General features: G+C 43.2%; 2 protein-coding genes across 4 annotated transcripts in view; both read right to left on the bottom strand.

Moving 5' to 3' along the window:
- plxnc1 (plexin C1) overlaps window positions 1-7,900 on the bottom strand; it is a 129,740-nt gene extending 121,840 nt beyond the window's left edge. The window contains exon 1 of the mRNA XM_072562355.1: window positions 6,546-7,900. Coding sequence (XP_072418456.1) covers window positions 6,546-7,547 — 1,002 coding nt within the window. The 5' untranslated portion in view covers window positions 7,548-7,900. The remainder of the gene's footprint in view (window positions 1-6,545) is intronic.
- A 30,456-nt stretch (window positions 7,901-38,356) lies between these two features.
- Window positions 38,357-64,638, bottom strand: cradd (CASP2 and RIPK1 domain containing adaptor with death domain). Of its 3 annotated transcripts, none has more exons than XR_011955276.1 (3): window positions 63,842-64,638; window positions 47,038-47,505; window positions 38,357-38,802 (listed from the first exon to the last, which is right to left on the bottom strand). XR_011955276.1 is itself a non-coding variant. In XM_072562357.1 (2 exons), exons 1-2 carry the CDS (start codon window positions 64,143-64,145, stop codon window positions 47,195-47,197), a joined length of 615 nt encoding a protein of 204 aa, XP_072418458.1. In that variant the 5' UTR covers window positions 64,146-64,638; the 3' UTR covers window positions 38,357-47,194. The 3 variants fall into 3 exon arrangements, 1 of the variants encoding a protein (XP_072418458.1); XR_011955277.1 differs by having other exon boundaries at window positions 47,092-47,505; XM_072562357.1 differs by having other exon boundaries at window positions 38,357-47,505.
- Between the last annotated feature and the right edge of the window lie 7,451 nt (window positions 64,639-72,089).

Raw genomic sequence — 72,089 nt, 5'->3', positions numbered from 1 at the left:
TCTCACGGAATACAGGGAGATCTAGCCATTTGGATACAGAACTGGCTCAAAGGTAGAAGACAGAGGGTAATGATGGAGGGTTGTTTTTCAGACTGGAGGCCTGTGACCAGTGGAGTGCCACAAGGACCGGTGCTAGGTCCTCTACTTTTTGTCATTTACATAAATGATTTGGATGTGAGCAGTTTGCAGATGACACCAAAATTAGAGGTGTAGTGGAGAGCGAAGAAGGTTACCTCGAATTACAATGGAAAGCTTTTCTCTGTGCCTCAGTACATGTGACAATAAATTCAATTCAATTATTGATCAGATGGGCCAACGGGCTGAGGAGTGGCAGGTGGAATTTAGTTTAGATAAATGTGAAGTACTGCATTTGAGAAAGTAAATCTTAACAGGACTTATACACTTAATGGTAAGGTCCTAGGGAGTGTTGCTGAACAAAGAGACCTTGGAGTGCAGGTTCATAGGTCCTTGAAAGTGGAGTCGCAGGTAGATAGGATAGTGAAGAAGGCGTTTGGTATGCTTTCCTTTATTGGTCAGAGTACTGAGTACAAGAGTTGGGACGTCATGTTGCGGCTGTACAGCACATTGGTTAGGCCACTTTTGGAATATTGTGTCCAATTCTACTGGAAGCATGTTATGAAACTTTAAAGGGTTCAAAAAAGATTTACAAGGATGTTGCCAGCGTTGGAGGATTTGAGCTATAGGGAGAGGTTGAATAGACTAGAGCAGTTTTCCCTGGAGTGTCGGAGGCTGAGGGGTGACCTTATAGAGGTTTATAAAATCATGAGGGACATGGATAGGGAAAATAAACAAGGTCTTTTCCCTGGGATGGGGGAGTCCAGAACTAGCGGGCATAGGTTTAGGGTGAGAAGGGAAAGATATAAAACAGACCTAAGGGACAACTTTTTCACACAGAGGGTGGTACGTGTATGGAATGAGCTGCCAGAAGAAATGGTGGAGACTGGTCCAATTGCAACATTTAAAAGGCATCTAGATGGGTAAATGAATAGGAAGGGTTTGGAGGGATATGGGCCGGGTGGTGGCAGGTGGGACTAGATTGGGTTGGGATATCTGGTCGGCATGGATGGGTAGGACCGAAGGTCTGTTTCCATGCGGTACATCTCTATGACTCTATGTATGGCACTGTGAGTACTGTGCAATATCTATTACTCAGTGGCAATTTTCAAGCTAAATTTTCACTGAACCATATTAACATGTTAAATAATTTGGTCAATTTTGGCCAAAGAGGCAGTTTTTGAATACAAAAAACAGGGGTGATGAGACATTGAGAGAGCCAATTCCAAATGCAAGACAGCTGTAAGCACAGTAATCAATAATATGGCAAAGAGAATCAGGAAAGCAGGAGCCCTTAAAATTGGAGCAGTGTTGATGTCTTGGAGGTTTGGAGCAGATTACAGAGATAGAGTTGGGCATTCTAAACTGAGAACCATGTTCGTCAGCAAGCCTGGAGTGAGGGGTGATTAGATCTTGGTGTGAGTTAGGAAAAAGGCAGTAGTGATGTGACATTTAACGAGGATGGAAGGTGGGGGAGTTTTGGATGGGGAGATGAGCAATGTTCCTTAACTTGGAGTAAGTCATATTGCCACATATAATATCCAAGTGACACCATCCATTGTGCAATGGCAAGAAAGGCAAGGAGTGGAATTTTCTGAAGGCTAACAAAAGTAGGTTACCAATAGAATTAGAAATCAAAGCAAATCCCACTGGAGAAACAGACTGCGAATGTGCCCAATCAGTTCCCTCATTTTCATCTCTTTTGCTTCTCTTTTGTATGTTTATCTGATTCTATAATGTGAAGACATGAGAAATTCTGTAAATAAACAGGGGACCAATGCAATTAAGGTGGTTATAAGGACTTTAAACTAGTTAATGTGGGGATGTAGGCTCAGGGCAAGTTTCAAAATCAAGTAACATGTCAGAGAGTAAAGGAAGTCAGAAATCCAAATTCAGGCATGGCAGGTCTTCACAAAATTACATGGATTGATCAAATCAGAAGACAGAAAAGATTATCAGATGAATAAAGCATCAGTGCTGAGGGACACGTTATAGTGTATGGCCCATCAGGGCTGAGGGACAGGTTATAGTGTATGGCCCATCAGGGCTGAGGGACACGTTATAGTGTATGGCCCATCAGTGCTGAGGGACACGTTATAGTGTATGGCCCATCAGGGCTGAGGGACAGGTTATAGTGTATGGCCCATCAGGGCTGAGGGACAGGTTATAGTGTATGGCCCATCAGGGCTGAGGGACAGGTTATAGTGTATGGCCCATCAGGGCTGAGGGACAGGTTATAGTGTATGGCCCATCAGGGCTGAGGGACACGTTATAGTGTATGGCCCATCAGGGCTGAGGGACACGTTATAGTGTATGGCCCATCAGGGCTGAGGGACACGTTATAGTGTATGGCCCATCAGGGCTGAGGGACACGTTATAGTGTATGGCCCATCAGTGCTGAGGGACACGTTATAGTGTATGGCCCATCAGGGCTGAGGGACAGGTTATAGTGTATGGCCCATCAGGGCTGAGGGACAGGTTATAGTGTATGGCCCATCAGGGCTGAGGGACAGGTTATAGTGTATGGCCCATCAGGGCTGAGGGACAGGTTATAGTGTATGGCCCATCAGGGCTGAGGGACACGTTATAGTGTATGGCCCATCAGGGCTGAGGGACACGTTATAGTGTATGGCCCATCAGGGCTGAGGGACACGTTATAGTGTATGGCCCATCAGGGCTGAGGGACACGTTATAGTGTATGGCCCATCAGGGCTGAGGGACACGTTATAGCGTATGGCCCATCAGTGCTGAGGGACACGTTATAGTGTATGGCCCATCAGGGCTGAGGGACACGTTATAGCGTATGGCCCATCAGGGCTGAGGGACACGTTATAGTGTATGGCCCATCAGGGCTGAGGGACACGTTATAGTGTATGGCCCATCAGGGCTGAGGGACACGTTATAGTGTATGGCCCATCAGGGCTGAGGGACACGTTATAGTGTATGGCCCATCAGTGCTGAGGGACACGTTATAGTGTATGGCCCATCAGGGCTGAGGGACACGTTATAGCGTATGGCCCATCAGGGCTGAGGGACAGGTTATAGTGTATGGCCCATCAGGGCTGAGGGACAGGTTATAGTGTATGGCCCATCAGGGCTGAGGGACACGTTATAGTGTATGGCCCATCAGGGCTGAGGGACAGGTTATAGTGTATGGCCCATCAGGGCTGAGGGACAGGTTATAGTGTATGGCCCATCAGTGCTGAGGGACAGGTTATAGTGTATGGCCCATCAGTGCTGAGGGACAGGTTATAGTGTATGGCCCATCAGGGCTGAGGGACACGTTATAGCGTATGGCCCATCAGGGCTGAGGGACACGTTATAGTGTATGGCCCATCAGGGCTGAGGGACAGGTTATAGAATATAGCCCAAATAAAAGTTCTATAGACAAATACAAGGAGCATTAAATGAGTTGCAGATACAAATTTAAGTTGAAGATTGTGGTATAATAGCTATTGCTGAGTCATGGTCGCAGGATAATTGAGACTGGGAACTAAATATACATGGTTATAAGGATAACAGGACAGAGAAAATAGCAGAGGAGGTGAAGTAGCCTTACTGATTAGAAACAAAATTACTTCAATGAGAGGGAGGATATAAAGAGGGGAAGATATACAGGAGCTGAGGAACAGTAAATGACCTAAAACTGTAATTAGTGTTGTGTACAGATTCTCAGGTAGCAGTTCTGAAGTGCTAGATTGTATAAATTGGGCAAAGTGTAACAAAGTGAGGGATTTTAACTTTGATATGGATGGGGAGAGGCAGACAAGCACCTGTCAGAAAGGTTGTGAATTTCTGGAGTGTTTCTGGGATAGTTTCTAACAACAACATATCTTCGATGCAACAAGGGGACAAGCAATATTGCAGTTAGTAATGAGTAATGAGCCAGATTTAATTGTGCTTGAACATTTATCGAACAGTGATCAGAACATGATTGAATTCAATGTAACTTTTGAAAGTTAAAAACAGCTACTAGAATCAGCTATTAGAGCTTTAGATTTAGGTAAGACTGACTTACTTAGAGATAGATACTGTCCATTGTAAACTGGAGGATATTTAAAGAAACATTTAACATAATACAAATCCAGCTAATACATCTGAGAGAGAAAAGCTCCAAATGAAAATAAAAACCATGGGCAACTAAAGCCTTAAGGGACTGCATAAAATTAAAAGGAAGGGCTTATAGAAGTGCAAAACATAGCACAGATTCTGCTGAATGAGCAAGTTGCCTGACAAACATCATTGAATGTTTTGAAGAGGTGACTAAATTAGCGGTCGGGGGAATGTCTATGGATGCTGTTTTCAAGGACTTCCAGGAGACATTTGATAAAGTCCCACACAAGAGAGTGTTCACTAAGGTAAAGGCCATGAAATTAAGGGAAAATTACTGATATGGCTGAGAAATCGTTTGAGTCATCTGTGACAGAAAGCAGGAATAATGGGTAGATACTCAAATTTGCAAGAAATAACTGGTAATGACCTACAAAGATCAGTGTTAATGCCTCAATTATTCACATTCATTATTAATGACTTGTAATCAAGTGTGAGGTTATCTATTTTGGCCCAAAATAGTTTAGATGAGGGTATTTTCTAGATGCTATGAAGTTAAATACAGTGGTTGTCTAAACAGACTTCAGAGTTCATGCGCATAGATCTTTAAAATATCACAAACAGGTGCAGAAAATAATCAGGAAAGCTTATGAAATGCTGGCCTTTCTATTGAGAGGACTCGAATACAGGAATACAGAAGTTATGCAGCAGTTATAACCCCGGTTAGACCCCACCTGGGGTACTGTGAGCAGATTTGGATACACTGATCCTGGAGGTAGTACAATATAAGCTTACAAGAATGATATCTGGACTTCGGGGGTTGCTAACTACTATGGTCAGCAATAGAGTAAATTGTGAAATTGTTGATACTATAGGAATGATGGCCCAGAGATGGTTACTCTTTAGAAAAGACTCAAACGTTGAGACTGAGCCTTCAATAATTCTGAACCATTAACTGAGGCCTGGCAATATATTACTGTTGTGAAAACAATCCAAGTACTGATATTGATTTGTGAAACTCACTCACTTTAGATATTAAAGCCTAAGACCTAAGGGCTGGATATCATAATTTTCAGCATGGCGTGTCCAATTAACAGCTGCCCAGCAGGAAGGGCACTGGCCAAAGGAGTCAAGTGCCCAGTTGGGCATTGAAGGAGGAATGTCAGACACGATTGGAGGTGGGGGGGGGGGCGGGGAAGGTGAGGCTATGAATAGGCTGTCAGCCACAGCTAGAAATTTAAAGGCCATGTTCCCTCTCATTCTCGCCTTCATTGTTACATTAGCCAATAAAGGTAAAGAAATAGTGTCCACTGACAGTCAGACACTGTCAGATGCTGCTCCTGCAGTCAACCACAGTCCCATTTCCATTCTGCCCTTAGGCCACCTCCTCATGATATGCAAAACTCACCCCTAGCGGCACCTGGGAAACAGAGTGGGGCAACAAAACAATTGCAGTCACCTTCTTTATTCTCGGGGGATGATGTTGGATTGGTATCCCAGCATTGTCAAATCATGCTTTATGAAAGGGCCAGGGATGGGGGTTGAGGGGGAAATATCCTGGCCATTTGCAGCTGTTATATCCAGGATATGTCACCGATGTGATTAAACATCATTCAGTAGGAGTAAGCAGGTGACACTTTGATCAGAATGTTAACATTGTTGTAAATGCGCTGCTTAGAAGTCTTAATATGAAGTAAAGATGCAGCCAATAAGAGCTCCTGTGGTGCGTTTCTATTTATTAATTTGTGGGATGTGGGCATCACTGGCTGGCAAATCGGTGGTGTGTCCCTATCTTTGGGCTGGAAGGTCTTCGTTTGATTCCTAGCTGCACAGAGGTGTGCCATAACATGTCGAACAAGTTATTTGCAATTAATTTAGATGTGTCTAATTAGCTTTCTTTTGGTAACACTAGGGCTAAATCCACCCAACATGTCGCGTATGTGCAGAGCATATTGTAAAGTTGTCAAACAAATGTACCCACTGTCTTTAGCAAATTCGCCCCCTTTACCTACAACACCAGTGTAAAGATCCAGAGAATCCTTACAGCATGAAAGCAGGTCATTCAGCCCATTGAGTCCACAGTGACCCTCCAAAACGCATCCCACTCAGACCCACCCCATCAACCTATCCCTCTCACCTCACATTTCCCATGACTAATCCATCGAATCTGTACATCTTTGGGCTGTGAGAGGAAACCAGAGCAGCCAGAGAAAACCCACACAGACAACGGGAGAATGTGTAAACTCAACATAGACATTTGTCCGAGGGTGGAATTGTACGCAGGTCCCTGTGAGGCAGCAGTGCTAACCACTGAGCCACCAGGCCACTCTTCACTCGATGCCCTTCACTGGTCTGAGTTTTACCTCATTCAATATAGTCAATAAAATATATTTTAAGGAGTAGTCATTTAGAAAACTTACCTTCACTTTGAAGTAGCTTTTTTGATCCTTGGTATTAGTGTTTAAGTGAGTCAGGTTGTAGAAGCAAAGTAGGCTGTACTCAGACTGTCCTTGTTTGGACAGAATTGTGACCATCAAGGTATCAGAGGAAGTGATGCTGAAGATGGCAGAAGACAGGACTCTGAGGGCTTGATTTTTTCCCTGGGGGCACAGCAGGGTGGCTTGAATAAAGGAATCAATAGTGTCTGCACTATTGTCTTTAACATCCATGCGGATGATCCCTGGGCCTGAGACGTTAGTATTAAGCCATATATAAATATATTCCTGCCACTGGAAACCCTGTACGAACTGGAGCTCCACAGTCTGGTCTTCAAGCTCGATAATTGCATCACCATACTGACCATAATTATAGCTCAAAAATGAGGAATTTTGAGGATTCCTTAGGAAAATGGTTTTAATATTATTCTTTAAGTCTTCATGGTAACTGCTGTTGTCTTTGCAGGAGGGTGGAAAAAATTTGCTAGCCGTCCCACTAGGTGTGACAGCTGTCACCAAGTAATCGTTTGGACTGGCTTTTACTAGAAAGGCAATTGCTGAGGCTTCTGGATAGACAGGGGCGACATTATTGAGCTTATCAATTTGGTACTGGCTGACATTGTGCAGCGATCTAACCTCACAAGCCCCCAGCCTCAGTGTCCCACAGGTCAGAACCATCTCCTGCTTCTCATCCACGACCAGGATCTTGTTCACATTATCCTTTTCTTCCCATTTGACACAACAGTGATCTGCTTTCTCACAAGGCCCATCGCAATGAGGTCCCGTCTGCTCGGCAACCTCCTGGACCAGGCTCCGATTCAGCTGATACAAGAAGTTGTCAGTGGCTATGAAGACCTTGCCATTGGTACTCACCACAATGTTATTGATGCGGTTCGGAAATAGAAATTCCTCCTTGGGCTCAGTGGCCAAGGCAACCAAAGATTTAAAGAGCAGCAGATAAAGAGACACAACCTTCAGTGGGTACATAGTCCCTGGCACTTAAGATGCACAGAAACACACACAGCGTCTGTGAACGTCTGTAGAACGCTGGTTGGCATAGAACTGTGTCAAGAGAGACCATCCATCGATTAAGCCCTCTGCTTCTTCAGTGTGGTGAGGACCTGCCTTCAGACCTACTTCAACAGTGCCACTTGCTTCCTTTTCCGTTTCCGTGGCTTCCTGCTCGTTCCTCCAAGCACTTCTACTTTCGTAAATAGTAACTGCATCAAAATTACATAAATCAGCAGCAGGTCAATGGCCATTCAGCCCAGTTGCTCAATGCTATCTACCTCCACCAATTCAAAAGGCATCCACCAACGCTCGTGTCGTTTCTGCCTATGTCCTCCTCCCTACACCGAACCTCCCTTCAACATGTCAGTGCTGTCGGTTCCACATGACAGTGGGTTTTATATTCTCGCTTCTCTCTGTTCATGTAACTTTAAAGCTGCTGATTCGCTTCAAATGATGTGGGTGGAGAGATAAACACTGGCTGCTGAGTCAATCCGATCCCGAGCTCTTTGCAGAAGCTATCAAACCAGTCCCTGCTGATTTCCCAAAGTGTTACAAATTGCTTTTAAAGCGTATATCCAATTCCCCTTTGAAAATTGTTACTGTGTCTGCTTCCAGGGTCTCCTTCAGACAGTACACAAGCTGCAACACACAAAGGAGGCAGCACAGTGGCACAAAGCTTAGCAGTGCTGCCTCACAGCTTGTGTGTGGGGTTTACACATTCTCCCTGTGCCTGTGTGGGTTTTCTCCCACCGTCCAAAGATGTGCAGGTTAGATGGATTTGCCCTGCTCAATTGCCCATGGTGTCAAGAGATGTGCAGGATAGGTGGATTCACCATGGTTAAAAACCTCGTGTAGGGAAAGTGGGTCTGGGTCATTGCAGACTCAGTGAGTGCATTGTAAAGATTCTACAAAAAACCCATTTGTCTGATGCGTTTGCCAATTATTGCATGTGTCGTCTGGTCACCAAGCCCCCTGCCTATGGAAAATGTTTTCCCTTTTGATTCTCTCTAAACTCCTTACTTCCCAAAAATGAGTTTCAGTCTGACAAATCATTGAGAGTCCTTGCTGCACCTGAATGGCACTGGGTTGGCAATAGAGAACCAAGAAATGTTATTTTTTATGTATTTGTTTGTTCTGTGTTTGAAAAACAAGCAAATCTGGATGGTTTCCCTTTGACATGTGTCTGCACATCAGTCAACTTCTTCAAAGGTCAAGAATTAGAGTGGTTCAGTTAAAGTGCTGTGAAGTTGATAAAATATCAGCATTCAGTATCCAGTACTGACACATTGTGGTTTCCAGTGTGTATGACCCCTAGGGTGCAATTTAGCAACTCACCAAGGCTGCCTCTGCAAGAAAATAGCAACAAAATAGCAAAGGCACCTCTCTTAAGTTTTCTTTTGCACACTATTTCAACTGGTAAATGTCTCTTTATTTTCTTTTTGTCAGTCAAAATTCTGGCATCCTCCATCTAACAGGGAGGATGCCACAGGAAGGTTCTGGAGGAGGAAGTGGGGAATGCTGCAGTTCAGTCAGTACCAATGTCCCCAGACAGACAAATGATTCTGGAAAGTAATCTGTCCCAATTGCTCACATGCTGACGCTGATCATTCTCAAGTTGGAAAGCTCTAAAGTCAAGATTCCTGACACAGGATTCACTTCTCTCGCCAATCGAGCTGGGTTTAACATTTCGTGGTTACACATTCGTCATTACATGAATGACAGCAGACAGTTCAATACTAAAACAGGCCATGTTGGGGCGTGGGGGGAATTCAAGATGGTGGTGACCCAGTAGGTCTGCTTTGCTGAACTCTGCACCAGAGCCCAGACAAAGTGGGGCACTCACCCTCCCTTCACTGTCCACTTTGTCGAAAATAACTATTTCCTGACCCTTAGAACTACTTAATTGTGGGAGATTAGAAATGTTGTTTTTGCAGATGGGTGAGGAGGGTGTAGTGGGGGGAAGGGAAGGGGAACATTATACAAACAGTCGCGGAATTCTTGTAGCATGTAGCATACTTAAGGCTAAGACTTAAATGAATATAGAGGGTCTTTTAAAGAAAATAGTTTTAAGTTATGAAATAACTATGAACGGTTGTAGCTGACCACAAAGAGAAGCAGCAGGAGCATTTCACAATAAAGTTTATAGTAAGATAAGAGAAACTGGATAAAAGAACAAGCTGTAACAAACAAGGAACAAAGAATACAGACAAGGACAGCAGGATGGCCAGATAAGAAAATAACTAACACGTGAGGTAACCAGCTTATGATAGGATGGGAAAAGGGAGGCGTGATTCCGCAACTTGTAAACTGAATAAGAATGCTTTAATGTATTGTTTTCGCACGCATTTCTGCTTGATTGCAGAAGCGTCCAGTGCTTGCAAGACTGTAATAAACTGTTCTTGTTTCCAAGGCTTTGTCTCAGGCTGATTGATTTGTGAGTGAGTTCTGTTTCTCACAGCATCAATTCCGAACAGTGTGGTACAGTTTAAAAAATGACTAAGAGGAAAAGAGCACAGGGCTCGATAGGCAGGGACAACCCCTCCACCCCCCTCCCCGCAGCAACAGACACACCCATGGTTGCGGCGTTGGCCTCTGCGACCAACCCAAGGGATTCACCTGCAGAACAGAGCCTGATATCTTGGAGTTTGCAACTCGTCAATGGAAGAGACCCGGGCCAGGCTGGAATTGATCTCGGTCATGCTGCAGAGGCATGACCTGGAGATCCGGCATCACAGGCAGCATGTCAGGGGCCGGAGCAATGGGCCGCGCCTTCCGAGACCGCAGCTGAATCCTCAGTGGGCCGGGTTCAAGCCCTGGATCGTCGAGTGCTGGCCTTGGAGGTACAGGTCAACAATCTTGAAAATCAAGGTCGTCAGAAGAATATCCGGTTGCTGGGACTTCCCAAACGGGAGGAAGAAAGCCAGTTGGTCAGCTTTCTGGAGCAATGGCTCCCACAGTTTCTAAAGCTGGAGGTTGAGGTAGGCTGGGTACAGGTCGAGCGGGCCCACCAGTTCGCAGTGCACAGGCCCGGATCAGACCAACACCCCCTCCAAGTCCTTGTGCAACTCCAGCATTATAGAGACAAGCAAATGATGCTGGAAGCCTCTAGAGCACTGGGGAAGGATCCCCAGGCTATGGTAGATAAAGGATCATGAATCATGCTTTTTCAGGACTTTTCCTCAGTCGTGATTCTCAAGAGGAAGGCCTGTGATGAGGTAAATAGGCAGCTGAGGGACCTGAATATCCAGTACTCCGTTAGGTACCCAGCAATACTGTGTTTCAGCCACAGAGGGTCCGTGTTCAACTTTGATTCACTGGAAAAGGCAAAGGACTTCTTGGATGCTCTAAAATAGACTGATTGGCCTGAATTATATGGACAATTATTCTATTCTGCTTTTTGTTTTCTGTAATTTGCCTGGTTTACCTGGTTGTCGGGGTGGGGGGGTGATCTTGGTTTTCTTTTTAATATATGTCAGGGTCATAATTATATCTTTTCCTGTTTGTTCCCTCTCCCCGCTCTTCCCCTTCCCGTCATCCATTGTTTGGATGGGGGTTGGGTGGTGGGGGGGAGCGGGGAGAGGTTTTTTTTTGTTGTTGTTCTACCAGGAGTGCCTAAGATTACAGTATGGAAGGGATGGGCTGGGTGCCCACTTCTAACTTTCTTGTCATAAGATATTGGTATTTTTTTTCCTTACTTTGTGTTGTCTGGGGCTGGGCATCACTCAAGCGAGTAGGAGTCATGATGGGATTAATGGGTGATATGAGCGCCCCCTGTGGACAAGGGGGAAAGTCTCCTTTCAGTTATGTTTTATGCTGTTATGTTGCAGAAGTAGTTGTTAGAAGTTTTGATTTAGTAGTTTTGCAAGTTGCATTTTTAAACTTATACGAACCATTTATGGTTTTCACTCGGTGCATTATGAGTGGGGTTCTTCCCCCCAGGGGGATCGTGGACTGTTTCGGATGATCATGGCTAGCCATTTGTTTAAATGGTGCACCTGGAATGTTAGGGGGAGTCATTCAACAATTAAGAGAAAAAAGATACTGTCAAGCCTTAGAAAAGAGAGGGTCGATGTAGCTGTGTTACAATAAATACACTTAACCGATAAGGAGCATTTGAAGTTGCAACAGGGAGGATTCGGCCAGGTGTTTTTCTCATCTTTTAACTCGAAAAGCAGAAGAGTGGCTATTCTCATTGGGAAGAACCATTTATGGTTTTCACTCGGTGCATCATGAGTGGGGTTCTTCCCATTTCAAATGCTAGGCCAAATTAAGGATGAGTCCAGACGATTCATAATACATAAAGCTTTAACACATGGACAGGAATATGGGATTCTGAATGTATATTGCCCTCCTGGAACATCCCTTTAAATTCGTAATGGATGTGCTCTCTAGATTGATGGACTTTAGGGTGCCTCATACAATTACAGGGGGATACTTTAATCGTATTATTGACCCCGAGGTGGACAGGAAGTCTAGGGGTCTTGCAGGTATGTCTCCACAATCCTGGCAGTTGGTGGACTTGAACAGGGAGTTAGGGTTGGTGGATGTATGAAGGTGTCTTCACCCCAAAGATAAGGATTTTACCTTTTTTCTAATCCACATAAGTGCTATACCAGAATAGACATGTTTTTTGTCCCATCAGCGTTTTTGAACTCGAAACTGTCCTGCAGAATAGGGAATATAGCCGTTTCTGATCATATGGCAGTGTCTATGTAGGTCAAGGCCAGAGGTGATGGGGCAGGTCCCTGGTACTGGCTCATGGACCTTTTCCCCCTGAAAGATAGCACATTTATAGAGTGTTTTTTGCAGTAGTTTAACATTTTTCGGGCTATCAATTCAGGTATGGCTAGCAACCCATTGGTGTTGTGGGAGACTGCCAAGGCCTATGCACAGGTTTGATTATTTCTTACTCTGCGACCCAGAAATGACAGAGGGGAGAACAGCAACATTTGACATACTTTAGCATACTTTGACAGGCTGTCCATAACTAAATTACTGCGGATTACAGCCACGAGGGCTACTTTGAATCCTGCGCTCACCCAGACAGCAAAGAGGGAAATCGCTTCTGTGAAACAGAGATTATTTGAATACGGTGATAAACCAGATAGATATTACAGTACTTGGCCAGAAAGAAGAATGCCCCCCCCCAATCCATTACATCCATCAGAGAGAATGCTGGTACTCTTACTTGCAATGCCAAAAAGATTAATGCAGCATTTTTATTTTGAGATGTATTAGTCGGAGAGCTGTGAGGATAGAATAATGAAAATGGAGTCTTTTTGTAAGACCTTGGACCTTTCAGGTGCAACCTCAGAGCAGGCATCCTTTTTGAGTGTCCCCCTGACAATTCAGGAAGTACAGGAGGCAGTGAGACTGCTCCAGAGTGGTAAAGCGCCCAGATCAGATGGATTTCAGAGTGAGTTTTATAAAGAGTTTATAGACAAAAAGGATATGGAAGATATAGACTGTAGGGAAATAGATGGTGACATCTTGCAAAATGTCCAGATTATAGAGGAGGAAGTGCTGGATGTCTTGAAATGATTAAAAGTGGATAAATCCCCAGTACCTGATCAGGTGTACCTGAGAACTCTGTGGGAAGCTAGAGAAGTGATTGCTGGGCCTCTTGCTGAAATATTTGTATCATCGATAGTCACAGGTGAGGTGCCGGAAGACTGGAGGTTGGCAAACATGGTGCCACTGTTTAAGAAGGGCAGTAAAGACAAGGCAGGGAACAATAGACTGGTGACCCTAACCTCAGTGGTGGGCAAGTTGTTGGAGGGAATCCTGAGGGACAGGATATACATGTATTTGGAAAGGGAAGGACTGATTCGGGATAGTCAACATAGCTTTGCGCGTGGGAAATCATGTCTCATAAACTTGATTGAGTTTTTTGAAGAAGTAACAAAGAAGATTGATGAGGGCAGAACAGTAGATGTGATCTATATGGACTTCAGTAAGGCGTTCGACCAGGTTCCCCATGGGAGACTGGTAAGCAAGGTTAGATCTCACGGAATACAGGGAGATCTAGCCATTTGGATACAGAACTGGCTCAAAGGTAGAAGACAGAGGGTGGTGGTGGAGTGTTTTTTTTCAGACTGGAGGCCTGTGACCAGTGGAGTACCACAAAGATCGGTGCTGGGCCCTCTACTTTTTTGTCATTTACATAAATGATTTGGATGCGAGCATAAGAGGTACAGTTAGTAAGTTTGCAGATTACACCAAAATCCAAAATTGGAGGTGTAGTGGTCAGCGAAGAGTGTTACCTCAGATTACAACAGGATCTTGACCAGATGGGCCAATGGGCTAAGAAGTGGCAGATGGAGTTTAATTCAGATAAATGCGAGGTGCTGAATTTTGGGAAAGCAAATCTTAGCAGGACTTATACACTTAATGGTAAGGTCCTAGGGAGTGTTACTGAACAAAGAGATCTTGGAGTGCTCCTTGAAAGTGGAGTCGCAGGTAGATAGGATAGTGAAGAAAGCGTTTGGTATGCTTTCCTTTATCGGTCAGAGTATTGAGTACAGGAGTTGGGAGGTCATGTTGCAGCTGTACAGGACATTGGTTAGGCCACTGTTGGAATATTGCGCGCAATTCTGGTCTCCTTCCTATCGGAAAGATGTTGTGAAACTTGATAGGGTTCAGAAAAGATTTACAACGATGTTGCCAGGGTTGGAGGATCTGAGCTACAGGGATAGGCTGAATAGGCCGGGGCTGTTTTCCCTGGAGCGTTGAAGGTTTACTAAATTATGAGGGGCATGGATGGGATAAATAGGTAAAGTCTTTTCCCTGGGGTCGGGGAGTCCAGAACTAGAGGGCGTAGGTTTAGAGTGAGAGGGAAAAGATATAAAAGAGACCTAAGGGGCAACTTTTTCACGCAGAGGGTGGTACATGTATGGAATGAGCTGCCAGAGGAAGTGGTGGAGGCTGGTACAATTGCAACATTTAAGAGGCATTTGGTAGGTATATGAATAGGAAGGGTTTGGAGGGATGTGGGCCAGGTGCTAGCAGGTGGGACTAGATTGGGTTGGGATATCTGATCGGCATGGACGGTTGGACCGAAGGGTCTGTTTCCATGCTGTACATCTCTATGACTCTATGACATGCTGGCCGGGCCACTCTTGGATACATACAATTACTCATTCAGTCAGGGCTGCCTCCCATCCTCTTTGAGAGAAGCAAATATTCCTCTTATCCTTAAGAAAGAAAAAGCCCCAGAGGATTGCACTTTGTACAGGCCCATATCGTTACTGAACGTGGACTTTAAAATCCTGTCGAAAATGCTGGCGTTAAGGCTGGAGAGGGTATTGCCTTTCATTGTAAAGAAGGACCAGACGGATTTTATTAAGGCTTGTAGGTCTACCAATAATATTAGAAGACTATTAAGTATGGTCCAAATATGTCAGCAAAGAGCAATACCGGGTTTGGTAGTCTCCCTGGATGCAGAGAAAACGTTTGATCAGGTGGAGTGGCCGTACCTATTTTATGTGACGGAATGGTTTGGTCTTGGAGAAGCTTTTGCCAAATGGGTGCCAGTGCTGTATAGTGATCCGAAAGCAGTGATGCTCACTAATGGTATAGGGTCAGATAGTTTTAGTGTCAGCAGAGGCTGCTGTCATGGGTGCCCTCTCTCGCCACTATCATTTACATTGGTGATCGAGCCGCTGGCAGAAGCTATTCGGACGGATCCCAATATAACTGCCCTGGAGGTAGAGTCAGGCAGGCATAAAATTATCCTCTATGCGGATAATGTCCTTCTCTTTTTAACCAATCCAATGACATCTATGCCCCACTTAATACAAGTGATTAATCTATTTGGTTTGTTTTCAGGGTATAACATTTATTTGTTAAAATCAGAGGTCATGTCTGTGGGGTGGGGGCGGGATCTCACTAGTATATCCAACTTTGGGGGGATGGAACCCGTTTCCCCTTCCGGTGGTCACAGGGAGGTTTTCTGAATTTAGGCATTTTTATTCCCCCAGTTTTCAAATTCATTATATAAAGCCAATTATGAGCAGCTGCTACAGAAAGTCAGGCAGGACCTTCGGCGTTGGGAAGATCTTCCGATTTCTTGATTGGGCAGGATAACTCTGGTTAAGATGAATGTTCTTCCTTGCTTACTATATCCCAAGAGAATGCTCCCTTTGATATTGCCAAGGCAAACACTGCGCAGGCTTTACAACTGGCTTGGATCTTTTACTTGGCATCATAAGTGGCCTCTTATTAAGCTGGATAAATTGCAGCTTCTGCAATGGAAGGGGGGTGGGGGTGGGGGGGTGGGGGGAATCTAGATTTTCTGGACTTTACAAAGTACCAATTGAGTTCATTGTTATCCTATGTGTCTGAATGGGCTTGTCACAATCCACGATCAATTTGGCTAGATATTAAGACCTCCCAGACAAAATGCTCCCTTATTAATTTGTTATTTATGGGCAAGATGAGAACTGTTATGGATCACTGTAAAAACCTAATTGTCCTAAACATAGTTAAAGCATGGAGAATGATGCGGCAGGGTGAGGGCAATTTACAAAAATCTCCCCTTTTCACTCTCATAGTGGGAATGTCGGGATTCCAGCTGGGTTCGATGGACTCTGGCTTTAACCTCTGGAAGTCCATTCGATGGGAAGGTGATGATGTCCCTCGAACAGCTGAGTCAGAAGTTCAAGCTAACTAGGAAGGATCTCTTTCGTTACTCTGAGGTTAGAGACTCTGTACAAAAACAAGACTACATTGACAGTTAACCTCTACAAATCGGACATGGAGAGGACAGTGCTCCGATCTACAGGCACCCTCTTGGTTAGCACTCTCTATCACTTGTTAGGTAGTAATGTTTTGAAGGACATTGAACAGCTACATAAAACCTGGACTCAAGAATTAGGGGTGGAAATCTCCTCAGAGATGTGGGAGAATATCTGGGAAAATGTTAGGAAGGTCTCTATTTGTAATAGGACCCTGGCTATTCAACTGAAGGTACTTCATAGGGTTCACCTGGCACCAAAACAGCTTGTGAAGTTTAAGACAGAAGTGTCCCCAATGTGCCCCAAGTGCAAAATGAAGGTTGGTACTCTTACTCACTGCTTGTGGTCATGCCACAAGATTGGGATGACTTAGCGAGTGCTTTGGTAAAGACCTTGGGAACTGAGGCGAGGTTGGATCCAGTAACCCCCCTTTTGGGTTTCCCTCCCTGGATGCGCATGGGAAGAACTTGTTTAATATTCTTTCTTTTTTCCCGAGGAATAACAGTCTAATGAGCTGGGTGTCGGAGAATGCCCCAGGACCGTCAAGTTGGCATGGGATAGTCAGGGAACACATCCCCCTGGACTTCCTTACAAGTATGGTACACCAGAAAACAGAATTGTTTTAAGAACATGGTGGCCTTTTTTGAATTATATTGATATTGATATATCCGCGATATTATTCAGGGTCTTAGTTTAGCCACGATGACTGTGTCTGTCAATTTGGGGGCCTCTGGGAGGAAGATCCCAAACAAGTACAGCTCTACTTACTGTTGCTCCCAGTGGTGAGGAGCTGTGATGAGATTGCGCTGGGTGCAGTAATTTAATTGAATATCATTTAAGTTACCTTGTTATAACTTGGTTTAATTTTATTTCATCTGCTTATTTATTTTTCTTCTTTCTCCTTGGTAATTTATTGAATTGTAGTTTTTTTAGGTTTTAATATGTTTCTGTAGTCTGTGGAGTAGAGTAGTAGTTTGTTTTCTATAATTGCTATTGTATTATAAAGTTGCCATATTATTTTGTACTGGTTTTGTAATTTTGTAAAAAAACCTAAAATCTTTTTCTTCAATAAAAATATTTATTGAAACAAAACAGACCATAAGATGTAGGAGATTTAGGAATTAGGCCATTCAGCCCATCAGGTCTACTCTGCCATTCAATCATGGTTGATGTGTTTCTCAACCCCATTCTCCTCCCTTCTGGAAGTGGAGAAGGCTAGTACAATTGCAACACTTAAAAGGCATCTGGATGCGTATATGAACAGGAGGACTTTGGAGGTATATGGGCCAGGAGCTGGCAGGTGGGGCTAGATTGGATTGGGATATCTGGTCGGCATGGACGGGTTGGACCGAAGGGTCTGTTTCCATGCTGTACATCTCTATGGCTCTATAACTAGTTATTGACAAGACAGCTGTTGACTCTTAGACCCTGGTCTTCAACCCCTACTCCCAGAAGGACTCCCTTACAGCTCCTCCGGTCCAGTTTATTTCTCTCCCACATTTATTATTGATTGTTTTACTCATAAACCGATCAATAAGGATGGGGGAGAAGCTTCGTGCAATTGGAGGAGCAACTCTACAACAATTCCATTCTACTCATGAAGGGTGACCTTTCTCTGATTGGTCACCATGGGTGAATCTTCCCAGGCAGTTTGGGGATTTCAGAAGCAGATTTGTCGCATTGCGTCTTATTTTAAGCATCAGGTTAAGTCCAAACATTTGAGCAAATCAGCAGTAAACACTGCAGTTAAATACTTTGGATGGAAGAGTGAATTGTGTTATTTTGTATGACAGATAAAATAGTAGGGTTTAATCAGATTTTGTGGCTGAGTGGTTAGCACTGTTGCCTCACAGTGCCAGGGACCTGGGTTTAATTCCTCCATTGGGTGACTGTGTGGAGTTTGCACATTCTCCCCCTGTCTGTGTGGGTTTCCTCCAGGTGCTCGGTTTCCTCCCACAGTCCAAAGATGTGCAGTTTAGGTGGATAGGCCACACAAAATTGCCCATAGTGTCCATGGATATGCAGGCTGTGTGGATTAGCCACAGAAAATGTGAGGTTACAGGAATAGGGTAGGGTCTGGGTGGGGCTGCTCTTCAGAAGGTCGGTGCAGACTTGATGGGTTGAATGGCTTCTTTCCACACTGTGGGGAGTGTAAGTTAATCAAAAAAAGTGGTCAGAAATAGCCTTATCAGTGATTGAGACTAAAGGAATAGATCCATCACTGAAAAAGGTGAAGTTGTGAGTGCGTGAATCCCAACATCAGGTTTTGTTGTTAATTAGTAAGAATGAACAAGTACTACGACTGAGCGATGTTAAATCATGGCTTTCTGTTTGAATTTCTATTGACCACATGTTTTATAGGCTCAAGCGGTTTAAAAGCAAAGAAAATCCAGTAGAGTGCTAAAAAAGGAACTCTGTATTTGAAGTACTGAAAGATAAACATCTTAACAGTACAACACAGAGGGTAGTGCCTTAAGTTCAACATTTCTTAAAGGAGTAACCTTATAGAAATTTATAAAATCATGAGGGGTACAGTTAAGATGAATGGTAGGTATCTTTTCCTGAGGTTAGGGGATTTGAAAACTAGGGAGCATATTTTTAAGGTGAAAGGAGAAAGATTTAAAATGGAGATGAGGGGCAATGCTTTTACACAGAGAGTGGTTCATGTGTGGAAGTGGTAGACGCGGGCACAGTTACAACATATAAAAGACATTTAGATAAGTACATGAATAAGAAATATTTGGAGGGATATGGGCCAGGCACAAGCAGGGGGTCTCATTTAATTTGGGATTAAGGTCAGCATGGACTGGTTGATCTGAAGATTCTGTTTCCATGCTGTATGTCTCTATGATGTAAGTTTTGAAGGATGTGGAAAAATTGTTTTACTTCAAGTGTCTTTAAAAGGGATCATCAAAATAATGGGCATTGGAGACATTTTTTTTTGAAGAAACCTGGCTTCTCAAATATCACATGACGGGTGATAACTGCTGGTTCTGCTGTGACTTCTTCTCAGGAAATCTGTGGTACAGAGTCACTTGCTGCCACACTAAAAATACATTCTCAGATCACTGAAAATGACCGAGGATCTCTGTCAAAAGTGAGGCAAATACAAAAGTAACCATTTGCTGTCAATATTCAATTTCACCTTGCCATTACTGAAACAGGTAAAACTGCAGATCTTCTGACCAATTTAAAAACATAACATAAATAGTTAAGTTGGAACAACTTAGTTTCCCGTGGGACGTGGATATCATTGGCTGGGCCAGCATTTATTGCCTGCCCCTAATTGCCGTTGAGAAGGTGGAGGTGACCTGTGTTAGATTTAGTCATAGAGTTACACAGCACGGAAGCACGTCTAGAACCACTGCTGTCCACGTGCTGTAGGTAGACCCACAATGCCTTTAGGAAGGGAATTCCAGGCTTTTAACCCAGGGACAGCGAAGGAACGGCAATGTATTTCAAAGTCAGGATGGTGAGCAGCTTGGAGGCAAACTTGTAGATGATGGTATTCCAATGTATCTGCTGTCCTTGTCCTTTGAGATGGGTGTGGACATGGGTTTAGAAAATGCTGTCTAAAGATCTTTGATGAATTTCTTTGGTGTATCTTGGAGATAGTCCACATTGCTGCTACCGAGTGTTGGTTATGGAGGCAGTGGAAGTTTGTGGATGTGGTGCCAGTCCTGGATAGTGTCAAGCTTCTTGTGTATTGTTGGAGCTGCACTCATCCAGGCAAGTGGGGAATATCTCATGACACTCCCGACTTGTGCCTTGTAGATGGTTGCCAGGCTTCGGGGAGTCAGGAGGTTTGGGGCGGGGGGGGGGGGGCGGTTCTCGCCTCCGTATTCCTAGCTTCTGACCTGTTCTTGTAACCATTGTATTAACGGAGTGAGTCCATTTGAGTTTCTGGTCAATGGTAACCCTCCTGAATGTTAATAGTGGGATACTACCTTGAGGAACTCCTGCAGAGATGTCCTGGAACTGAGATGACCAACCTCAAACAACCACAACCATCTCCCTATCTGCCAGGCACAACCCAACCAGTGAGTGTTTGCCCTGATACCCATTGATTTCAGTTTTGCAGCATCCTTGATGCCACACTCAGTCAAATGCAGCCTTGATTATAAGGCCAGTTACTCTCACTCACCTCGGGAATTTAGCTCTTTTGTCCATGTTTGAACCAAGGATATAGTGAGGTCAGGAATGAGTGGCCCAGGCAGAACTTAAACTGGGTATCAGCAATGAGGTTTCCTCAGAGTTTGTGAGGACGGATAGGCACTTGACAGGGCAAAGGTACAGTCAGTGTGATGGATGGTTTGAAGTCTATCTACTTTAATGCAAGAAGTATCAGGAATAAGAGGGACGAACTCAGAGCATGGATCAGTACTTGGAGCTACGATGTTGTGGCCATTATGGATACTTGGATATCACAGGATCAAGAATGGTTGTTGGATGTTCCGGGGTTTAGATGTTTCAAAAGGAATTGGGGGAGAGATAAAAGAGATGGGGGAGTGGCATTGCTAATCACAGCTGCAGAAAGAGAAATGTCGAGGAGGGTTTGTCTACTAAGTCAGTATGGGTGGAAGTCAGAAACAGGAAAGGAGAAGTCACTTTACTAGGAGTTTTCTACAGGCCCCCCAATAACAACAGAGACATGGAGCAGCAGATTGGGAGGCAGATTTTGGAAAGATGCAGAAGTAACAGGGTTGTTGTCATGGGTGACTTTAACTTCTCTAACATTAATTGGAACCTACTTAGTTCAAACAGTTTGGATGGAGCAGTTTTTGTCAGATGTGTCCAGGAAGAGCTGCTGATGCAATATATAGATATTGGATTTGGTGCTGGCAACAAACCATGCCAGGTGTCAGATCTCTTGGTGGGAGTGCATTTCAGTGAGAGTGATCACAACTCCCTGACCTTTACTATATGGAAAAGTATTTAATTGGGGGAGGGGGTATTTCAATGCTATTAGGCAAGAGCTGGGGTGCCTAAATTGGGATCAGATATTCTCAGGGAAGTGCATGACAGAAATGTGGTGGTTGTTTAGGAAGCACTTGCTGATAGCCCTGCACAGGTTTGTCCCACTGAGGCAAGGAAGGGATGGTAGGGTGAAGGAACTTTGGGTGACAAGGGATGTGGAACATTTAGTCAAGAGAAAAAAGGAAACTTACTTAAGGTTAAGAAGTCAAGGATGATACAGGGCTTTAGAGGGTTATAAGGTAGCCGGGAAGGAACTGAAGAATGGGCTTAGGAGAGCTAGAAGGGGGCATGAAAAAGCATTAGCAGGTAGGATTAAGAAAAATCCCAAGATGTTCTACACATACATGAGGAACAAGAGGATGGCCAGAGTGAGGGTAGGGCCAATCAGGAATAGTGGAGGGAACTTGCACCTGGAGTTGGAGGAAATAGGAGAAGTCCTTAATGAATACTTTGCTTCAGTGTTCACTACTGAGAAGGACCTTGATGTTTCTGAGGAGGTGTGAAACAGATTGATGTTAGATCAGGTTGATGTTAAGAAGGAGGATATGCTTAAAATTTTAAAAAACATAAGGATAAATAAATCCCCTGGGCCAGATGGGATATACCCTATGTAGTGCCAGATGATTGGAAGGTGGCAAATGTTATTCCCTTGTTTAAGAAACGGAATAGGATAATCCTGAGAATTACAGACCAGTCAGTCGTGTATCTGTGGTGAGCAAAATACTGGAGAGGTTCTGAGAGACAGGATTCATGATTACTTGGAAAACCATAGTTTGAGTAGAGATAGTCAGCATGGCTTTGTGAGAAGTAGGTCATGCCTCACAAACCTTACTGAATTCTTTGAGGATGTGACAAAAAACGATGAAGTTAGAGCAGTCGATGTAGTGTTTATGGATTTCAGCAAGGCGTTTGAGAAGGTTCCCCATGGCAGGGTCATTCAGAAAGTAAGGAGGCATGGGATACAGGGAAATCTGGCTGGCTGGATACAGAATTGGCTGCCCATAGAAGACACAGGGTGGTGGTACGTGGAAAATATTCAGCCTGGAGCTTGGTGACCAGTGGTATTCCACAGGGATGGGTTTTAAGGCCTCTGCTCTTTGTGATTTTTATAAATGACTTGGATGAGGATGTGGAAGGATGGGTTAGCAAGCTTGCCAATGACACAAAAGTTGGTGGAGTTGTGGAGAGTGTGGAGGGCTGTTGTAGGTTGCAACAGGACATTGACAGGATGCAGAGCTGGACTGAGAAGTGGCAGATGGAGTTCAACCTGGAAAAGTGTGAAGTCATTCACTTTGGAAGGTTGAATTTGAATGCGGATTACAGGGTTAAAGGCAGGATTCTTGGCACTGTGGAGGAACAGAGGAATCTTGGAGTCCATGTCCATAGATCCCTCAAAGTTGCCACCAAGTTTGACAGGGTTGTTGAGAAGGCGTGTAGTGTGTTGGCATTCATTAGCAGGGGGATTGAGTTTAAGAGCCACGAGGTTATGCTGCAGCTGTATAAAGCCCTGGTTAGACCACACTTGGAATATTGTGTTCGGTTCTGGTCACCTCATTATAGGAAGGAAGTGGAAGCTTTAGACAGTGTGCATAGAGTCATAGAGATGTACAGAATGGAAACAGGCCCTTCGGTCCAACCCATCCATGCTGACCAGATATCCCAACCCAATCTAGTCCCACCTGCCAGCACCTGGCCCATATCCCTCCAAACCCTTCCTATTCATAAAACCATCCAAATGCCTTTTAAATGTTGCAAGTGGACCAGCCTCCACCACTTCCTCTGGCAGCTCATTCCATACACATACCACCCTCTGCGTGAAAAAGTTGCCCAGTAGGTCTCTTTTATATCTTTCCGCCCTCACCCTAAACCTATGCCCTCTAGCTCTGGACTCCCCGACCCCAGGGAAAAGACCTTGTCTGTTTATCCTATCCATGCCCCTCATAATATTGTAAACCTCTATAAGGTCACCCCTCAGCCTCCGACGCTCCAGGGTAAACAGCCCAGCCTGTTCAGCCTCTCCCTGAAGCTCAAATCCTCCAACCCTGGCAACATCCTTGTAAATCTTTTCTCAACCCTTTCAAGTTTCACAACAACTTTCCGATAGGAAGGAGACCAGAATTGCAGGCAATATTCCAACAGTGGCCTAACCAATGTCCTGTACAGCCGTAACATGACCTCCCAACTCCTACTCAATACTCTGACCAATAAAGGAAAGCATACCAAACGCCTTCTTCACTATCCTATCTACTTGTGATTCCACTTTCAAGGAGCTATGAACCTGTACTCCAAGGTCTCTTTGTTCAGCAACATTCCCTAGGACCTTACCATTAAGTGTATAAGTCCTGCTAAGATTTGTTTTCCCAAAATTCAGCACCTCGCATTTATCTGAATTAAACTCCATCTACCACTTCTCAGCCCATTGGCCCATCTGGTCAAGATCCTGTTGTAATCTGAGGTAACCCTCTTCGCTGTCCACTACACCTCCAATTTTGGTGTCATCTGCAAACTTACTAACTGTACTTCTTATGCTCACATCCAAATCATTTACGTAAATGACAAAAAGTAGAGGGCCCAGCACCGATCCTTGTGGCACTCCACTGGTCACAGGCCTCCAGTCTGAAAAACAACTCTCTACCACCACCCTCTGTCTTCTACCTTTGAGCCAGTCCTGTATCTAAATGGCTAGTTCTCTCTGTATTCCATGAGATCTAACCTTGCCAGTCTCACATGGGGAACCTTGTCAAACGTCTTACTGAAGTCCATATAGATCACATCTACCGCTCTGCCCTCATCAATCTTCTTTGTTACTTCTTCAAAAAACTCAATTTAGTTTGTGAGACATGATTTCCCACACACAAAGCCACGTTGACTATCCCTAATCAGTCCTTGCCTTTCCAAATACATGTACATCCTGTCCCTCAGGATTCCCTCCAACAACTTGCCCACCACCGACGTCAGGCTCATTGTTCAATAATTCCCTGTCTTGTCTTTATCACCCTTTTTAAACAGTGCCACCATGTTAGCCAACCTCCAGTTGTCCGGCACCTCACCTGATACAAATATCTCAGCAAGAGGCCCAGTAATCACTTCTCTAGCTTCCCACAGAGTTCTAGGTCAAGACATCCAGCACTTTCTCCTCTGTAATATGGACATTTTATAAGATGTCATCATCTATTTCCCTTCAGTCTATATCTTCCATATTCTTTTCCACAGTAAATACTGATGCAAAATATTCATTTAGTATTGCCCTCATTTTCTGCGGCTCCACACAAAGGCCGCCTTGCTGATCGTTGAGGGCCCTATTCTCTCCCTAGTTGCCCTTTCTTCCTTAATGTATTTGTAAAAACTCTTTGGATTCTCCTTGATTCTATTTGCCAAAACTATCTCATGTCCCCTTTTTGTCTTCCTGATTCCCCTCTTAAGTATACTCCTACTGCCTTCATATCTTCTAAGGATTCACTCGATCTATCCTGTCTATACCTTGCATATGCTTCCTTCTTTTTCTTAACCAAACCCTCAATTTCTTTAGTCATCCAGCATTCCCTATACCTACCAGCCTTTCCTTTCACCCTGACAGGAATATACTTTCTCTGGATTCTCGTTATCTCATTTTTGAAGGCTTCCCATTTTCCAGCCGTCCCTTTACCTGCGAACATCTGCCTCCAATCAGCTTTTGAAAGTTCTTGCCCAATACCGTCAAAATTGGCCTTTCTCCAATTTAGAACTTCAACTTTTAAGGTCTGGTCTATCCTTTTCCATCATTATTTTAAATTTAATGGAATTATAGTCATTGGCCCCAAAGTGCTCCCCCACTGACACCTCAGTCACCTGCCCTGCCTTATTTCCCAAGAGTAGGTCAAGTTTTGCATCTTCTCTAGTAGGTAAATCCACATACTGAGTCAGAAAATTATCTTGCACACACTTAACAAATTCCTCTCCATCTAAACCCTTAACACTATGGCAGTCCCAGTCTATGTTTTGAAAGTTAAAATCCTCTACTATAACCACCCTATTATTCTTACAGATGCTCCCTGGACCAGAGGGCATGTCTTATGAAAAAAGGTTGCGAGAGCTGGGCTTTTGTCATTGGAGCAAAGAAGGATGAGAAGTGACTTGATTGAAGTGCAAGATGTTGACAGACATAAATAGTGTGGATAGCCAGAGACTTTTTTCCCATGGCAGAAATGTCCATCACGAGGGGGCATAATTTTAAGGTGATTGAAGGAAGGTTTAGGGGAGATGTCAGAGGTAGGTTCTTTACACAGAGAGTGGTAGCTGTGTGGAATGTACTGCCAGCAGTGGTAGTGGAGTCAGATTCATTGGATAGGCACATGGAAGATCATACAATGAAGAGTATGTCGGCTAGTCTGATGTTAGAGTAAGATAAAAAGTTGGCACAACATCGAGGGCTGTGCTGCACTGTTCTATGATCTATGTTCTAGTAACCATGGAAGCAAATCTCTCTGCTGTAGAAAACAGTGCCACGCAGCTGAAAGCATTTTTACTTTCTAACCTCAGCAGAGAGACGGAAACCACACCCAGTCACTGTACCCTGGTGCTGTAACATTCATGGACAATATATCCTATTGTGCAATGCACACACCCACAACACCAGCAATAGGTTTACACTCCAGAAACGCATTCTAACTGGCTTTCAGCACAAGATTTAAATATTAATTTATTAAATACTATACTTAGCCATGTGTAATCAGCCAGATTTAAGTAACAGCCAAATTGGATATAAATGTGTATGTATCTCTGGTCTCCTTTCAATTGGAAGGATGTCATGAAACTTGAAAGGGTTCAGAAAAGATTTACAATGACATTACCAGGGTTGGAGGATTTGAGCTAAATAGATTGAATAGGCTGGGGCTATTTTTCCTGGAGTATCAGAGGCTAATGGTTAGATTAGATTAGATTATTTACAGTGTGGAAACCTTACAGAGGTTAAAAAATTATGAGGGTCATAGATAGGATAAACAGACAAAGTCTTTTCCCTGGGGGGGGGGGGGGCAGTCCAGAACTAAAGGGCATAGGTGTAGGGTGAGAGGGGAAAGATATAAAAGAGAACAGAGGGGCAACTTTTTCCCGCAGAGGATGGTACGTGTATGGAATGCATGTTGCCAGAGGAAGTGGTGGAGGCTGGTACAAGTGCAACATTTAAAAGGCATTTGGATGGGTGTATGAATAGGAAGGGTTTGGAGGGATATGGGCCGGGTGCTGGCAGATGGGAGTAATTGGTATATGTGGTTGGCATGGACGAGTTGGACTGAAGAGTCTGTTTCTGTGCTGTACATCTCAATGACTTTATGACTCTATGATAATGATCATTGAATGATCAAGATCAACTCAGTGTTTGTACAGAAGAAATGCAAAAGGACTAATGAAATACAAGAATTAGGCAAAATGAATTATGAAATGGAGACTGTCCACAGTGAATTGAACAACTAGATTTTTTACATTAATTCATGGGTCCAGGGCATTGATTGGTTAGAGACAAAAAAACTGCAGATGCTGGAATCCAAAATAGACAGGCAGGGGGCTGGAAGAACACAGCAAGCCAGGCAGCATCAGGAGGTGGAGAAGTTGCTTCAGGTGTAACCTTTCTTCAGGATTGGAGGTGTGTAGGGGGAGCTGCACATAAAGGGGGTAGAAGGACAGGGTGGTGAAGTGGGGATAGAGGGTACAACCTGGTTGGTTAATGGGAGGAATTAATCCGGTTGGTGGCAAGAAGCGATGGAAGGGATGGGGAGGGGAAGTTATTTGGAATTTGAGAACTCAATGTTGAGTCCTCCGGGCTATAGGCTGCCCAGGCAGAAGGTGAGGTGTTGTTCCTCCAATTTGCAGTTTGGTTTGTAGTGGCAATGGACTGGGCCAAGAATGGCCATGTTGGAAAGGGAGTGGGATGAGGAATTAAAATGGGTAGTGATGGGAGGTCCGGTCAGCCCCTGCGGGCCTGGCTGCGATGCTCGACGACCTGTTCCCTAAGTTTATGTTCGGTCTCCCTAATGTAGAGAAGACCACATCGGGAGCACCTGATGCAGTAAACATGGTTAGAAGAGAGGCAGGTGAACCTCTGTCTCACCTAGAAGGGCTGTTTGGGGCCTTGGATGGAGGTGAGAGTAATGGTGTGCTGGCAGGTTTTGCATTTTTCCAGTTGCAGGGGGAAGGTACCTGGGGAATTGTGGGGTTGGTAGGGAGAGTGGTGCAAATGAGGGCATCGCTGCTAGGCCAACATTTTTGTTGCCTATCTCTAATTGTCCTTGGATAGCTGATGGTGAGCCAAATTCATTAGGCACTGCAGTCCTTGTGGTTTGGAAAGTGACAATTCACTGGCTATGAATCTAGGTCTAGGAGATATATTCTAAATATTTTCAACGCTGGTTCTCAAGGAACTAAATTTGGAAATAGATCATGCTCAGAGTGGAAACAAGGGGGAAATGGTGATGTATTCCACCTTTCCTGAGAAGAATTGAAAAGCAGAATATTATTTACGGTAATTGGAGATGGGAGGACGCAGGGAGCGACATCCGCTTGAAAATTAATCAGAAAAAATTAGCATCCGGGTATAGCAAGTTATTAGGAAGTAAATATTGCAAAGGGAATGCACTGTAAAACTAGAGCAGTTTTGGCACCTATGTACAGGGAATTGTTGAGAACGCACTAAAATACAGTACCTCATACCATTTTGAACACCTCATTTAAGGAGGGTTGTGTTTACTTTCCTCAAATGTAGGGCCATTTTATGAGGGAAGTTTAAGTAGATTGGGCTGATGCTTATTGAAGTTTATAAAAATGGAAGGTGACCTTATTGAATCATGCATGATTCTGAGGGGTCTTGACATGGAATCTAAAATTAGGGGATCTAGTTTAAAAATGGGAGATCTTCCATTTAAGACAGAGATGAGGAGGAATTTCTTCCCTCAGAGGTTCATTAATCTTTGCAATTCTCTACTTCAGGAAGCTATGGAGAGTGGGTTAATGTTTCAAGACCATTGAGACCTGGGTATACTTGTGGCAGATTTTTGATTGGCATGGGAGTCAAGGGTTAACAAGACAGACAAGAAAACAGACTTTCCAACAATTGTTACTTCAATTCCAAAATTGATGGAATTTTGTTATCCAAGGGCATTGTAGGACAAAGTTAGCCACATGGAGTTAATGCACAATTCAGTCATTATGTTAATGAGTGAGTCAATGGGCTGATTGGCCACCTCATGTTCTTCTAATTTTTAACACGGATGAGAATTTGTTGACCTTGGCCGATGTCACTAAGAGCTGTCACTAGAGGTCAGTATTGTATCTAAAAATGACAGAAAAAGAACAGCATTCTGTTTCATCACCTCAGAAAGACCAACTGAAGTATGTTTGAAGCATATAAGTCTCATCCTGAAAATTACAATTCCAAAAACAAAAGACTAATAAATAATAGAGAAAATACAAAATAATAACGATGGCCTACACATGTACTGGTCCAGATCTTCTCACCCCTATCAGCGTTTTGGAGAGACCTTTCTCTCCTCGACTATCTGGTCAGGTCCATGCCCCCCACCATCCCACACCCCACTCCCGGTACCTTCCCCTGCCATCTTAGGAATTGCAAAACGTGCGCCCACACCTCCATCCAAGGCCCCAAAGGATCCTTCACATCTGACAGAAATTCACCCAGTCTCATGCAATCTCAGCAAGGCGGTACAGTTGGGACAGAGTTGCCCTGAGAGTCCTCAACATTTACTCCAGACCCCATGAAGTCTCAAGACTTCAGGTTAAACATGGACAAGGAAACCTCCTGCTGACTAGATTAGATTCCCTACAGTGTGGAAACAGGTCCTTCGGCCCAACAAGTCCACACCAACCCTCCGAAGAGTAACCCATCCAGATCCATTTCCCTCAGACTAATGCACCTAACACCATGGGCAATTTAGCATGGCCAATTCACCTGGCCTACACATTTTTGGATTGTGGGAGGAAACCCATGCAGACACGGAGAGAATGTGCAAACTCCACACAGACAGTCAGCTAAGGTGGGAATCGAACCTGGGACCTTGGTGCTGTGAGGCAGCAGTGCTAACCACTGATCCACTGTGCCACCATTACCGTGTACTGTCCTCCCCTGGCTGATGAATCAGTACTCCTTCAAGTTGAACATTTGAAAGAAGCTTTAAGGTGCAAAATGTATTCTGGGTGGGGGATTTCAATAATTTCAATTCATTGTGACAATATCACCGTGCTAAATGGGACAGACTTTGTACAGACCTAACAGCTCAAGACTGAATATCTAAGAGTCACTGTGGGCCATTAACAGCAGCAGAATTGTACTCCAATAAAATCTGCAATGTCATGACCCAGCATAACCCCCATTCAACCATTACCATCAAGCCAAGGGATCAACCGTGGAGAGGGCAGGTCGGCATACCAGGAGCAGCACAAGGACACCTAATTCAATTCACTCCATGTGATATCAAGAAACAGTTGGAGAGACTGGACACTGCAAAGCTTATGGGCTCTGACAACATTCCGGCAATAGAACTGAAAACTCATGCTCCAGAACCTGTTGCTCCCCTAGCCAAGCTGTTTCAGTACAATTATAACACTGGCATTTACCTAACAATACGAAAAATTGCCCAGGTATGTCCTATACTTAAAAAGCAGGACACATTCAACCCAGCCAATTACTGCCCCATCAGCCTACCCTCGATCATCAGTAAAGTGATGGATGGTGTCATCAACAATGCTATCAAGCAGCACCTGCTAAGTAACGCCAGTTTGGGTTCTGCCAGGGCCACTCAGCTCCTGACCTCATTACAGCCTTTGTTCAAAAATGCACAAAAGAGTTGAATTCCAGAGGTGAGGTCAGAGGGACAGCCCTTGACAACAAGGCTACACTTGACCAAATGTGGCATCAAGAAGCCCTAGTTCATTAAGAGGCGTCATTAAGATGGCGGCAGTGGAGTAGGCTCTAAAGGACAAGGGCAGCAGATTCTTGGCAACACCACCTCCTGCAAGTTACCTTCCAACCCACTTACTATCCTGACTTGGAAATATATCATTGTTCCTTCACTGTTGCTGGGCCAAAATCCTGGAATTCCCTCCCTAATGGCATTGTGGGTCAATCCACAGCACAGGAACTGTAGCAGTTCAAGAAGGAAGCTCAACACAACCTCCTCAAGGGCATCCAGGGACAGGCAATAAATACTGACCAGCCAACAACACAAAGTCCCACAAATGGCCAGGTAAGCCACCCAGTTCCAGGGCAATTGGAGAATTTCCAGATTAATCAAAATGAAAGGTAATTGACAAAGTAGCAATGGCAACATGAAGAAAATCTATTTTTCTGGTTCGGATTGGAGTGTACTGCCTGACAGTGTGGTATAGACAGATTCAAACCTGGTTTTCCATTGGGAATTGGATAATTATCTAAAGAGGAGAAGGTTGTCAGGCTTTGGGGAAAAGGTGGACATGTGGGACCAAGTTTGTTGCTTTTGCATGAAGATGACATAGACTCAACAGGCTTCTTCTGTGAAGTATTGATGCTACGATTCAGTGGTTACATTTATCACCTATATCTTCTCTGCCTTTTATAGCAATACCATTAATGCTACTGCATGAGTGTAAATCATAATTCCATATATGACAAATGGGAATGGTGGAACTTGTATCTTTTAAACATTTAGAAGCACTACGTTTAAGTCTCAAAGGAACTTTTGGACTGTTGCCTTTGTCAATTACTCACTAATATAACTAGTACTTCATGCTGAACCCACTTTTACCTTCATGAGTGTTCATTCATCTTCAGTCTGAAAGGTTCCATAAAGTGTTCCTGACATTTTACTCCTCAGGTTCTTCTGAATTTTCACTGAAGACCTGTCCTCACTCATAAATTTTGATTATTATGTAAGGGCTTTAGGACCCTGGAGTAACATTGTGATGATGCCACCAAGCTGCAACCAGAGAAGGTGAGCAGTGTTAACAAAGAAGAAAGAAACAGAGAGTGCTAGACAGAAACCTGAGTCTAGCCACGTGAGTGAGTGACAGATGCATGTCAGAGAAGCATGTGAAATAGATTGACTAGCATCAGGTGGCAGTTTATGGAACAGTCTTTCAAAAATGTAACACTAAGGTTAGAGCCTGGTATATCTTTAATACAATGTGTTGTATTTAATGTTAATGTGTTATAAAGATGCTAGAGTCTGTAGACAATTCTTGACCTGCTTTCTTCTCCAGGACTCTCCCTTGAACATAGGACCATACAAGAAAAGATGCATGCACGTGTGAGTGCACACACACACACACAAACACCTTTAATAGATAATTGCTACTGTCACCATTGGTAATTCCTTGTTGATAAGTGTTAGCTAAACACATAGCTTTATAATCCTGTTATATCACAAACCATCTCTTAAATCAAATAGGTGTGGAGACTCAGCCTGTCAGGCAACATATGTAGATGTAAACAACATTCATTTGTCAGGTCGATGACCTTACAATAGAACTGCTTTAGGCACCAAGTTAACCCTGCGAGAATATGATGTATAGACTTTACCCTGAGAGTTACGATGCTGCATTTCTTGGATTAGTGTCTGAGCTTAGTAATTAGTGGTTGAAACTCTGGAAAAGGAATTTTAAAACACAACATTCTGAAAGGAGGCCATTGACCTCAAATGTTAACTCTGTTACTTTCTGGTGATAATGCTGGGTACTTCCAGGGTTTACTGTTTTCATTGTGGATTTCCAGTATCTACACTATCTTCTTATTATGATAAAAACAATGACTGCAGATGCTGGAAACCAGATTCTGAATTAGTGGTGCTAGAAAAGCACAGCAGTTCAGGCAGCATCCAAGGAGCAGTATCTTCTTATTATGCCCCTTAAATGACCTTTACAGCAGTGTTACTTTAACAATAAATAATTGATATACCAACCTGGAGCTAATTTCTGTTTGTTGGTAATATTGTATATATTATTGTGTTGGGACTCAAGTGCTTTATCCAACTGTGGTCTAGAGTGACTCATGATCCATTCTGTGGCTTATTCATAAAATCACTATCCAGCTCCAAACCTGTTACCCTCAAACAGAGGTCACAGGGACTGGTGGTTAGGGAGCTTGAACCCAACTAAATTATGATGTAAAATTACAAGATATAAGAATAATACAGTGCATATCTTATACACCCAATGAATAAACTTTGACTGTTAAACTTTTAAGTATGAGTGAAGATCCTAATCTAAGATTTTAGCTCTGTTCTTTCCAGGTTTCTTTTAACTTCATGCACTTTAGAAAAACGGAAATGATCAAATTTGCGTCAATTTGGACCTTGGGAAGTTAATTTCAAATCAGTAAACCTTTAATTAATGAATGAACTATGAATGAATAAACTTACTATGATCTGAGAGTACAAAAGGTACATACAAGTGATAGTGAAATGTTATCTATTGACAAAAAGCCATTTATTCTGAATTAAACTGTCACTCTTTTGGCTGTAAAAGTGATAATATATTCAGGAGGGGTTAAGGAACAAGGCTAACCTTCTGTGAATATGGAAGCAAGAACACAATGAAGATGATTACGGTTGTTGTAGGTCAATCATCTCATTCCCAGGACATCTCTGCAGGAATTCCTCAGGATAGTGATCTAAGCCAAACCTTCTTCAGCTGCCTCATCAATGACCTTTCCTCTATTGTAAGGTCACAGTCGGTATGTTTGCCAATGAAGGATAATGTTCAGCACTACTTGCTGCTCTTCAAATTCTGAAACTGTCCATGTCCACATGCAACAAAATTTGGCCAATATCTGGGCTTGATAAGAGGCAAGTAAAAATTTCCATCAACAATCAGCATCCTAAGGGGTTACCATTGACTAGAAATTCAACTGGAACAGCCATATAAATACTGTGGTTTCAAGAGCAGGTCAGAGGCTGAGGATTCTGCAGAATATAATTCACCTCCTATTTCTCCAAAGTCTGTCCATAATCTTCAAGACAGAAATCAGGAGTGTGATGTAATATGCTGAGAAGGGTACAGCTCCAACAACACTGGATAATGTTGACACCATCCAGAACATAGAGTCACAGAGATATACAGCAAGGAAACAGACCCATCTGTCCAACTTATCCATGCCGACTAGATATCCAATATAAACTAGTCCTATTTGCCAGCATTTGGCCCATATCCCTCTAAAGTCTTCCTATTCATATACCCATCCAAATGTTCTAAATTGTACTAGCCTCTACCACTTACTCTGGCAGCTCATTCCATACATGCCCCTTAGCTCCCTTTTTATTTCCCTTCTCACCCTAAACCTATGCCCTCTCATTCTGTACTAGACCTTGTTTATTTATCCTATCCATGCCCCTCATGATTTTATAAACCTCTATAAGGTCACCCCTCGGCCTCCAACTCTAAGGAGAATAGCCCCAGCCTATACAACCTCTCCCTATAGCTCAAACCGTCCAAACAAGGCAACATCCTTGTAAATCGTCTCTGAATCCTTTCTAGTTTCACAACACCCTTTCTATAGCAGGGAGACCAGAATTGGAAGCAATACCCCGAAGGTGACCTAACCAATGTCCTGTACAGTTGCAAAATGACCTCCCAACACCTGGACTCAATGCCGTGAGCAATAAAAGAAAGCATATCAACACCTTATTCACTTCCCTATCTCCCTGTGACTCTAATTTCAAGAAACTATGAACCTGCACTCCAAGGTCTCTTTGTTCAACAACACTCCCCAGGACCTTATCAATAAATGTATAAGTGCTGCCTGATTTGCTTTTCCAAAATGCAGCACTTTATCTAAATTAAACCCCATCTGCCACTCCTTGGCACACTGCGTGTTTCTTTTCTAGGCAGTTTCATAAATTCCATTGTTACAGGTTACATTGGGAGGGTCAGTTAGCTTAGTTGGCTGGTTTGCAATTTAGAGAGGTGCCAACAACGCATGCTGTTACCACCACAACTCTTCTTTCTCAACCTCTCCCATCACCTGAGGTGTAGTCACCCTCAGGTTATATCACTATGTCACTGAGAGCAGCCCTATCATCCTCAGGGACTGTTGTGATTTTGCCTTACTTTATATAGACTAAATTGGTGGTGTACGTAGTGAATAATGCTTGATCATGATCATGATATAACCATAAATTGACATGGAGGGTTTAGGGGTCACTGGGAGTGAGGGTAAGGGTGGCTCATTGGCTAGCACTGCTGCTTCATAGTGCTAGGAACCCAGGTTCAATTCCACCCTTAGTCAATGGTCTGTATGGAATTTACACATTCTTGCTGTGTCTGCATGGGTTTTTTCTGGGTGCTCTGGTTTCCTCCAATGATCCAAAGATGTGCAGGTCAGGTGGATTGGCTATGTTAAATTGCCTCATTGCATCCAGGGGCATGCTGATTAGATGGATTAGCCATGGGAAATGCAGGGTTACTGGGGTAAATCTGAGTGGGATGTTCTTCAGATGGTTGGTGTGGGCTTGATGGGCCAAATGGCCTGCTTTTACACTATAGGGATTCTACAGTTTGCCATTAAACTGGAATGAAAAGGCATTGGCTCCAACCTTCTGAAGTTACCTTTTAGATGATTCCCAAAACCAGACTATGGATCATGGCAGGAAGCTGGCCTGCTTTCACCAAAACTGCAGGAGGCTGGAAAAAGCCGAACCCCGCAAAGAAGCCTGCCAGATCGAGAATGCTGGATATGGGCTCACTACCAGCAGCCTTATCTCGCAGTCACAAAAATTCAGTGTGCAGGAATGCAGGTAGGAATCCGAATTAGGTCCCACCCAACCATTAGTAAATGGCTCTGTTGTCCTTAAAATTCAATGAAAATCTGGCCCATTAATTCTGATTGCTTTCCCAGGCAATTCCCAGAGTAGCTGACTATTTCCAGCACTTTATTCTTATTTAACATTTTGATCACACCTCTCTGAACTATGGTGAGACATTTTCTTAAATTAAAAGTATTATATAAATGTTCTTGAAATTCCTAATGGAAAACCATTCTGGGAATTAGAAGTCATGGTGTTAAGTATAATGTGCATTTTCCTGCAATTCTTGAAACTTAAGTTGAATATGCTAGCGAGCGACGTACTTTCTCAGTAATTCTGAACAATCGCCAGCAATTTTGTTGCAAATTATTGTGCATTTTGCTTCCAAGATTAGAAATACTCAGACAGCTGCAGATTGCCAATTTCTTTTCTACCATTTCCCATAAGCATAGTGGAATAGTTATTTTAGTATGAATTGTTTGAAGTGGAGGGGACTATACCTGTCTGAATAAGCCTCTGGTTGGCTGCTACCACTTTTCATTGTATGAGACCTATGCTACTTGATCCATTCTTTCCGTCTTTTTTTTTATTTTATTAAACAAATTACAAAACAGTTTACAAAAAACATTTACAGCTGTACACGAGACAGCAATTTTACAAGGGAGAGGAGCTGCAAAGCTAGGCCCCAAACCCTACCGTTCAACCATTTTACAGGGAGATGAGGACAAACCTCAAATATTCTTTCTGTCTTATGTGAGTCAGCCCTTAGTAAAATGTGGAAAAACATGCATCTATGAACCAAAGGGCAAAGATCTGGGTGTGTTTGGTGTGGCAAGGCAATTAAATAAACAATTTTGCACATGTGTTTGTTCCAGATGAGTCACCCAATGTATAATATATTTACCAAAAATATATTAAAGGACCAAGAGAATCATTTCACACACTGAAAGATATCTTCATCTACAGCTTTAGCAAGAGATGCTGTGATTCATGAAACCTACATCCCATCTATACTCCCATGTAGGGAGTTTTAAAAATCCCATCACAGTCTTTGTAGAGAAGGTGCATTGGTCAATATATATCCCTCATCCCAAGAGTTTTGTAATATCCCAAGGTTAAAAAGGTTCTCCAAAAATGTCAGCTTTCTTTTTTAAGTTTTAATTCTAGATTGGTACAATACTGGAGCATTCTTTTCTCTAATAGAAATGCAATTAATAACCATTTAGTTTGTGAAGTTATGATGTCAGGTGATATGCATTGGAGTTTGACAATGTTCCAATAGGGGAGCCTATTCAGCTCAGTAACTCTGGGCCAGCTCAGTAAAAAAGATGTATTTGATCCTAATCACCACCTTTAACTCTATAAATGTTGTAGGCCGGTAGTTCCCAAACTTTATCCCACTATGACTCTTTGAGGCTTGAAAATTGTTACAACGCCTTAGTCAGCAGATGACCTATGAGTAGGGTGGTGAAGAACATAGAATATTACAGCGCAGTACAGGCCCTTCGGCCCTTGATGTTGCGCCCACCTGTCTTATCAGAGAAAGAACCGTTGCAGCCTCGGAGCTTAAAACACCACATTTCTAGCTTGCCACCGTACTTGGGGTCCCAGTCCCCACATTGCAAGGCCATGTTGTAGGTTGTCCACACTGATCATTACCCAGAAATCCATCCTTACAAAGCTAGTTGAGAATGTCTGAAGGCTCCGTCATCACACTGCACGTGTGGGTAGCCTCACAGAGCCTGGGACCCAGGTTTGATCCCAGCCTTGGGTGACTGCGAGGAGTTTGCACATTCTCCGTGTCTGCAGGATACTCCAGCTTCCTCCCACAAAGATGAGCTGGTTAGATGGGTTGGCCATACTAAACTGTGTGCAGTGACTAGAGACATGCCGGCTAGATGGATTAGCCATGATAAATGCTATGGGGATTGGGTGGAGGCTAGATTTGGGTGGAACATTCTTTGGAGGCTCAGTGTAGACTTGATGGGCTGAATGACCTCTTTCCGCACTGTGTAGGGATTCTATCTGCAATACACATTTCCCAGAGAGGCGCTGGAGGCCAAGTATACATAGCTCAAACTATAGCTCGAGTTGATCATCTGCTACCCCTTTCTCTATTAGAGAAGCCAAGGCTATCACCACTCTAAATTATTCTATCCTTGAATCTTTAATCATCGATCTTATTGAGTTCAAGCTAGTTAGCAGGTGGAGAATAGGTTTGAGTGTGCAACACACAATTAGAAACCAGGATTCTGGTTCAGATTCAGAGTCATTTTTTAAAATTCATACATGGGTCATAAAGTGTCACTTGTAAGATCAGCATTTGATGTCCATTACTATTTACTCAAGGTGAGTTGAGTTGCATGCATACACCTAAGTCCATCTGATGCGAGTCTGCCTCTTAGGCATGGATTTCTAAGGTTTTGACTCTGTGACAGTTGAGGAACGATTGTTCCAAGTCAGGATAATGTGAGACTCAGGGATAATATATAGGTGGTGGTGGTGTTCCCATGCATCTGCGAGCTTTGCCCGCTTGGATGATAGACGTTGTGGATTGTGAACGTTCTGCTGGAATCATTGATAAATTGCCACAAAGTACCTTTTAGATAGTACACACAGCTGCCACAATGGAGGAAGAGAATGCTTAATGTCTTAAATGTGGTGCTAATCAAGCAGGCTACTTTGTCCTGGATGTGTGAAGACTGCACCCATCCATGCAATTGGAGAGTATTCTAACACACTTGTGACTTGTGCCTTGCAGATGGTGAACTGAGTTTGGGGTCACAGAATTCGCAGCCTTTGACCTGCAGTTGTAACCACCATATTTACGTGGCTAGTTCACTTCAGTTTCTAGTCAATGCCAACTCCAGGACAATGACGGAGTGAAAGGCTACTTCTACACTGTCACTTTAAGATTCATACTTGATGTCTTTCTGGGAAATCTATGTTACACTTTGTCCAACATCATTTAGCCCTCAATTCAGTGTATACCCTAACATCATTCACCAATGTTTGATCTATATCCCTAATCCAAACTCCATTTTGAGAAGTTCAGTTGAACTAGGAGACAGAGAAATCTTGGCAAGAATCTCTCACCGGGTTTTTGCTCCCCCACAATTTATCACAATGTTTCCCATTCAGTGTGATTGGATCCAAGCTTGGTTAAGCTCAGTCCATGATTTCTGTGCAACTTTTAAAATTTCCTCTGCCCAGAGAAGCAGCGAGAATGTGGAACTTGCCACCAAATGGTACAGATAAGGTCAATAGTACAAATTAAATTAAGGAAAGTGCACAAGGGAGAAAAAAAAGATTAGGAGGATTACACTTTTATTGGCAAGATAAACAAAATAGAGGAAGAGGCTCCTATGAGGTATAAACACCACATAGACTGTTCTAATCAAAGGTCAACAACCTGAATAAGTTAACTGTCTCTCTGCCCACAGATTCTGCCAGACCTGCTCATCATTTTGTTTCCATCACAGCGCAGACTAGTTGGGCCAAATGAAATCTTTCAGAGTCACAGTTTATACAGAGTATGAAATAGACAAACGGATTGTTCCGCGTCCACTTTCTTAAACTTGATGCGTTCCAGCTGATTATCAAAGGGGAAAGCAATTAGGTTATCCAACTTCTGCGTGTGCAATCAGTAATCCATTTCCAGGCAGAAATCCAGTCCCATATCTCGAGGTATCTGGGGAACAGCCAGCCTTGCAGTGATTTCCAAGAAAGCAGCTGATGAACTTTTCAAGGTTATTCCTGGAAACATTCAATAGGACACTTGCTGCTGAAGCATTTTTTTAATTTAGACAAGCACTCTAAAGGGTGTGGTTTGACAACAGATTGTTAGCTACCCGCTAAATTAATTTTCCAGCTGCTATTGTGTACTCTGAGCCAATGCCACACATGTCAACTCACACACCATGCAGTGTGAATGCCAGTGGCCATTCGTCCTGTTGACAATCGAGACACAATTCTGGAGAATGTTTTCAACTGCTGAATTAAGACAGATGCCACATTTCCAGTTATAGCAAATGCATTTTCCATCTGTTAAGCAAAACTAAAAACACTAGCATGTGACAGTTCAAGGAGCAGTGCATCGAAGGGAAGATAATCAGAGCAAGAGGACAGTAGAAAGATCAGCATCACAGCTGTGCCCCTGAGGAAGTGCCTTTGTTAAACTCCTGGCAAAGACTTCCATAGCAAGTTATCTAGATTGGTTGTGCCTTTTCAATCAGTTCTTTCTCTTTTTGCATTTCTGAGGCTCTTAAATCCATCTGAATCCACAACTTAAACCTGTTTATTTTGATTACTGCAGAACTTTTCAACACAGTCCCTCCCCATGCTTCTCCAAAAAAAAAACATTTTTTATTTTGCCCAGTAGAGTAATCTCATTCTCTCTTGCATTTCAGACTGTCAAGGAAGCCCCATGGCGAGCAATGTTCAGTGAGACTGTCCGAACCTCACTGCAAATGGTCCATCTTAGAATAAGAACAATATGTAACAGGTAGGGGATAGGGGCTCAAAATCCATGATTACAGCAATTATAAAAAGGGGGGTGGGGGAAGAGAAGCAAGAAGCAGAACAGAAGGTCAAAGGTTATTTCCCAGGGGCCTAACAGTTTTTGGAGCAGAGCAAGGTTTGAGGCAATAAGATGAAGGGTGAAGGTGTAGGTCTCATGCCATTAGATGGGAAACATAGAAAATAGAAGCAAAAGTGGACCATTCAGCTCTTCAAATATTTAGTATCATGGCTGATCATCCAATTCTGTTCCCTTTTTCCCACCTTCACTCTATACCCTTCAACCCTTTAGCCCTAAGAACTACATTTAACTCCTTTTTGAAAACATTCAATGTTTTGGCCTCAACTGCTCTCTGTGGCAGAAAATTCAACAGGCTCACCACTCTCTGGGTGAAGAAGTTTCTCTTCATCCCAGGTCATATCCTTAGCCTTTGACCCATCTGGGCTCTCTAGTCACCGGGAATATCCTTCCTATGTTGACCCCATCTAGAACTGTTCAAATTTTATAGGTTACTATGAGATCTCCTCTCATCTTTCTGAACTCCAGTGAAAATCGATCCAGCTTCTCTTCATAGCAAGTGCTACCATCTCAGGAATCAGTCTGGTAAATCTTTGCTGCACTCTCTCCATAGCCAGAACATTCTTCTTCAAATAAAAGGAGAGCAAAACTGCACACAATACTCCAGGTTGATCTCACAAAGGCCTGTACAATTGCCACAAGATATCCTGCTCCTGTACTTGAATCTTTTAACTATGAAGACAACATACCATTTGCCCTCTTCACCATATACTGCAGCTCGATGCTTACTTTCTGTGATGGGTTTACCAAGACACCCACATCTCATTTAAACTCCCCCTTTCCCAATCTTTTGCTGTTCAGATAATAATCGGCCTTCCTCTTTTTGAGGCAGTGGATAACCTCACATTGTCCACAGGACTGCTTAGCTCAGTTGTCTGAACAGCTGGTTTGTGACGCACACGATGCAGATAGCACAAGTTCAATTCCTGAACTGGCTGAGGTAACCATGAAGGACTCTGCTTTTCCATCCATTCCCCTCATCAGAGGTGTGGTGATGCTCAGGTTAAACCACCACCAGTCAAATCTCTTTAATGAGAAAGCAGCCCTATAGTCCAGTAGGACTGTGACAACTTTATTGAATAGAGTGGAGCAGGTTAGAAGGGCTTGAATGGCCTACTCCTGCTACTGTTTTCTATGCTTCCCATCCACTGGCATGAGGCCTCTACCTTTTATTCCATCTGCCATGTATTTGCCCACTCACTCAAATTATCAAAACCACAGTGAAGCATCTCTGCATCCTCCTCAAAATCTCATCCTTATGTTTAGTTTCCTCATGCAGATCATTAACGTATTATGAATACCTGGGATCCAGGCGTGAAGCCCTGTCGTACCACAGGCCTGCCAGTCGAAAAAAGACCAACACTCTATCCATATGAGTACATCACGTGCTATCCCATGCACTTTTAGTTAAATGCTAATCTTTTATATAGGCCTTCTCACTAGTTCAAGCAAACCATATCCATGGACTCTCCCACATTAACTCTACAAGTCAAGCAGGATTTTCCTTTTGTAAATCTATGCTGAACCTGTCTGATCCTGTTACTGTTATCCAATGGAGGGAGGGAGGGTAATGAAAAGAGCCTTTGAGAAATATCCCTTGATTCATCAGGTGAATGGGTGTGGGGTAAAACACGAGGTCCTGAAAAGCCACCATTCTTCAGCCCAATGCATCACAGAAAATAGGAGCGGGCACAGGCCATTTGGTCCTTTAAACATGATTTGTCATTCAATAATGTTACGACTGATTTGATTGTGGCCTTAGAACCACTTTCCTGCTTGTCTACCATAGGTATTGAGTCTCGACATTTAACCAAAAACATGTCTAATGGAAACTTTGATGGCATGGCCACCAGTGATTTCTGGGGAAGAGAGTTGCGAAAAGTAACAACCCCCTCAAGAAACTTTTCCTAATCCCTAGTCTCAATGGGAGATCTCTCATTTTGAACCAGTGTCACCTTGCTCTATATTCCTCCATTAGAAGTATCCCTTTAGCATCCACCCTAAAAAAAACCCACAAAGTATGTTTCAATATGTTTCAATCCTCTACAATTTGCCTAACAATGTAATAGGCCCAAAGCCGATGCCATATCCCTCGCCCTGCACTCATCCCTGGAACATCTGGACAACAGGACAACTTAGTCAGAGATATACAGCATGGAAATAGACCCTTTGGTCCAACACATCCATGCTAGTCAGATATCCTAACCTAATCTGGTCCCATTTGCCATCATTTGGTTGCCCTTTTGGTCCCTTTTAAATCTTCCCCTCTCACCCTAAGCCTATGCCTTATAGTCCTAGACACCCCTAGCCTGGGCAAAAGGCTTTGGCCATTTACCCTATCCATGCCCTCATGATTTTATAAACCTCTAAGTTCACCTCTCAGCCTCCAACGCTCCAGGGAAAACAGCCCCATCCTACTCAGCCTCTCCCTACAGCTCAAATCCTCCAATCCCTGTAAATCTTTTCTGAACCCTATACCTCTTAAAATGTTGCAATTGTACCAGCCTCGACATTTTCTGAACTTCATGAAACAAGAATTTCTTGGAAAGCACGTGGTTTCAGCGAGCAGTTCGACTTCTTTGCTGGAGGTCACCTGACTGGTTTATTACTGCACCTTCCAGGCAGTTGGAGGTTATGGCTTTAAGTTGAAGGAAGCCCAAATGTCAGGGTCCTCCGCTGTGGTTTCTGAAGCACTCTTGCTACAATCCAGTGTGAATCACACTGTCCTTTTAGACAGCAACTAAAACACCCATAACTTTCTTGTGTTTTAGTTGCTGTTTATGTCAGACTCCTGCTCATTGAAGGCAGAGCTGTAGTCAATACCATTACCCCCTCCAGACTGAACTCAAAACTCGGTGACCTTGGTGTCTTCTGCAACTGGATCCTCAGTTTTCTGCTCAAGACACCACAAGCAATAAAGATAAACAACTGCACCTCCTCCAAGGATGTGTCTTCAGCCCTCTATTGTGCTCCCTGTACACCTACTATTACAGTCATAGAGTCATAGATTGCTGCCACATACCAAACAAAAACCATCTACAAGTTTGCTGACAACACCACTGTAGTGGAACGGCCATCTAACAATGATGAGTCAAAATACAGAAGGGAGATAAAGGGCTTAGTGATGCATGCAATGACAACCACCTCTCAACTTCAGCAAAACTAAAGAACTGATAATTGACTTCAGAAAAAAAAAAGAACATGCCCCCATCTATATCAACAGAACGGAGGCTGAAAGCGTGGAAAGTGTCAAGTTCCTCGGACCGACAATCTTTCCTGGACTTCCCACATAAATGCGATGGTCAAGAAGGTGCAAATGTCTCTTCATCAGATGGCTCAGGAAATTTGGCATGACCATAAGGATCCTCACCAACTTCTATAGATGCACTATCGAGAGTATACTGTCCAGGTGCATATTGGCCTGGTATGGGAGCTGCTCTGCCCAGGCCTGTAAAAAACTACAGAAGGTGGTGTGCACAGCCCAGAACATCACAGAAGCCAACCTTCCATCCAAGGACTCTATTTACACAGCTTGCTGCCACAGAGAGGCTGACAACATCATCAAAGACCCATCTCACCCTAGTAAAGCTCTCCTACAACCTCTTCTGTCAGGCAGAACATACAGAAGCCTGATCACATGCAACAGCAGTTCAGGAATAGCTTCTTCCCAGCATTATTAGACTGATGAATGGACTCTCTAGCCTCAACTAGTGCCATTATTGCCTAGCTTGCATCCTGTGCAATGTAACCTGTATGCCTCAGTCTAAATCTTTTTGATCTGTACATATGACGAGAACGAGGGTAGGTCCGATCAAGGACAGTAGTGGGAGACTGTGTATTGAGTTGGAAGAGATAGGAGAGGTCTTGAACAAGTACTTCTCTTCAGTATTTACGAACGAGAGGGACCGTATTGTTGAAGAGGAGAGTGTAAAACGGACTGTTAAGCTAGAAGAGATACCTGTTAGGAAGGAAGATGTGTTGGACATTTTGAACAACTTGAGGATAGACAAGTCCCCTGGGCCTGACGGGATATATCCTAGGATTATGTGGGAAGCAAGAGAGGAAATTGCAGTACCGTTGGCAATGATCTTCTCGTCTTCACTGGCAACGGGGGTGGTACCAGGGGACTGGAGAGTAGCGAATGTTGTGCCCCTGTTCAAAAAAGGGAATAGGGATAACTCCGGGAATTACAGGCCAGTTAGTCTTACTTCTGTGGTAGGCAAAGTAATGGAAAGGGTACTGAGGGATAGGATTTACGAGTATCTGGAAAGACACTGCTTGATTAGGGACAGCCAGCACGGATTTGTAAAGGGTAGGTCTTGCCTTACAAGTCTTATTGAATTCTTTGAGGAGGTGACCAAGCATGTGGATGAGGGTAGAGCAGTGGATGTAGTTTACATGGATTTTAGTAAGGCATTTGGTAAGGTTCCCCATGGTAGGCTTATGCGGAAAGTCAGGAGGCATGGGATAGAGGGAAATGTGGCCAATTGGATAGAAAACTGGCTAACCGGTCGAAGGCAGAGAGTGGTGGTAGATGGTAAATATTCAGCCTGGAGCCCAGTTACAAATGGAGTTCTGCAGGGATCAGTTCTGGGTCCTCTGCTGTTTGTAATTTTTATTAATGACTTAGATGAGGGAGTCGAAGGGTGGGTCAGTAAATTTGCAGATGATAGAAGATAGGTGGAGTTGTGGACAGTGAGGAGGGCATTTGTCGTTTGCAAAGGGACTTAGATATGATGCAGAGCTGGGCTGAGGAGTGGCAGATGGAGTTCAACCCTGCCAAGTGTGAGGTTGTCCATTTTGGAAGAACAAATAAGAATGCGGAATACAGGGTTAATGGTAGGGTTCTTAGTCAGGTGGAGGAACAGAGGGATCTTGGGGTCTATGTACATAGATCTTTGAAAGTTGCCACTCAGGTGGATAGAGTTTGTAAGAAGGCCTATGAAGTATTATCGTTCATTAGCAGAGGGATTGAATTCAAGAGTCGTGAAGTGATGTTGCAGCTGTACAGGACTTTGGTTAGGCCACAGTTGGAGTACTGTGTGCAGTTCTGGTCGCCTCACTTTAGGAAAGATGTGAAAGCTTTGGAGAGGGTGCAGAGAGGATTTACCAGGATGTTGCCTGGAATGGAGAGTAGGTCGTACGAGGATAGGTTGAGAGTTCTCGGCCTTTTCTCGTTGGAATGGCGAAGGATGAGGGGTGACTTGATAGAGGTTTATAAGATGATCAGAGGAATAGATAGAGTAGACAGTCAGAAACTTTTTCCCCGGGTACAACAGAGTGTTACAAGGGGACATAAATTTAAGGTGAAGGGTGGAAGGTATAGGGGAGATGTCAGGGGTGAGTTCTTTACCCAGAGAGTGATGGGGGCATGGAATGCACTGCCCGTGGGAGTGGTAGAGTCAGAATCATTGGCGACCTTTAAGCGGCATTTGGATAGGTACATGGATGGGTGCTTAATCTAGGTTAGAAGTTCGGCACAACATCGTGGGCCGAAGGGCCTGTTCTGTGCTGTATTGTTCTATGTTCTATGTTCTTGCTTACTATGATCTGCTTGTACTACTTGTAAACAAAGCTTTTCACCATACCTCGGTACATGTGACAATAAATCAATCAAAGATCACCTTTCATTCTTTTGAACTCCAATGAGTATAGGTCCAATCTGCTCAATCCTTCCTCAAAAGGCCAACCTTTTATCTGAGGAATAGGCCTAGTGGCCTTTCACTGAACAACCACAGGGATTAAAGAGAGCAAAACTGTTTTAAGTTAGAGCTGAGTCAAGTCATAGCTAAGCCCATGTTTTCCAAAACATATGTCTGTGGTGCATGACCTATTGACAATGCGCACTATTATATATTAGGTAAAAACAACGACTGCAGATGCTGGAAACCAGATTCCCTCCTCTCATTTATCCCTCCACCCTTCGGGCACTCTGCCTGTATTCCTGATGTAGGGCTTTTGCCCAAAACATCAATTTTACTGTTCCCCAGATGCTGCCTGAACTGCTGTGCTTTTCCAGCACCACTAATCCAGCACTATTATATATTGCCAAACTAGTATATGATAAGAGCCAGACTGAGAGATCCTATCTTTATTTTACAAGGGAAGTGCCTGCCAAAGATAAAACATCATCTCACCCCTCAGTCCTGGAAACATTAAAAACAATTATATTTTTTTAATGTTTTACATTTTGATCAACTCAACAGAATATACTTTCAAATGGAAACATGGAATTGCCAGCACCGAAACTGGTCATTTGGCCAAACTCACTGGAGCAGTTATTCCCCCAACAAGCCTCTCCTTTTATCTGATCCTACCTGAACATGACAAACAGAAGTAGACTATTTGCTCTGCCATTTGCTCCTGATAAAGGGCTTTTGCCTGAAATGTCGATTTTCTTGGTCTTCGGATGCTGCCTGACCTGCTGTGCTTTTCCAGCACCACTCTAATCTTGACTCTATTCTCCAGCATCTGTAGTATCCACTTCTGCCCATTTGCTCTGCCATTCAATAAGAACACGGCTGACCTTCTAACTCAACCCTTTCTTACATCCTATAGGTGTTGATCCCCTAAGACAACATAAATCTAGATTCTCAGCTTTAAATATACTCAAATGAAGCATCGACAATCCACTGAGGTCAGAACTCCAAAGGTTCACAACCTTCTGAGTGAAGAGATTTCTTCTCATCTTACTTCTAATTCTCCCTTATCCTGAAGCTGCTCCCATGTTCCAGATTCCCCAGCCAGGAGGATATAACCTCCGAATACCCATTCCACCAAACCCTTTCAAAATTTTGTATACTTCAATAAGATCATCTCTCATCCTTCTTAACTCCAGAGAGTATAGACCCAAGTTACCCACTGTTTCTCATCAGCGGAGAGCCATCTCACCCCAGGAACCTTCACTGAGCTCCCTCCAATGCAAGTACACCCATCCTTAAACGTACCAGTCTCACAACACTGAAACAGACCCTTCAATCCAACCAGTCCATGCCAGGCATAATTCCAAACTAAACTGGTCCCACCTGCCCACTCCAGGTCCACATTCCTCCAAACTATTCCTATTCATGTATTTATTAACATCTTTTAAAAGCTGTAACTGTGTCCACATCCAACACTTTCTCAGGAACTTCATTCCACACATAAACCAGCCTCTGTATAAAAACCTTTCATACCCAGCAAATCCTGGTAAATCTCTTCTGAACCCTCTCTAGCTTAATAATGTCTGGCCGGTTAATCTTGCTAAGAGGCTCAAAGCCCTAACAATACATCATGGAAAGAGATGGAATTCTTTGAAAAATTGCCATTTTTGTTTATCCCTATTTCACAAGTTTTAAATGATAGTTAAAGAGAGGAACCAAAAAACATTACGCTATAATGTAGAAAAATTGTACCTTGTCCCTACATTCTGAATTATTTCTCACTGAAAATAATATCTCTCCTCTCACCACTTGATAGGAAGAAGGAGGAACTGTCTCCTCGCGATGTCTCTACAATTCAGATTGGACACCAACTGCACAAGGCGCCATGCGATTTTGAATCTTTAGATGGTCAGTGGTCATCCTGAAATATTTTAACTATTAATCCAGGGTCTGTGTCAGCTAAAATCAGACTGTTGGTCAAATGCTGCACAGTCGCTCGTTTCCCGAAACGCTTTTTCCATAGGATAAAGGCGGCCAAGATCTGCGCCTGGAGGTTATGTAGGTGGTTCATTTTACATCGATAAAGATCTGGCTCTTTTAGTCCAAGATCCACCATCACTCGCTCCCATTCTGGTCCCAGGTGGCTGGAAAGCTGGTTTAACTGCTTATCGGTAGGTACGCTGTTCAAGATGTGGTCTGAAATAGGTGGCCGTGATTCGTCTGGAAAAGAGACATCAATTAATCCCAAACTCATTTCTTCACAGACATAGTGATCTCTTTCATAGGTACAATCACACAAACACAACTTTGATTTGCCATTTCAGTTAAAACATGAGGCCAACCCCAGGATGTTCCACGGCACTTTTCAGTCAATGAAGCAACCATTGTTACAATGTAGCAAGGGTATGAAATTTGAGCACAGCAAGCTCCCACAGAGTGATTTTAAAACAAAAACTGACCAAATTTAGTAAAATGCATGCTTTCCTGCACCATACAGGTTGGAATGCTCCAAGTAGAATCTCCAATATCCCCTCAATGAACATGTGATCTTACCCAATATGACATTGCTGTCCCTTTAAGAGGTTATTTTGCCCTTTGTTTTGAAGTCAGGTTGTAAGGCTTAAGTGTCAAGTTATCTCTAAGAAAGTAAACAATTCATGAGGCCTTGGGATTTTTTTAAAGTTGGAAGAATGGAAGCAGCCTGGATGTGACTTGCTCTCACAGTCCAGACTTTTTAAGTTTTTAGGTTTAGTTTTAAACAGAACCTTTTGGGGGTCTGAAAAGAGTTGGAAGCTTCAGTGAATGTCTCAGAGCTGCTAGTTTCTCCGAATTTTGCTCTTGATTTTATTTCCTCCTGGATTAGAGAACTGCATGTGAGATTCCATGTCTGAACTTGCCTTTTCACCAGGGTGCGCGTTAGCTATTGGATGTTACTATTTTACAACAGTTAATTAGTAATAGGTACTGTATATTATTATTTGGTTACGTTTTCCAATAGAGTCATAGAGGTGTACAGCACAGAAACAGACCCTTCGGTCCAACTCGTCCATGTCGACCACATATCCCAACCCGATCTAGTCTCATCTGCCAGCACATAGCCCTCTTAACCCTTCCTATTCGTATACCCATCCAGATGCCTTTTAAATGCTGCAATTATACCAGCCTCCACAACTTCCTCTGGCAGCTCATTCCATACATGTACCACCCTCTGCGTGAAAAAGTTGCCCTTACGTCTCTTTTATATTCTTCCCCGCGCACCCTATACCTATGCCCTCTAGGTCTGGACACCCCCACCCCAGGGAAAAGACTTTGTCTATTTATCCTATCCATGCCCCTCATAATTTTGTAAACCTCTATAAGGTCACCCCTCAGCCTCAGATGCTTCAGAGAAACTAGCCCCAGCTTGTTCAGCCTCTCCCTATAGCTCAAATCCTCCAACCCTGGCAACATCCTTGTAAATCTTTTCTGAACCCTTTCAAATTTCACAACATCTTTCCAATAGGAAGGAGACTAGAATTGCGCACTATATTCCAACAGTGGCCTAACCAATGTCCCATACAGCTGCAACATGACCTCCCAACTCCTGTACTCAATACTCTGACCAATAAAGAAAACATACCAAAAGCCTTCTTCACTATCCTATCTACCTGCTACTCTACTTTCAAGGAGCTATGAACCTGCACTCCAAGGTCTTTTTGTTCAGCAACACTTCCAAGGACCTTACCATTAAGTGTATAACTTCTGCTAAGATTTGCTTTCCCAAAATGCAGCACCTCACATTTATCTAAATTAAACTCCATCTGCCACTCCTTAGCCCATTGGCCATCTGATCAAATCCTGTTGTATCTGAGGTTAACCTTTTTCACTGTCCAGTACACCTCTGATTTTGGTGTCATCTGCAAACATACTAACTATATCTCTTATGTTCACACCCAAATCATTTATGTAAATGATGAAAAGTAGAGGTCCTAGCACCGATTCTTGTGGTACCCGCTGGTCACAGGTGTCCAGTCTGAAAAACAACCCTCCACCACCACCCTCTGTCTTCAACCTTTGAGCCAGTTCTGTATCCAAATGGCCAGTTCTCCCTGTATTCCATGAGATCTAACCTTGCTAACCAGTCTCCCTTGGGGAACCTTGTCAAACGCCTTACGTCCAAATGTCCATATAGATCACATCTACTGCTCTGCCCGCCTCAAGTCTCTAAATTCTTCTTTTGTTTGTATTCTAACTACAGTGTTTAAATAAGTTGTGTTTTGTTTAACATCAAGTAGTTTGACCAGTTGCATTGCATCTGGAACACTGCTTCACATCTACTTTAAAATAAGAAAATGTTAGGAGTTAGGCTATCTTCTTAAAATATTTGAGGGGGTCTGGTCTGGTCCATAACACCAACCAGAAGCCATTATGAAGGTAACCAGCACCCAAGTGATATTAGAAAAGAAGACAAACTTCAGCTAGCCATTACGAGATTTAATAACAGAACAGACCACATGATCCCTTGCTGTTGCGGGTCTGAAGTCACATGTAGGCCAAACTAGGTAAGAATGACCTAAAAGAACATTAGTGAACCAGATGGGTTTTTACAACAATTAATGATATCTGTTATGGTCACCATTTCCAAGATCCCAGATTTTTATTAAATTTAAAATCCACCAATTGGGTTGTGGCAGATGAACCTATGTGGCCAAAGCATTAGTCTGGGCCTCTGAATTACTAGATGAGCCAGCAGTTATTACCCATCCCTAATTGCCCAAAGGGCAATTAAGAGTTAACTACATTGCTGTGGGTCTAGAGTCACATGTAGACTAGACCAGTTAAGGATGCAAGTTTCCTTCTCTAAAGGAAGTTTTTCCCACTCTTAATTCCAGGTTTTTAAAAATTGATTTCAAATTCTATTATTTGCCTGGTCACCAAAACATTGCCTGGGCGTCTGGATTAATAATCCTACTGGGCCAGTGTTTAGGGACATTACTACTACACCATCATTTCTGTGATCGGGACCAAAGACAACTTGACACAGCACACACTAATATGTCAATAAACCATTCCTATTTATCATTGCAAAGAGGAAAACTTGGCCAAATTGAAGTTACAACGTTCTTCATCCTCCCCCGCACTCATAAATGTCTAGCACTATGCAAGATCAAAATTAACAATGTGTTTTATGTTTACTGTTCAACTCGCCAAGAAAAAGGGTTTTTCAGATTATATGATGCTGATTTACTGCCAGTGTTAACAAAACAGATGAATTTTATTATGGTATTAGGGATCTGTTTTTTCACTTGAAGCAGCTAAGTGTGTTTCAATAAAATTGAAAGTCTCCCCAATTAGGCTTTTGTTTGAAAGGCTAGACAGAACAATATTTTCTTCCAGACAGAACCAAAACCTCAACCCTGAGGGTTCAAGGGCAGAGGGCAGTAGAGACTAGCCATAATAATGAGACCCTATTTGTCATCTATCACACTCACCATAAACTCCACTCAAATACGATTTTCATGTGCATTTTCTTTCCTCTTTCCCTTGGAGTTAGTAAGGAATGCTGATGCTGAAAGTCAGAGTCGATAAAGTATGGAGCTGGGAAAAGCACATCCTTTGTAGGATACGTAGAACAGTCCCTCTTCCACAGCTACACTAGCATCATCCCCCACCTTTTCCTCTGCTACGTTGATGACTGTATCAGCACTGTCACATACTCCCATGAAGAGCTCTAACAGTTAACTTCACCCACAACCTCCACCCTGACCTCAAATTCACCTGAACCATCTCTGACACCTCCATCCCTTTCCTGGACCTCTCTGTCATCATCGCTGGCAACCAACTCACACTGACATCACTCAAATCCACTGACTCCCACAGCTACCTCGACTACACCTCCTCCCATCTGCAAAAATGCGATCCTATACTTCCAATTCCTTCGCGTCTGCGATATCTGTTCCCAGGATGAGCGATTCCACTCCAGGACATGCCAGATGTCCTTCTACTTCAAGGACTATAAATTCTCCTCTCCAGTGCTCAACAATGCCCTCAACCGCATCTCCTCCCTTTCCTACACCTCTGCCTTCAAACAAAACCCTCCAACAACAACAAGTTGGAGTCCCCCTGGTCCTCACATACCACCTACTAATCTCCAAATCAGGTTCATCATCTTCTGCCATTTCCACCAACTGCAGGCTGACCCAACTACCAAAATGATATTTTCTTCCCCACCTCTATCAGTTTTCACCAGGGATTGTTCCCTCCCTCATTAGATCCACACTTCACACCAACCTCACCTTCACACCTGGCACCTTTGCCCCTGAGGGCGCAACATCTGTCCTCACACCTCCCCTCTTATTTCCTTCCAAGACCCCAAAGAATTATTGCAAGTTCAGCAGAGATTCACTTGCATTTCCTCTAACCTGATTTATTGCATCCATTGCTCCCTATGTGGTCTCCTCTACATTGGAGAGACCAAGCGCAAACTTGGGGACTGGTTCAGGGATCATCTATGGTCTGCATACTCCAATCAACCCCAACTTCCAGCTGCTAGCCATTTTAACTCACCCTCCCACTCCCCTGACGACTTGCCCATCCAGGGCCTCCTCCGCCATCAAAATAAGGCCGTGCACAAACTGGAGGAAGAACACCTCATCTTCCGCCTCAGGGGCTTACAACCATACAGCCTTAACATAGAATTCACCCGCTTCCAAACCTCCCCACCTTATCCCAGGTCCAGCCCTCCCTTTCTACCCCACCCCTTGACCTGACCTAACCTGTCCACCTTCCTGTGCTGACCAATCACAATTACCTCTACCTGCATTCACCTATCACCATCCCTCCAACCTTTTCTCAGCTCCTCTCCATTTATTTCTCAGCCCCTTTCCCCCTCCCCAAGTCCTGATGAAAGGTCCTGACCTGAAACGTCGACCCCCCCTGCCCCTCTGATGCTGCTTGACCTGGTGTACTTTTTCCAGCTCCACACTTTATCTTCCTCTTTTCCACTCCTGCAAATCCTTATTCTCTGAAGAATTAGCTCACTTAGGAAGCTCAGTGTAGCAAGGTCCTTCCTTACATGCTACATCTGATAAAACTGACAGACTCTGATTACCATACCAGATAGGCAGGCACACAGGATTTTGTAAAACTAATCCATGCTGATTAAAGTGAAAATCTATGTTCTGCCTCCAAGGGAAGGTCACAGCTCACATCTCACAGAGAAAAAATTCTCAATTCATATTTTCCAGGGCTGCAAATTCCTGTCATCTTCCACAAGGTTATACAAAATGCTCTGTATCTTCTAGGTTCAATAGAGGTTAACAGAGTGTAGTGTGTGCAAGGATAGCTATCTTTCTGATCTAATGAAAAGAGTCTTGTAAACAAAATGTAGTTCACTTTATCTCTGCAACTAGTTTAGTTTACAAGAATACACTCGCCATTATTACAAAGACTATTAGGAGGACCTAGCCTTAGGTGTGTCTCCCATAATATTCTACTTTACCCTCCTATCAATAAATTGGTAGATTCTGCCTTTTCTTTACAAAGCACTATAAAAGTATTTACCAGCTGTTGCTTCAGCTTTTATTGTTTAAACACTTCCATGCTTTAGAAAGAGATCAAGGTGAATATGACCCTTCCTACTCTGGTGTGTGAATCTCTGAATGTAAAGTATATAAAGCTTTTTTTCTAGAATATGATGACCCCAAAAGAAAAGCTGCTTGCAGCATATCTTTAGTGTGAATTGTAAAGTTTCCTGAAGCATCAGATGAACTTCTGTAACCTGTACACACAGTTTGTCAACCAAGGTTTCCTATCTGAGGAAACAAAGAACTGCAGACGCTAGAGTTCTGAAATTAAAAAAAGCAGAAACTGCTGGAGAAGCTCAACAGGTCTGGCAGCATCTAAGCATAAAAAGGTCAGAGACTGTCAATATTAACTCTTGTTTTCTCTCCATAGGTACTTTGACCTGCTGAGTTTTGCCAGCAATTTCTGTTTATGTTTGTTTCCTATAAATTGTGTCTTACGATCTTATACTCCACAACCACCTGAAGAAGGAGCAGTGCTCCAAAAGCTGGTGCTTCCAAATAAACCTGTTGGACTATAAATGGTGTTGTTTGATTTTTAACTCCTTAAATCTTCAAGTGTTCCTATTGTTTTCCTTTACCCCTTGGTCAGCAATATACTAACTGCTGTACTCCAAATTATGTATAGAAGTGTATTTATTTATTCATCTTCTAAACAAGATACCAAGTCAGAAGGCATTTGATATGAGAAGTGTCTTCCCCCACATGCTCAATTTGTGTTCTACTGTCCATGTGAGAATAAATCTTCCAGGAATTATTCCGTGGCTTCCTAACGTGAATAGGTATTTTATCTTCTGTAAAGATGTTTATTCTGCAGTAATGGCAGCTCTCCCACACTTTGCTGCTGCTCTTTCCACACTTTGGTAGCTGATATTGCAACCTCTTATGCTTTTAATAGAGTCTTCTCGGAAAAATTAAAATCAGGAATTGCTGAAAAAATCTCAGGTCTGGCAGTAGCTGCAGAGAAAATGGAGAGTTAACATTTCAGATCCAGTGATCTTTCTTCACTGGATTCAAAATATTAACTCTGCTTTCTGCTCAGCTTTTCCAGCTATTTCTGACATTGTTTTTCATTTCCAGCATCCACAGATTTTTTTTTCCCTTCCCAAATGATTTCAGGCTCACGTTGTGAAACTGCCCAATGCTTATGAACACAATTGACAGAGCTTGAAACATCCCCAGCTCTTTAATTTGTTATAGGAGTTTCTGTCTTGGCCCTGTTAGTTGTTTTATTTTCTGGCCATGCTATGACGACAATGCCCAATTGGAGCCGCAAGCTTGGTTTGGAATTCCTACCCTTTTGGTCTGAATTAATATGCCATGTCAAGTTTCTACTTTGTACCAGCAATTTAAGTTTGGGTTTACCCAATGTCTGGTTGGTTCACCAGCTGAAGACTTAATCAGGAGCACTCCCAGAAATCACCATCTTCTACTCCAGCTGAGACTTCTGTCCTGGAGCTGCAAACTTCTTCTGAGGCAGCTATCAGGTCGGAAACATTCTTCCTTGATCTCTCAAATATTTTGATCTTCAGAATGCCCAGACCTAGGTGGACATCATCAAGGTGGACATGATACATGTAACTCAGGGAGTAGGTATCCCAAATGGACATTAAGTCAATGCTACAGTCCCCTCACAGACTGTGATTAGATTAGATTAGATTTCTTACAGTATGGAAACAGGCCCTTCGGCCCAACAAGTCCACACCAACTCTCTGAAGAGTAACACAGACATTATGGGCAATTTAGCATGGCCCATTCACCTGACCTGCACATCTTTGGATTGTGGGAGGAAACCGGAGCACCCAGAGGAAACCCACGTAGACACGGGGTGAACATGCAAACTTCACACAGACAGCTGCCCGAGGCTGGAATTGAACCCGGGTCCCTGGCGCTATGAGGCAGCAATGCTAACCATTGAGCCACCATGCAACTCACAAAAATACAGTATTCAAATTCCACCATTTGCCATGGCAGGATTCGAACCCCAGTCCTCAGAACATTAGCTGAATTTCTGGATTAATTGTCTAGCAATAATACCATTCCTGGAAGTGGGGATGCTCTAGAATCTAGAGTGTGAACAAACCTCAATCTTTCACGTGGCTCCAGGGTAATTCTCACACCAGGGCTACACAGCAGTTTAGGCCGACACAGCTGTGCACCGCTGAGAGAGTGCCATGTCATCAGTGACGCTGTCTTCCAAACAAAACGTTAAACTGCTTGCTCAGGTGGATAAAAGAGATTGCTTTTCTTTGAAATAGTACCACACAGGGGACAGTTGGCTACGAATGTTGCCAAGGAAGTGCTATCCAATTGGAGGAGCACATCAAACAACAGAAATTTTGTTTTGGGTCCCCACCGTAATCAGGTTACATCAGCAACTCCTCTTGACAAGTACTTGCAGCTGTTTCCACACATCTTTTCATTACATCATTTCATTATGGATTAAAGAGACTGTTCAAAACATCATCATCTTAGAAGATCCCTCATTCATAACCATACCTGGACATGAATCCACTGTGAGGAATTCATCTTTTATTGGGACTTCATCTTATATTGGGACTTCCTGTTACAGGCCAAATAAATGGGGTGTCAATCAACTGCAACCACTCTTATACTCCAAAGTTACTCTGTACAACACCTCCCTACCATGATCTCCATGTTAATGTAGAACATTAACAAAGTAAGGCAGTGGTATTCTCAAATATCTATTCCCCAAACAACAGCAATTTTAAAAAGGTGCGTATTTGGTTTCTCTTTCTGGCCATCTACAATTGGCTTCCAACAGGTCAAAGTGTTTTTTTACTAGCTGTGAAGTGTCTCAGGGTAAGTGAGGTGTGGAGGCACCACACAAGTGCAAGTTCTGCTTTCTAATTCTCCCTTGTGCATGGTACAACTAGAAGTGTCAAAATGTTCTACCACTTAATACTTGAGAGTAAAACTTGTTCTTTCTGGCATTAATGTTGATTGTATTGACACCATTATCTGCTGGCTAAAGGGTTAATATGTCCACTCAAATAGCAAAGAGAGGAACATTACCAAAAGAATTAAACATCTGACAACAGATAAACCTCTACACATAAGCTGCTATTTTTGGCAACAAAGGAAAGCTGATATATCTGTGGTACTGAGATGATAACATGAGGGCATTTATTTAATCAGAGCCAGGAATGCATGGGCTGGGAGAGAAATGTTGGCCAAGAAAGTGAGATAACAGCCAGCACTTCTGCGGTGTCCTGCAACCTGAGACAGAAAGAAGGTTCATTTTGTCACTAATTATGATATTGTGGAATTTTAGCTTTCTTCCACAACTTTAATTATCTGTTGGTAAATTGAATGATGCCCCAATTGAGCTTAAAAATTATTTTCCCTCATAAGGCCATCCACAGACAATGGAATCAGTCTCACTGTGAAAAAGCAAGCCCGATTGTTTGATTCGTTAGTGAACCAAACTGGAGATACCCAGCCTTGAAAAAATGGGAAGGTGGTGCAGTGCTATAGCTGTTAGATTCCTGAGAGCACTAGCTCATAAGCAGCACTCTTACCTTGGAGTCAAAAGGTTGAGAGCTCAAGCCTAATTCCAGACACTGAAGCATAGATTTCAAGAGAACACAGTATACAGTATTGAGGGACTGCTATACAGTCAGAGGTGTTGCGTTCATTGATGATTAAACATACTTGGCTGAAGTACCTTGGGACATTCAAGGAGTCATTTACAATTGCCTTCACCGAAGTATTATGGAATCCCTACAGTATGAAAGCAGTAATCAATCCATAGAGGTCACACCAACTCTCCAAAGTGTGACCTCAACCCCCAACCCTATCCCCCAACGCACATTTCCCATGACTAACCCACCTAGTCTGCATAATCCCTGGACAATGTGTGCAATTTAGCACGGTCAATCCACCTAATCTGCACATCTTTGGAGTGTGGGAGGAAACCTGAGCACCTGGAGGTAATGCACAAAGACACGGGGAGAACCTCTGTATACAGTTTGCACACAGTTGCCTGAGGGTGGAATTGAATCGAGGTTCCTGGCGCTGTGAGGCAGCAGTGCTAACACTGAGCCACCATGCCACCTAGTATGTGCCAAACTGTTTTACAGCCCAAATTATTTTTAATGTTAAATGACTTTCAATCTTAAGGCATAGGAGAAGAAGTAGACTATTCAGCTCAACAGTCTTCTCTGCAATTCAATGAGATCATGACTGACCTGATAATCCTGTCTATTCTGCCTTCTTCCTATATTATTGATTTAAAAATCAATCTCTTTCAGCCTTGAATATACTTGACGATACAGCCTCAACAGTCCTCTGTTATGCAGAATTCCAAAGATTCACTAACTTCTGGAATAAATTCATCTGTGTCTAAAATGTGCAACCCCTTATTCTGAGATCATATCCTCTGGTCCTAGATTCCCCAACAAACAGGAGCAAACTTTCCACATCTACCCTATCAAGCCTCCTAAGAATCTTACATTTTTCAATTAAGTCAACTCTCATTGTTCAAATCTCCAATGAGTGCAAGCCCAACTTGCTCAATCTCTCCTCATAAGAAAAGTCTTTCATATCTGGTATCAGTCTAATGAACCTTCTCTGGACTGCCTCCAATGCCGTTATACCTTTTCTTATTTAAGGGACCCAAAACTATTCACAGTAGTCTAGATGTGGTCTGATGACAGCCTTGTGTAGTTTTAGCAAGACCTCCCCTATTTCAATACACCATTCCCTTTAAAGTAAAAGGCTAACATATCATTTGCCTTCGCTCTTACCCACTGAATCTGGATGCTAGCTTTTTGTGATACATGTCATTGAGTCGTAGTCATAGAGATGTACAGCGCGGAAACAAATCCTTCAGTCCAACTTATCCGTACCCTAACTAATCTAGTCCCATTTGCCAGCACTTGACCCATATTCCTCTAAACCTTTCCTATTCATATATCCATCCAGATGCCTTTTAAATGCCTCCACCACTTCCTCTGGCAGCTCATTCCACACACGCACCACCCTCTGCGTGAATAAGTTGCCCCTAGATCTCTTGTATATCTTTCCCCTCTCACCCTAAACCTATGCCCTCTAGTTCTGGACTCCCGACCCCAGGGAAAAGACTTTGTCTATTTATCCTATCCATATTGCTCATAATTTTGTAAACCTCTATAAGGTCACCCCTCAGCCTCCGACACTCCAGGGAAAACAGCCCTAGCCTATTCAACCTCTCCCCATAGCTCAAATCCTCCAACCCTGGCAACATTCTGGTAAGTCTTTTCTGAACCCTTTCAAAGTTCACAACATCCTTCTAATAGAAAGGAGACCAGAATTGCATGCAATATTCCAAAAGGGGCTTAACCAATGTCCTGTACAGCCACAACATGACCTTCCAACTCCTGTACTCAATGCTCTGACCAAGCATACCAAAAGGAAATCACACCAAATGCCTTCTTCACTATCCTATCTACCTGCGACTCTACTTTCAAGGAGCTATGAACCTGCACTCCAAGGTCTCTTTGTTCAGCAACACTCCCCAAGACCTTACCATTAAGTGTATAACTCCTGCTAAAATTTGCTTTCCCAAAATACAATACCTCACATTTATCTAAACTAAACTCCATCTGCTTCTCCTCAACTCATTGGCCCATCTGACCAAGATCCCGTTGTAACCTGAGGTAACCTGCTTTGCTGTCCACTAGACCTCCAATTTTGGTGTCATCTGCAAACTTACTAACTATACCTCCTCCATCGGTCCCTGAGCTTTCTGCAATCTTTCCCTATTTCAATAATATTCAGCTTCTCTATTCTTCCTGCCAAAGTATGTAACCAAATTTTCTCACACTATATTCCATCTGCCAAGTTCTTGTCCACTCACTCAACCGGTCTATATCCGTTTGCAGACTCTGAGTCATCCTCATTATTTGCCTTCCCAGCTATTTTTGTGTTATCCACAAACTTTGCGGTAGTACATTCATTTCCCTCATCTCAGTCATTAACATATTGGATTTGAATTGAAGGAAATGTGCAGATAATTTCCATACAACAAGACTACACAAACAGCAATGAGGTATTGTTCTATACATACTGTCTTTTTTGGTAGTGTTGATTGATGGATAAATATTTGCCCAGAACACCAGGGAGAATCATATCATCAGCTCTTATTTCATTACAAATAATATGTCACAATCAGAAACCTCAGTGTAGAGTGTCACAGCCAACAACTTCTAAATGCCTCAAATGTGCAGTTGTTTGAAAATTATCAGATAAACAGATCACTTTGGTAATGGGAAACAGGTACTGGGATTACTTTCAGGTTACAGCTCAGTCCCTGGAAAGAAATAGTTACCAACCTGGGATTTAGACCTTGTCATGGAACATCTCTAGTTTACGAGTCACAATGAGCCCTCCCCTTTTGAAGTTGGACAGTCTTCCTGGGGCCCAAAGCTGCACTGCTCAAAATGGCCAGCTTCACAATTTTTGGTCTGTTTCCAATTCCATTATTGGCAGGGCCCGAAACGTTCAGTCCCTCTAGTCCTGCCCTGTGCTTCATGACAATTGGTTCTGTCCAATGCTGGACTCAGTCCCATATATTCCAGTTTGTCCATATTTCCCAATTTTTCATTTTACAATGAGGATTGCCAGAATAAGACATACCCCATTAAAACTGAGAACATGTCCTTCACGAATTTTCACATGCAGCTCCTCAAAACTCTAGATGGAACTGTTCAACATACTGGTGAACTGAGAAAAGACACAAAGGACGGGTGGGTCCTGAGTTGATTTTTTATTTAAACTTACTTTGTAAAACAGACCATAAGGCACAAAATAAGATAGCAAATGAATATGGTCTTATTTTATTTACTGCCTAGTCAGTCACCCATTATAATCTGACTGGCAAACCTTAACTTCTGGTCAATGCCTAAACCACCTCCCAAAGCTTGTTTGAACTATTCGGAAACTGGAGTCTTCAAGGTTTGTTGGCACAGAAAGTTTTGCTGTTCTTTTTTAATCCTGATTCAATCCTTGACTAATGATTATGAGAAGAGCTGCTGATTAATCTCACTAGTCCTGAACACCTTAATAACTAACTCCTACCGTCCTCCAAAGGAGCACTGTATTCCCAATTGGTATGAATGATCGTTTGGACTGATTTCTTCTATCCCTGTTGCTGTTAGGATCTGCTTGGCCATCAGAGAACATTGACAAAAGCATTGATATAATCACTAGAAAGCACAATCATTCACATGCAGACTGTCTTAAAATAATGACAGTGACAATAGTGCCCATGCTAGATGGACACAGTTGCTAACGTTTAACTTCAATAACAAATTTCAGGCAAAGAACTTCAAATAAATACAACGCCCAAAGGAGTATCAAGCCACATACACAGATATTAGGGAGACCAAAAACCCAGTCAAAGAAGTAGGTTTTGGGGAATATCATAAAGGAGGAGTGAGGGAGAGAAATTTAATAAGAGGATTCCTGAGTTTAGGGTCCAGATCGTCCACTCCACAAAAAGTGGAGCCAAAAATAATGGAGATATGCAGAAGATCAAGAACTATTTGTGTGGATATTTCAGAGGTTTTGACAATGAGAGAAGGTTGCAGGTCTAGGATGGGGTTAGGCAATGGAGGGATTTCTAAACAAGGATGAGAATGTTCACATTATTGCTTGACTGGGAGTCAGTGTAGGTCAGCAGTATTGGGAGAATGAAATTTGGTGAGAGTTAGGATACAGTCAGCAGTTTTAGATGAGCTAATGTTTGTGTAGGTGGAAGACAGTGGTCAACCAAAACAGCTTTGAAATAATCAAGTGCAGAGACACCAAACGCACATCAGCAACAGATGATCCAAATCAAGGAAGGAGTTGATCCAAAGGGAGGAAGTGAGTGGTATTGTTGATGGTGTGGATATGGGGTAGGGTGGTCATGGGTATTCAATACGAGAGAATTTAACAAGCTTCAGATTCAGGCTCAGACAGTTGCCAGAGAGTGTGATGGAGTTACTGGCAAGTTTGTAGCAGGGACTGAAGATAACAGCGGTGATGTTATATTCGTTAGTGTTAGAAATATTAGCTCATCTAGTACTGGATATTGGAAAAACGTTAAATTTGGAAACAGTGGAGTAGAGGAGTCAAGAACATGAATGATCACGTAGGACTGGGGTTGTGCCAGAGAACATGTGAAAACTAATGCACTTCCATGTGATAATCATAAGTGGCATGGATAGGATAAATAAACAAAGTCTTTTTTTCTGGGGTGGAGGAGTCCAGAACTAGAGGGCCTAGGTTTAGGGTGAATGGGGAAAGATGTAAAAGAGACCCAAGGGGCAACATTTTCACGCAGAGGGTGGTGCGTGTATGGAATGAGCTGCCAGAGGAAGTGGTACAGGCTGGTACAATTGCAATGTTTAAGAGGCATTTGGATGGGTATATGAATAGGAAGGGTTTGGAGGGATATGGGCCTGGCGCTGGCAGGTGGGACTAGATTGGGTTGGGATATCTGGTCAGCATGGACAAGTTGGACCAAAGGGTCTGTTTCTGTGCTGAACACTTCTATGACTTTATGTTAACTTCCACCTCCAACTGCCTCAGGTGGTACCCTCCCTGCACCCCCACCCATCTGAAATATTCTTCTCATTGAAAAACTAACCTGTTGAAAGAAAATGCACCATTGGTTTAATACTTGCAGCCTCAGCATTGTTAACTAAGGCTTTCAAATATCAAAAGATATGACAAGACTGAATGAATCTCTTTCAAGTTTTTAAGATTTAGATTACATTACAGTGTGGAAACAGGCCCTTCGGCCCAACAAGTCCACGCCGACCCGCCGATGCGCAACCCACCCATACCCCTACATTTACCCCTTACCTAACACTACAGGCAATTTAGCATGGCCAATTCACCTGACCTGCACATCTTTGGACTGTGGGAGGAAACCGGAGCACCCGGAGGAAACCCATGCAGACACGGGGAGAACGTGCAAATTCCACACAGTCAGTCGCCTGAGGTAGATGATGATTAAAAAAATCAATAATTATGATAAAATTAATAAAATGGTGTGGGTAAGTAACTTTGACCAGTAGAAATTCAGACATTTAGTTCAACCCAACCACACCACTTTTTAAATCATCATTATAGGCTGCACATTGGAATAATGTTGAAATGGTATGTCAGATGAATATAAGGCACAACCAGAAGTGGCTCCATTCTTTCACTCCCAAAGGAAATTTACTTGGTCCAAGTCCTTTAGAAAGAATTATACCAAAACAAAGTATTATTTAACAGCACAGAGAGACTGCAGAGTGCTGCATTCTACAAATTGACGTCTTGATGCATGAATCACAAAGGCTTAGTATGCAGGTACAGCAAATAATTAGGAAAGCAAACTAAATTTTGTTATTATAAAGAGAAAGCCTGTAAAAATAGGGATGTCTTTCTCAGTTGGCTGGATGGTCAATTTGTAATGTGATAATAGAATGGATTCAATCCCTGCATCGGCTCAGGTTACTAGGAATGACTCTCCTCCTCAACCTCTCCTATCACCCAAGGCGTAGTGACCCTCGGGTTAAACCACCACCAGTCACTCTCTCTATTGATAGCAAGGTCCTATGATCAGGTCACCCCTCACTCTTCTAAAGTCTACTCGAAACAAGCCAAGCTGTCCAATCTACCATAAGACAATTCATTCATTCCAGCTATAAATCTAATAAATCTCCACTGAGCTACCTCTATTACACTTACGTTTTCCCTTAAACATTGAGATCAAAACCTCACATTGTGAGAGAAAAGAGTTTGAGATGTTGGGGGGTAGGGAGCTGTGGGCACAATATTAGGATGTCACTGATTGAGGGATATTGGGAAGAGTATTAGTGGAATGATGTGAGGGTTATATGAGGCAAAATGGGTGTTGGGAAGATGCAGGTGTTAGGGTTTTGGTGGATTTAGGTCGTTAATTCAGGGGTTAATGGAGGAACAGTATTGAGAGCATAACAGGGGTGGTTTAGCAGGACACAGAGCATTTTGATTATTCATTCACTGGATGATGCTTAGTCTAGCATTTTTTGCCCATCCCCAAGATATTGGGGGAGGTTAGGGCTTTGGGGGGAGGGTGTCAGAGTGATGCAGCATTTTGGGAATAATATGGGTGTGAGGGTGTTGGGAAGGGCATCTCAGGGTTTTACTGTTTGTTAAGGGAGGGTGCCAGAGTGAATGTAATATTTTAGGAGGTAATTTTGGGGGGTGTCAAGGTGTAGGGGGGTAATTTTGGGGATAACTGAGGTTAATGGGGATGTACAGTACTGGGGGTGTGTGAAGGTAATGGGGTAAATTTGGGGTAATGGGGGTGTTTGGGGTAACTGAGGGTAATGGGGGTGTACAGTACTGAGGGTGTGAGGGTAATAGGGTAATTTTGGGCTAATGGGGTGTTTGGGGTTGTGAGGATAATGTGGAAATTCTGGGGTAATGGAGGTGTTTAGGGGGTAACTAACGGTAATGGGGTATACAGTACTGGGGGTGTGAGGGTGATGGGGTAATTTTGGGGTAATCAGGATGTTTGGGGGTGTGAGGGTAATGGGGGTGTGAAGATAATGGGGTAATTTTGGGGTAATGGGGGTGTACAATACTGGGGGTGTGAGGGTAATTTTGGGGTAATGGGGGTGTACAATACTGGGGGTGTGAGGGTAATTTTGGGGTAATCGGGATGTTTGGGGGTGTCAGTGTAATGGGGTAAGGGGGTGTACAGTACTGGGGGTGTGAGGGTAATGGGGTAATTTTGGGGTAATCGGGATGTTTAGGGGTGTGAAGGTAATGGGGTAATTTTGGGGTAATTGGGATGTGTGGGGGTGTGAGGGTAATGGGGTAATTTTGGGGTAATTGAGATGTTTGGGGGTGTGAAGGTAATGGGGTACTGGGGGTGTGGGGGTAATGGAGGTGTTTAGGGGGTAACTGAGGGTAATGGGGGTGTATAGTACTGAGGGTAGCGGTAGTTTTGGGGTAACTCGGGCTCTAACCTTCCTCTCCGGCCTCCCTCTCCTCCTCCGCCCGCTCTTCCTCCTCCAGCCGCCGGTGGAGCCACGGAAACTCTTCCCGGAGAGAGAGCGCGAAGGCGGCGAAGGCCCGAGGCCCGCGGCTCGGGAGATGGTCCAGGAGCATGAGGCCGCGGCGGATACTGACCGGCTCCGCCTGGATCTCCTCCAGGAAACTCTGGCTCAGTACCCGCTCCTGGAACAGGAACTGAACCACCAGCTCGACCCTGAGCTGCTCGGCCAGCTCCAGGCGCAAACTCCTCAGGATACGGCGGTGCTTCTCCTCCATGGCGCCTGCCCGCCGCTCCTCGCGCCTTAACTCCCGCTTCCCGCCGTTACTCACAGTTTCCGACCTCCCTTAATGCCATTACTCCCGGTTTCCAAGCCTCCTTACACCTTTAATCCCAGCTTCTGACGTTCGTTACACTATTACTCCCAGTTTCCGAAGCTCCTTCCACCTGCTGCTCCCCCTTTTCTGACATTCCTTAAATCTGTTGCTTCCACCTTCCGAAGTTCCTTACTCTATTACTTCACCGTTATCATGCTCCTGACGCCATTACTCCCAGTTAGCAACTCTCCTTACACTATTACTCCCAGTTAGCAACTCTCCTTACACTATTACTCCCAGTTAGCAACTCTCCTTACACCTGCTGCTCCCCCTTTTTTCTGACATTCCTTATGCCTGACCTCCCAACTGATTAACTGAAAATGCCACCCCCACGGTCACAAACACTTAACTCTCCCACTGCCCTTATTCTCTGCACACACCTCATTCTCTAACCATTTCGAGCCATTTTTTTTATTTCAAAATGATTACCAGCTCTCTCCCCTTCTGAACAGGAGAGACCCAGGTCCCAAAGGAAGGGGCTGCAAATTTTAGATTAGATTCCCTACAGTGTGGAAACGGGCCCGTCGGCCCAACCAGTCCACACCAACCCTCCGAAGAGTAATCCACTCAGACCCATCTCCCCTCTGTCTAATGCACTTAGCACTATAGGCAATTTAGAATGGCCAATTCACCTGACTTGCACATCTTTGGACTGTGGGATGAAACTGAAGCACCCGGAGGAAACCCACGCAGACACGGGGAGAATATGCAAACTCCACACAGGCAGTCAACCAAGGTTGGAATTGAACCCGGCACCCTGGTGCTAACCACTGAGCCACCGTGCCGCCTCTTATTTCAAGCCATCAAGCACACTTTTCAAACTCTTCAAAGATGAAATGTCCTGCTCACCCCTTGCTCAGCCCAAAGGCAGCTACTTGGTTGAGTTTCTTTCTGTGGTGGTTCATTGCTATCCTCCCTCTCAGAGCTATGTGGGTAAGCGGGCAGGTCACAGTCTACTTCGGCCAGAATGGGAATCAAACCTATGCTGATGGTTTTATTCTACACTTGTTGACAGAGCTAACCAACCTACGCTCAGCCACCCCTAAAATTAGTGCTGTCAGTTGTTGTGTGGTATTGGAATTTGGTTGTACTCCTCTGGTCCAGAATTAAACCCATTTTATTCCATAAAATCTAACTTATCAGTAGTGGCAATACTGCAAACTATAAGCTGAGAAATTAGCTGGCTGTGAAGGCTCAATTGAAGACATAATGAATATTAAACTGATTTGATAAGATAGATACAGAAAAACTGCTGGAGGAGTACAGAATAACAGGGAATAACCTTAAAGTAAATAAGAAAATACTTCCAAAGAGTAATGGTAATGTGGACCTATCAACGCTGGGTTCAATTGCAATTATTAAAACTAAGATTTTTAGATTTCTGTAACATAAACTCATTAAGAGATACCAATTAAACATGGTTAGATTGAATATAGTTCAGGCTTGAGGGGTTGAATAACCTTCCTCTATTTCACACTGAGTTTGCCAATCCTATCCATTTCCAATTTCATTCTGGTCTCTTGTGCCATTGCAGTAGGGCTGCCCACTGTCTGTATCACTATTCTCTCTGTCATCCATTTGCTCTGATTTGCTAACTCCCAGGCCAGCACATATCCTTCAACTAACAACATTGAGACCTATTGTCTGGTCATTATCCCACTGTGGGAGCTTACTGTATGCAAATTGCATGACCAATTTATTTACATAATTTGTCCTGTATATGAATAACTATTCAATACAAAAGTCCCTATTCAATTCTTAAGACTACGCTGATATTATACCTGCCTTACTTGAAGAGTTATCTCACTCATAAGCATTGTTTCGTCATATTTTTAAAAAATACATTGTACATTATACATTGTTTTAATGATTTGTAATTCATTATGGTGATTCTGACTGAGGTTTTTTTATAATAAAGACTCGTACTATTTTGTGCTAACTTATAAAATTCCACAGATGCTGATCGTTTTAGTTGTTTATACCCTTAAATATTATAATCAATGATTACATCAATCTGTTCATATCACAGGGAACCAATTACTCTGAAACATTTATCTCAGGATTTATTTGAAGACTGCACAGGAAGTTAGAGAGAGTTAGTGGCAGTGGGTAGAGATGTAGTGAATAGCTACAACAGGCATCAACCAGTCTATCACTGTTTCTGCACAATACAAGCCGACTACGTTATTATGTGTGTACTTAACAAGCTGCTCTGTCCTTTGTGCCATTGATAGGTAATGCTTTTGCTGCTAGCAATGCAACATATATATATATGCAGACAGAGTTTTAGAAACATAGAATCATAAATGCAGAAGAGGCCCTTTGGCCCATTGACTCTGCATCCACATGAGAAATATGTGACCTTCAAACTAATCCCATTTACCAGCATGTGGCCCATAGCCTTGAATGTTATGATATGCCAAGTACCTATCCAGGTACGTTTTAAAAGATGTGAGGCAACTCACTTCTACCATCCTCCCAGGCAACACATTTCAGACCGTCACCATCTTCTGTGTAAAAACATTTTTCCTCAGATCCACCCTAAACCTCCTGTCCCTCTTCTGTGTCCCCTCATGACTCACCCTTTAACTAAGGGGAACAGATGCTCCTTATCCACACTGTCCATTCCCTTTATAACCTTGTACAATTCAATCAGATCGTCCCTTGGTCTTTACTGGTCTAATGACAATTTGATCCAACCTTTCCTCATAATTGAAATTTTCCATCCCAGGCAGCATCCTGATGTAATGTCCAGTGCGATCACATCCTTCCTGTAATGTGGTGACCCGAACTGCACACAGTACTCTAGTAGTGGTCGCACCAAAGTTCTATACAACTTCTTCATGACTTCCCTGCTTTTGTAATCTATGCATCAATTCATAAAGGCAGTGTCCCATATGCCTTTTTCACCACCCTACTAACATGCCTTTCTGCTTTCCGAGATCTATGGACAAACACTCTAATGTTACCTTTGTTCCACAGAATTTCCCAATGTCATGCTGTTCATTGAATACTTCCTTGTCAAATTACTCCTTCCAAAGTGTATCACCTCACACTTTTCAGGGTTAAGTTCAATCTGCTACTTATCTGATCATTTGACCATCCTATGCATATCTTCTTGTAGACCAAGATACCCCTGACAAATCTTTGCACCGTCCACAAATTTACTAATCCAACCCTCACACAATCATCAATGTCATTTATATGAATAACAAGTAATAGTGGAACCAGCAAAGATCCCTGTGGGATGTCACCGGACACTGGCTTTCAGTCACTAAAGCAGCCTTCGGTCATCAACTTTTGTCTCCTACAACTCTGCCAATGTTGAATTCTCTTTATCAAATTCATCCCATGTGTCTTTGCCTACTTGATAAGTCTCCTATGTGGGAATTGTGTGGTTGATATGTAAATGGTTAATGTTTTTGACATTGGTGTTTGATTTGGACCCAAGTGAAATCCAAATAAGGATTGTCACAACAGAATAAAGACAAAACAGCAGTATTATTTAATTCTTAATAATTAGCAGTAAGTAATTCATTAGCACAATGTGGTTTGCCATTCATAATATGATCACTTTAATCATAAAAGCAAAACTTAAATATAGAAATGCTTCAGGCATTTACATACTTGCAGGGTTTAAATATACTTGCAGTACTTCAATTGCAGGGTTACAATGTAATTGAATTTTTAACACCTTCAGGATTACACTTTGGTTCTGAAATGTTTACATATTGACTGCCTAAAACACCAGGGTTGACTTTTACATGAGATTATCTTTCAAATGAGTATATTGATAAATTATTTTCCATTATGGACAAAGCGCAGTAATCGATTCAAAAACAGAAATTGCTGGAGGAACTTGATCTGGCAGCATCTGTGAGAAGAAAGCAGAATTAACATTTTGAGTCCACTGACTCTTCATCAGAACTGATTAGCAGCTAGGAAGACGTGGTATTTATGCTGAAGATGGGAGTGGGATGGCGTGGGGGAGGTTAGCAGATAAGTAGAGATGGAAAGGGAGATATGAAAGGGGATGGTTGACAGTAAGCAAGGACAGAAGAGAAGCTGAATAAGTGATAATGAGGGCTAAGAGTCAGTGAGAATGGGTTGGCTATGCTGAAAACAATCAATGTCATGACAGGACCAGGGTGTGGGGATTGGGTAAAAATGCTACTGAACTAAATCTTGAGTCCTAGAGGTGTCTGGGTCCCCAAGCGAAAGACAAGATGCTGTTCTTTGAGCTTGGGTTGAGTGCCTCCCTTACCCCAGCATTTATACCACATTTTCCTAACTAAAGATGCATCTGCTTAAATGTTATTCTTTTAACATATCTCTTTTTATGTATATTAAAATATCCCAGAATATTGAAATGTGTTATGCTTTCTGCCAAACATTGTGGAGTAAAGTCATGCAAATGACCTATGTTGGATTGTTTTCTGACCTTTTCTGTTAAGTACAGGTGCATGGACATTTTATCGAGATAGCAGACCTTATAGAGGTTTACACAATTATGGGGGGCATGGGTAGGGTAAATAGGCAAAGTCTTTCTCTGGGGTCGGGGAGTCCAGGACTAGAGGGCATAGGTTTAGGGTAAGAGGGGAAAGATATAAAAGAGACCTAAGGGGCAACACTTTCACACAGAGGGTGGTACAGGTGTGGAATGAGCTGCCAGAGGAAGTGGTGAAGGCTGGTACAATTGCAACATTTAAGAGGAATTTGGGTGGGTATATGAATAGGAAGGGTTTGGAGGAATATGGGCCGGGTGCTGGCAGGTGGGACTAGATTGGGTTGGGATATCTGGTTGGCATGGACGGGTTGGACCGAAGGGTCTGTTTCCGTGCTGTACATCTCTATGACTCTATGAGTTACTGGGCTCATAGAGTTGTAGAATCACGCATGGAAAACCATTTGCCTGCATTTGGCCCATATCCCTCGAAATCTTTTCTATTCATGTACCTGTCCAAATGTTTTTTAAATGTTGTAATTGTACGTGAATTTGATTAAGATTTGATTACATTACAGTGTGGAAACAGGCCCTTCGGCCCAACAAGTCCACACCAACCCGCCAAAGTGCAACCCACCCATACCCTTACATTTACCCCTTACCTAACAGTACGGGCAATTTAGCATGGCCAATTCACCTAACCTGAACATCTTTGGACTGTGGGAGGAAACCGGAGCACCCGGAGGAAACCCACGCAGACACAGGGAGAACGTGCAAACTCCACACAGTCAGTCACCTGAGGTGGGAATTGAACCCGGGTCTCTGGCGCTGTGAGGCAGCAGTGCTAGCCACTGTGCCACCGTGCCGCCCACACTTTGTCTGGCATTTCATTCCACATGAGCACCACCCTCTGTATGAAAAGTTGCCCTGTCTACCTTTGGTGCCACATTCAAGGAACTACATATTCAAACCCCTCAGTCTATTCAACAACATGCCCCAGGGCTCTAATATCAACTCTGTAAGTCCTGCTGATTTGTCTTAGCAAAATGCAACATCTCTCATTTATCTAAATTAAACTCCATCTGCCACTCTTCAGCCTATTAGCCCACCTGATCAAGGTCCTGTTGTACTTTTAGATGATGCCACAATGACTCTTACCAATTTTTAATAGATGCACCATAGAAAGCATCCTATCTGGATGCATCATGGATTGCAATAGCAACTGCTGTTCCCAAGATTGCAAGAAATTGTGGAGAGTTGTGAGCACAGCCCAGTCCATCACGCAAGCAGGCTTTTCATCTATTGACTCCTCTACACTTCCCGCTGCCTCGAGAAAGCAGCCAATAAATTAAAGATCCCTCCAACCTTGGTTATACTCTCTTCCACTGTCTTCTGTTAGGCAGAAGATACAGAAGTTTAAAAACATGTACCAACAGATTCAAGAAGAGCTTGAGTATACACAGACACGCACACTCCCACACTCTCACATGCAACCTCTCACAGACTTAGACACTTTACACTCACATACACACACATATACACTCTCTCTCACACTCACAATACTCCACCCCAGACAAACAGATGTGCATGCGCGCACACACACATATACATATATGTTTGTGGGGTGAATTTGTACTTGCAGAGTTACATTGTACTTTGCTCAAAAACTGCATGAATCCATGTAAGACTCTGTTATCTCACTTTTTAGATTAGAATCAGTCTAAACATTATGGCACAGACAGGGAACACAGGGGCTAACACCTTCAACATATTATCTGGCTGACACCAATTGTTACAGTTAACCTGAGAATGTAACTTTTTAAGAAGGTTTTGTGATTTACATATGAAAGAAGTAAAACTATCATGGTCATCCTAACAGATGAAAGATTCAACAAATAATCAAGGTATTTTTCAATGTATAATTTCAGTTACATCACACCGTACACTTTTGCTATAAATTCTGTGTCTTACAATTGTGTACTCCACAACCACCTGATGAAGGAGCTGCGCTCTGAAAGCTAATGCTTTCAATTAAACCAATTGGACTATAACCTGGTGTTGTATGATTTTTAACTTTGTATACCTCAGTCCAACACCAGCATCTCCAAATTCAGAAATCTGAGTGATGTAGTAATTTCCTAAAGCACCATAAGTACTTTTCACATTCAGCAGTGAACAGGTGAGAGAAGACATTCACAGGGCATATGAAATTTTTGGGAAATTCATCTGTCCTTGTGATGAGGAAATTGGAGTGCAAGCTGCCTGTATAAACAAGGTGGACGAAACTGAGTCAGAACCAGAACCAGGCTAGTCAGAGACTGTGATTATAATCAAAAAGTGTGGTGCTGGAAAAGCACAGCAGGTCAGGCAGCATCTGAGGAGCAGGAGAATCGACTTCTTGAGCGTAAGCTCTTCACCGGGAATGAACATCAGGACTTTCCTGATGAAGAACTTATGGTCGAAACATCGATTCTCCTGCTTCTCGGATGCTGCCTGACCTGCACTTTTCCAGCGCCACACTCTTTCACTCTGACCTCCAGCATCTGCAGTCCTCACTTTCTCATAGGAGACTGTGGTTATGTCCAATGGAAGCCGATCTGACTCTGCTGCTGCCAACCTCATCCCTCCACATCCTTTCCGTCATACCAACCTGAAATGAATCCATGTTCTCTATCCAACAACTCCTCATGGAAGTCAGTTCCACTTTCTCAGCAGATTCTGTGCAATGCAGTTGGTGACTCTGATAGCCTCAGGCTGGATCCCTGAGGTTGTCTGCAGGTTGGCTTGCTTGCCACTAGCCTCTCAAATTACTTCCAAGCTGTTGGCGTTCACTTCTAAAGGGACAAATTAGGAAAGCAAGTCAATGACTTTAGAATCATAGAGTCATAGAGTCATAGAAATGTATAACACGGAAACAGACCCTTTGGTCCAATCCGTCCATACCAACCAGATATCCCAAATCAATCTAGTCCAACCTGCCAGCACCCGGCCCATATTCCTCTTAACCCTTCTTATTCATATACCCATCCAAATGGCTCTTAAATATTGCAATTGTACCAGCCTCTACCACGTCCTCTGGCAGCTCATTCCATACACGTACCACCCTCTGCATGAAAAAGTTGCCCCTTAGGTCACTTTTATATCTTTCCCCTCTCACCCTAAACCTATGCCCTCTAGTTCTGGACTCCCCGACCCCAGGGAAAAGACTTTGTCAATTTATCCTATCCATGCCCCTCATAATTGTGTAAACCTCCAAAAGGTCACCCCTCAGCCTCCGATGCTCCAGGGAAAACAGTCCCAGCCTGTTCAGCCTCTCCCTGTAGCTCAGATCCTCCAACCCTGGCAACATCCTTGTAAATCTTTTCTGAACACTTTCAAGTGAATCTTTGAATCCCTACAGT

The sequence above is a fragment of the Chiloscyllium punctatum genome, chromosome 44 (assembly GCF_047496795.1).
Source record: "Chiloscyllium punctatum isolate Juve2018m chromosome 44, sChiPun1.3, whole genome shotgun sequence".
In the NCBI taxonomy this organism is placed as follows: domain Eukaryota; kingdom Metazoa; phylum Chordata; class Chondrichthyes; order Orectolobiformes; family Hemiscylliidae; genus Chiloscyllium; species Chiloscyllium punctatum.
Note: the sequence above shows the minus strand (reverse complement) of the source record. Positions and strands in the feature narration are given on the sequence as shown.

What these genes read in the sequence shown, in the direction of transcription:
- cradd (XM_072562357.1), bottom strand. Translation starts at nt 64,145, where the DNA reads ATGGAGGAGAAGCACCGCCGTATCCTGAGGAGTTTGCGCCTGGAGCTG. An exon ending in GAGGGAGGCCGGAGAGGAAG is followed by an intron (nt 47,506 to 63,841) that starts GTTAGAGCCCGA and finishes TCTCTTTTCCAG; the next exon opens with ACGAATCACGGCCACCTATT.